Genomic DNA, 72,089 nt, shown 5'->3' with positions numbered 1-72,089 from the left:
ATGTAATCTTTAAGAATTCTATCTCTAAAGGTTTGATAGCTACAAATGAGTAATATTAGCTTAAAACAGATCTTTTCCATTAGGAGATTTTGGAAAAATCCAAAAGCAACAAAGCTTATCCCACTAAAAGTATATGCACAACCAGCCAAGCAGTGAGAACATTCTAGCATTCTAGCATAGATGATCTGCCCTTGTTAATCTCTTTCCTGTTTATTTCTAGAATAGGCAGATAAGAAGGAACCCATAGGAATGACCTCGCATTTTTTTGCCTCCTGGTTACAAAATTTCTAGTTAACTGTCTTATTTTGTTTTAAAACCTTTTAGTTTCCTCAAAATAAAATCATAATCTATATATAAAATCCAAGTATTTTGTGGAAATACTGGAAAATGGAAATAAATAAAAAGTGAAGAAACATTCACTCTTTTTAACTATATTTTTTCAGTATTACCTGATGTATATTCTATCAGAATATGTTCTATGCTTATACAGTAAATATTCTATTTGAAAACATATTAACTTTATAACACATTATGTTTATCTTTAGAAATTAAGTATTCATTTAGCATATAATTTAGTGACTACATATGTAAATGCACTGCTTGTTTAACATATGTTAAATTATCTGATATGTGTATATATATGTGTGTGTATATATATACACACACAGACACACATCTATAAGACAAGATGCAGGTAATACTTTGCTTACAGTATCTTCTTCAAAATGTCAAAATCTTAAGCAAATGTGTATATAATTAAATTTTTTAAAACATATCCAACTGATCTTCAAAATGGATTTATTTTTTTATTTTTAAATTTTTAACAAAATCATTAAAATTAAATATTTTGAATACAAATTATGGCAGTATTATATATTATAATTATTTTATATAAATATCCTTATTAAACTTATTTTTAAAAATCTATGAGACAAATTTTATTCCTTTTTCCATTTTACAAAAGTACAGCACAGCAAGTCTGAACAACTTGTTCATGGTTATGTTGCATTGTAATTGGGAAGTGAATGATCTGTAGCTTAAATATACAGACTTAATCCAGAGTCTATACTGTATATAAAATTTTTTATGTATTAAGATAATGAACACATTTTAATAAGACACATACACAAAGTTAGTGTAAAGCTACCAAAAATTATCACATGTTATTTCTCATCCTTACTGGTTTTACTGCCACACTAATTCAATCTCTCTGAAACAAAATCAAATATGGTGGTACTAGTTAGTCATTATACTAAATGTTTAAATGTCTTTTGGCAGTTTTGGGATCTAAAGCTTAGGAAATGTGCTTTGACAAAACATAAATGGTGGAACATTGTTTCTAACATGAATAGAGTGTTTTTGCTACTATGGTCAAGTTTAAGTAAGCATTTCTTTCCTTTTGCATGACATTTATCTCACTGGAATTTTATTGTTACCTGTGTCCAGATATTTCTTTTCTACTACACTTAAAACTACTTAATGATTGGAACCATTTGTGCTGAACATTGGATGCCAACTACTTGGCAGACTGCTGGTTACACATTGATGTTTTCACTTATTGATTCAATAAAGAGGCAAACTGGTTATCTAAAGAGGCCTTACAAATAGCTGAGAAAAGAAGAGAAGTGAAAGGCAAAGGAGACAGGGAAAGATATTAGCCACCTGAATGCTGAGATCCAGAGAATAGCAAGGAGAGAGGAGAAGGCCTTCTTAAATAAACAGTGCAAAGAAACAGAGGAAAACAATAGAATGGGGAAAACTAGAGATCTCTTTAAGAAAACTGGAGATATCAAGGGAACATTTCATGCAAGGATGGGCATGATAAAGGACAGAAACAGTAAGGACCTAATAGAAGCAGAAGAGATTAAGAAGAGGTGGCAAGAATATACAGAAGAACTGTACAAAAAGTGGCCTTAATGACCCAAATAACCACGATGGTGTGGTCACTGATCTGGAACCAGACATTGTGAAGTATGAAGTCAAGTGGGCCTTAGGAAGCATTACCATGAGCAAAGGTAGTGGAGGCGATGGAATTTCAGCTGAGCAATTTCAAATCCTAAAAGATGATGCTGTTAAAGTGCTACACTCAATATGCCCGTAAATTTGGAAAACTCAGCAATGACCACGGAACTGGAAAAAGTCAGTTTGCATTTCAGTCCCCAAAAGGGGCAATGGCAAAGAATGTTCAGACTACCATACAATTGCACTCATTTCACATGCTAGCAAGGTGATGCTCAAAATCCTTCAAGCTAGGCTTCAGCAGTATGTAAATTGAGAACTTCTGATGTACAAGCTCGATTTAGAAAAGACAGAGGAACCAGAGATCAAATTCCCAACATCCATTGGATCATAGAGAAAGCAAGCGGACTCTAGAAAAACATCTACTTCTGCTTCATTGACTATGCTAAACAAAGCCTTTGACTACATGGATCACAACAAACTGTGGAAAATTATTAAAGAGATGGGAATACCAGATCACCTTACCTGCCTCCTGTGAAACCTATATGCAGGTCAAGAAGCCACAGTTAGAACCAGACATGGAACAATGGACTGGTCCAAAATTGGGAAAGGAGTATGACAAGGCTGTATATTGTCACCTGGCTTATTTAACTTATATGCAGAGTACATCATGTGAAATGCAGGGCTGGATGAATCACAAGCTGGAACCAAGCTTGCTGGGAGAAATATCAGCAACCTCATATATTCAGATGATCCCACTTTAATGGCAGAAAGTGAAGAGGAACTAAAGCAGAGTGAAAGCTAGCTTGAAACTCAGCAAAAATAATAATAATAATAATAATAATAATAATAATATCATGGCATCTGGTGCCATCACTACATGGAAAGTAGAAGGGTGAAAAGTGGAAGCATTGACAGATTCTCTTTTCTCGGGCTCTAAGGTGCCAAAGCCTTTGACTGTGTGGATCACAATAAACTGTGGAAAATTCTGAAAGAGATGGGAATACCAGACCACCTGACCTGCCTCTTGAGAAATCTGTATGCAGGTCAGGAAGCAACAGTTAGAACTGGTCATGGAACAACAGACTGGTTCCAAATAGGAAAAGGAGTATGTCAAGGCTGTATTCTGTCACCCTGCTTATTTAACTTATATGCAGAGTACATCATGAGAAACGCTGGATTGGAAGAAGCACAAGCTGGAATCAAGATTGCCAGGAGAAATATCAATAACCTCAGACATGCAGATGACACCACCCTTATGGCAGAAAGTGAAGAGGAACTCAAAAGCCTCTTGATGAAAGTGAAAGAGGAGAGTGAAAAAGTTGACTTAAAGCTCAACATTCAGAAAACGGAGATCATGGCATCCTGTCCCATCACTTCATGGGAAATAGATGGGGAAACAGTGTCAGACTTTATTTTTGGGGGCTCCAAAATCACTGAAGATAGTGACTGCAGCCATGAAATTAAAAAACTCTCACTCCTTGGAAGGAAAGTTGTGACCAACCTAGGTAGCATATTCAAAAGCAGAGACATTACTGTGCCAACAAAGGTCCATCTAGTCAAGGCTATGGTTTTTCCAATGGTCATGTATGGATGTGAGAGTTGGACTGTGAAGAAGGCTGAGCACTGAAGAATTGATGCTTTTGAACTGTGGTGTTGGAGAAGACTCTTGAGAGTCCCTTGGATTGCAAGGAGATCCAACCAGTCCATTCTGAAGGAGATCAGCCCTGGGATTTCTTTGGAAGGAATGATACTAAAGCTGAAACTCCTGTACTTTGGCCACCTCATGCGAAGAGCTGACTCATTGGAAAAGACTCTGATGCTGGGAGGGATTGGGGACAGGAGGAGAAGGGGAGAACAGAGGATGAGATGGCTGGATAGCATCACTGACTCGATGGACGTGATTCTGAGTGAACTCTGGGAATTGGTGATAGACAGGGAGGCCTGGTGTGCTGTGATTCATGGGGTTGCAAACAGTTGGACACGACTGAGCGACTGAACTGAACTGAAGGTGACTATGGATGGTTTTCTGTTATCTATAAATTTTGAGCTTCTGAAAGAACCATTTTCAAACTACGTTTCAGTTTCATTTGTTTCTGACTCTTTGTGACTCTACGAACAGTAGCCAACCAGGCTCTTTTGTCCTTGGAATTCTCCAGGCAAGAATACTGGAATGGGTTGCCATTTCCTACTCCAGGGGATCATCATGACCCAGTGATCGAACCTGAGTCCTTAAGTCTCCTGCACTGACAGGTGGATTCTTTACCACTAGCACCACCTGGGAAGACCTAAAAGTATTCAAAGACTGCCTATGAAAAGAATGTTATTTGTGGATAGTAAATACCACAACTTATTTGTAACTAAAGTTGTTCCCTGGCCTGTACATATATATCTTAACTTTCATTCCTTAATCAGCACACTCTATTTCCTTTCTTCCATTTCTGAATTTCAACAGAAAAATTTTAGGAATTTCTGTTTCAAACATTAAGTTTGGATGCTACTTTTTCTCTTGAGGTATTGGTCTATTCAAAAGTCATGATTAATGTTTTGGGAAGTTGAAGAAGTGGAATCTGAGATTCTGAAAACCAGATCAGCCTGAATAGAGTGTTTGACAGTTTCATGCATCTGGGACAAAAAATAAATGAATAGAAAATGTGAGTTTTAGTGCTTGCCAAGGAGGAGAAACTCTGACAAACACTCCATCTTTTCATTGTAATCATGAAGGAATACACACCAAAACAGTGAGTGTGGAGTAGAAATTGAACACTTTAATCCTAGATACAAAACAAATCAACCCAAATATTGGTAGCTTAAACCAACAAACATTACATAGATTGGCAACTTGCACTGGTTCTGTCTTGCCACACTGTAGTGAATGAACAGTTTAACTGGGGCTGCATCATCTAAGAAGTCCCCATTTATATCCCTGATATTTGGCAGGCTGTCAGCCTCTGCCTAGGTTATTTTCCAGATGGCTTCTCTAATAGGTTACTCAAGCTTCCTGACAGTGTGAAGGTGGGATTCCTTTCAGCAAAAAGAAGGTCATACACAATGTGCAAAAACATTTCAAGTTTTACTTTTACCTTGGTTGTTGACACTCTGTTGGCCAAAAGAAATTGTATTACCAGGCCTAAATTCAAAGATTAAATATATTCCATAATTTGATGAGAAGAGCTACAAAGAGTTTGTTGTCTTTTTTCCCTTTTTCTTTTTAGTCTATCACATTTCACAAGATTAGGTCCAAGCTGAAGACAGATGGTTAATCCCTGATTTGATTAAAGTGATTTCCCCTAGCTCAATTAGCTCTAAAATTTTTCATGTATAGTATCTACTTCTCACTAACAAATAACATGACATCAAAAAGACTTGTTGAGTGAAAGCCTCAAAGAAAACTTAATAGAAACAGGCCATAGGAAATCCAAATATAAGTGTTATTATTCACAGACTATTAATTATAAATGTTCAAGACGTTAAATCAAATTATCAAAATTTTAAAAATACAGAGAAAATGAAGTAGTTGCCAATTTTAAATATTCTAGGCAAAATCTGATAGAAGTGAATAAAATGTCCTTGTTTCTTGACTCAGAAGAGATAAACTGTTAGGTCCAGTAAAAATATTTAAAGAATTATATAATTAATTTATAAGTGACACTCAGCACTTTGAAAAGTCTCCAGGGAACTCTTGATTTTAGTCCTTATATTTTGTCTCTAGTTTTGTTAACTGTAGAGCAAAGAGGTGTTAATAATTAACAATATTATAATTAATTAAAATATATAATCATACCTTTGAAACAATATAAATAGAATCAGCAAAAAAAGGAAAAGTGTAATAAAGGAATCACAAAATTGTTGAATAACTATATTTAATTAAACTTGTGTCTAAGGAACAGAAACTGAAAAATAAATGGGTTCAAGATGGGGAATAAAAAAAAATGAAAAAAAGGTGAAAAATTGTCATTTTTTTCCTCCTCACTTTTGTCTTCCATCATGACTAACATATCACACACAAAAACATATTATATATAAAATGTATATCATACTAATATCCAAAGAAGCACATTCCCCAAGACTTACATACTGAGATTAGTCATTAAAAAAAAAAAAAATGCTTAAGACTTTTCGCATTCTGAATAAAGCCAAGGAAAGTAAGAACATCTTGTTTCTATATTTATGAAATCTAACTCAAATTTCATACAATCAGAATTTATAATTCCCAGGTAACAAATTGAACTTCAGGTTTTGTCTTTAAATTTTGCCTAGGTATTTTTATTCAGGGTACCACTACTATAATAATTGGTCTCTCCCCCAAGGATTCAAGTAAAAATTTAACTCAGAACTCAAATTTGTCTTTGAGCTTTCTTTGACATAAGTTACTTACGAATATTCAGAACAGTACACACAAACGTAGAATATATTATTTCCAAAAATCCATTGAAGCCTAGCAGGCAATTGTGCTATTCTCGTAATGGTAGTACATACAGGATACATTTATTCATCTTTCACTAAGGGGATTTTCCAACACAACTCAGACTAAAAATTTCACTAGAGTGCAGTACTGAAGTACAAGGAATTTCACAGGCCTGATCTACAACCCCTAGAATTTTGTGTGTTCCTAGGGTATTTATGGTATCTGTTTCTTCCCCGTACCATCTCCTATCAGCTTGAGGCCTTTGGTCTTGAGAGATGATCAACTTCACTGTGAATTAAATTAGGATGGCAGAAAACTTGAGGTAGACAGATATGAAAGTGAAATGCTATGCATGCTGGGTGAAGACAAACTGTCACTACCTTCATCTGCTTATCACTTATAGAGGTTAAAAGTGGGAGAAGATTGCCAGATAATTTTTTACCAGTTGCTCTCAAAGGCCATTTTAATTGTCTTTATTAGAGTAGTCATATTTTGATATAATGCCAATTAGACTCTACCTGATTAAATTTGTAATCCAACATCACTCTTTCAGAACCCTCTGATTTTGCTCGGGAGTTGGATTTTAGTCTTCAGTTGTGGGATGAAGTTCTGTAATGTATCCATGTGGTGTGAATATGTAATTAGCAATGTTGCTTTAGCTTTACTACTCTGGTAAAGAGGGCTAAAGCCTGGGCTGTGTTTCACACAATACTTATTACTCCATTTGTCAGATATGGTTTGACACTTGCATTTATTCCAACTGCTTTTTCAAGACCTGGAAATAAAACCACAACATAGAACTCTACAGACATATGGTGAAATGTTTTTGGTGAAAACTTCATGAATTGTCTGATCTCTGAACTCTAACATGAAACATTCTGTATCTCTAGTTCAAGGCAGTGTCCCACAGATTCTAAAAGTTCTTAATCTTTATTCTCTAATGCACAGCTGCCCTTGAACATGACTGCTAGACTCTCTGGAGAAGACTTAGAGGAAGTTTTAGAATATTTTGTTTGAAATAATAGCCTGCCAATGTGGCAAAATTGATCTTAGGTGCAGAATTGTCTTTCTTTCCTCTTCCACATTCTAAGCCTGCAATTTCTTACTACCATGGTAGTTCTTTGATGCTTTTAAGAGTATGTTTTCATAATTTTTCACTAAGTTTTGTAATCTTTTTCAAGAGTTTAGTCTCCAATTATTGAATTTACCTGCACCTAAATTACCTGTTGCTCATTTGGTCACCAGCAAAGCTCATTATCAACTGCCATGAAATAAAATAGAATCTGGGTAATAAAATAAAGTCTAACCTTTTTTTTTCCCCTTTGTGCATAGCCTAGCTTCACTAGCTCATGGGGTGCCATGTTCAGAGGCCTCACACCAGCCCTTCAGACCACTTTTCCTATTGGGAAAGGGCTGCACCAGCACTTCAGCTCCAGGACCAGGCCAGGTACAGACGTTGCACCTGGACACCTCTATTCAAGATTGAGGTAGCACTGGGCCATAAACGGAGATGTGCACTGGGTTCTGGAGCCTGAGCAGCACAATTATGCCTGCCCAACAAAAACTCTGAGAACTCTGGTCCCTTCTGGCTGAGGAGAGCCTTATAAAGCTTCCCCGACCATGGCTTGTCAGGAGATCAGGTGCTCCTATCTCTCCACTCTCTGATTAAAGAATAATTTTCCATTGCTTCCTAACAAATCCAGGTTTTGTTGGTTAGAACAACCCTGAACAGAAGGACCCTTGTTGGAGATCAACTCCAGAGGGCGGATAACAATATTTGGGCACTGCAGGTGGGACAGATCATGGCCTCTTAGCCTGCACCTACTCACCAGTCTGTGTTCATCCCAGCTACAGTGGGAGAATGACAGAGGTGAGATCAGAAAAAGGCCCAAGTCACAAAGACCACTTGACGAAAAGGAATGAAGACATGGGATCTAAATTTAAGAAAAGACACTAAAGATGCCTCAGTGCAGAAGGTCCCCAAGGGAGGGACATAACCTGTGGGTGACTTGACCTCTTTCTCTCAGTGCTAGTTTCTCTGAAGTAAGCTGGGGAGCCCTGTGAATTGCTTGCAAGGGCTGTAGGGACTGAGGGTGGATGAGTGGTATCGTACTGCAGGTAAGGATAAAAACCACGGGCAGGGATGGCATTATCTCAGAATATTGTTACTGCTTAGATTTTGCTTAATGGTCAAAGTCTGCCTTGTACTGTGCCTGTTACACATATTACATTTTGTCCTTAGTCTGAGTGGAAGGAATCAGTGTGTGGAATGAGCAACCATGGTGGCCTAACTGCAAAATGAGTCTGATTGCTAGGTCTACAGTGAGTTAATGGCGTTCTCCTCTGGATTTTCATGAGAAATTGACCCAATAATCTCCTCATTTACTCTTTATACTCTTTAGCTGCTGGTATCTATGTTGAACTTTTAGTATTTGGTTGCAGTGCTCCTCTCTATACATCAGGCATGTCATAGAAGAGGGACAGATCAAGGTCATTATGGTTGTGCAGGGTATGTCAGGGTGGAGTTGAATGTTCAGATCACTCAAGATGGCTGTTCTCTTGCTCTCTGTATGTCTCCTGCTTGACCAATCCCTGCCTCCCTTACACCCTACTCACATGAACATTCTTGAGCCCTATCACAGCTAGTTCTAATTCTTAGGAATGGCTCCACTTGTAACTTCAAAGGGAAACACCTGTCTTTGTGATGGTCGTTAACCATCACAGGGGCAGTGAGGGACATGACTTTGCTTCTGGTTTCTCTGGTAACAAATGAGCCAACCTGATGTCTATTGCAACTTTAAATGGTAGCCCCCTCTTCCCCTGAGTAGCCAAGATTGCTGCCAGGTTCTGTTTGCTGTCTGCAGCACACAGTGTGGTGTTGCAGATATGTAAAACCCCCTTTCCAAAAAATCCTTGATGTCTCTGTCACTGTTTCTTGGCTCTTTCTTTGTTCTCAAGGCTGGGCAACTGTCAACATAAGGCTTGCGGGTCTATAAGGTGCAGCCCAACAGCAAGATAAAAGTATGTTTACCTATGCGCTCCATTGCCTAGCTTAGTGGTACCCCTTTCTGTAAACTGAAAACAATCTTCAAATTTACTTACTAAAAATGTGGACTTTGCTCTTGCAGTGGCTAATACATCCAGGGTTCCTTTCTTGTATACTTTCCCCTCATATTTATGTATGTGTATATATATATATATATATATATATATATAAAACTAGAATATAAACTGTTTATACTTTATTTTACTTCAAGATCCTTTGTGCCTAGAAAACTAGCACTTCTAGCCAAATCAAATCTGTGAAATGTGTGGGATTTTTTTTTTTTTTTTGTATTTTATTACTGGTTGTGTTGTGTAGTGTTATGTTTTGGTTTTATAGTGGGCACATTTGAGATACTGTGACAACTGTTTATTAAAGCCATATAAACAGAAATTTGTAAAAGGGGACTAAGTTTATCTTTGAATCATTTTAAAATGCTTTCTTTTAGAATAGAAATCTGCTTCCAAATGATCAATTTTCATGCAATCGGTGCTGTGCTTAATTCATAGCGAAATAATCCAAAATACAGTTTTACTCTTTAGGAAAAACAGATGCAAATCCAGAGAAACTGTGGATGTACTATCAAGATACTGATTAAGATATATAAGATAGAGATGCAAACATGCCTAAACAAAATATAATTGTCTCTCTTTGTCTCTAAAACCAAGATAACATGATCTTACATATTTCTTCTGGCCTGAAGTCCTTCTCTGTTCTTGTAAATTCTCCCCTAGAATATTTCCCTGATCAGAATCTAAGACATTTCAGAATTAAGGGGAAATTTTTCTCTTTTAGTCATAGGGAAGACTTAGCTGAGTATCTGATCTAGAATATGATTTTGGAAGTTTCTATGTTATAGTGTATATTAAACTCACAATCTAGTCAGGTGAAATTCTGAGTATAGATTGAAATCCCAAGGAACAATGGACTTTTTGATATGTTAGGCTGACTGGTTAATGCGACTTCTAAGCACCTCTGAGTTATGCTTGGAAGCGGAAGAAAAAAGTTCGCTGTTAATAGTGAGGCTGTTTCATCACTGATTGAAGACCTGCAAGAAACTATTTGAGGTAATTACCTTGTACCATTCCAAGTAATGTCAGTCTTTTTAAGACTAATCTCTACCACCTTTTTGACATTGTTAGTCAAAACTCACCTGATCTCAAAGGGATAAGAATTAAATCTGGAGTCTGGTAAGATTTATACACTAAAATATTTTCTAGAAATTTATGATTTATTGTGATAGAAACATGGGAATTATATGTGGAAAGGGACACTGATGGTATTGGGTGACGGAGGAGGAAAAATATGATGGTCTGTTGTACTGAATCTAGTGATAGAGCACGTTTGGCAATGAATCTGGATTACATGCACTAGCTTATTCAGCAGAGAGTAGATCTCACTTTTTAGTCAGCTGGTTAATTAAAACTTGCATTTATGTGCAGCCTTTGCTAACACAAGCTGAAAATATTTATTACTAAAGTGTTCAGTTCAGTACAGTCGCTCAGTCCTCTGATATCAATCCTCTAATACCTCACCATTTGATGTCCCTTTCTCCTCCTGCCTTCAATCTTTACCAGTATCAGAGTATTTTCAAATGAGTCAGTTCTTCGCATCATGTGGCCAAAATATTGGAGTTTCAGTTTCAGCATCAGTCCTTCTAATGAATATTCAGGACTGATCTCCTTTAGGATGGACTGGTTGGATTTCCTTGCTGTCCAAGGGACTCTCAAGAGTCTTTTCCAACACTGTAGTTCAAAAGCATCAATTCTTCAGTGCTCAATCTTTTTTATAGTTCAAATCTCACATCCATACATGACTACTGGAAAAACCATAGCCATGATTAGACAGACCTTTGTTGGCAAAGTAATGTTTCTGCTTTTTAATATTCTATCTAGGTTGGTCATAGCTTTTATTCCAAGGAGCAAGCATCTTTTAATTTCATGGCTATACTCACCATCTGCAGTGACATTGGAGCCCTCCAAAATAAAGGCTGTTACTGTTTCCACTGTTTCCCCATGTGTTTGCAATGAAGTGATGGGACCAGATGCCATCATCTTAGTTTTCTGAATGTTGAGTTTTAAGCCAAACTTTTCACTCTCTTTCTTACTTTCATCAAGAGGCTTTTTAGTTCTTCTTCACTTTCTGCCATAAGTGTGGTGTAATCTACATATCTAAGGTTATTGTTATTTCTCCCAGCAATCTTGATTCCAACTTGTGCTTCATCACAACCCAGCATTTCTCATGATGTACTCTGCATATAAGTTAAATAAGCTGGGTGACAATATATAGCTTTGACATACTCCTTTTCCTATTTGGAACCAGTCTGTTGTTCCATGTCCATCTCTAACTGTTGTTTCCTGACCTGCATACAGATTTCTCAAGAGACAGGGCAAGTGGTCTGGTATTCCCATCTCTTTAAGAATTTCCCACAGTTTGTTGTGATGCACACAGTCAAAGACTCTGGCATAGTCAATAAAGCAGAAGTACATATTTTTCTGGAACTCTCTTTCTTTTTCAATGATCCAACAGATGTTGACAATTTGATCTCTGGTTCCTCTGCCTTTTCTAAATCCCCAGCTTGAACATCTGGAAGTTCAGGGTTCATGTATTGTTGAAGCCTGGCTTGGAGAATTTTGAGCATTAGTTAACTAATGTGTGAGATGAGTGCAACTGTGTGGTAGTTTGAGCATTCTTTGATATTGCCTTTCTTTGGGATTGGAATGAAAACTGACCTTTTTCCAGTCCTGTGGCCACTGCTGAGTTTTCCAAATTTGCTGGCTTATTGAGTGCAACACTTTAACAGCATCATGTTTTAGGATTTGAAATAGCTCAACTGGAATTCCATCACCTCTACTAGCTTTGTTTTCAGTGATGCTTCCTAAGGCCCACTTGACTTCACATTCTGGGGTCTCTGGCTCTAGGTTGGTAATCACACCATTGTGATTACTTGAGTCATGAAGATCTTTTTTATATAGCTCTTCTGTGTATTCTTGCTACCTCTTTTTAATATCTTCTACTTCTGTTAGGTCTATATCATTTCTGTCCTTTATTAAATCCATCTTTGCATGAAATGTTCCCTTGGTATCTCTAATTTTCTTGAAGAGATTTCTAGACTTTCCCATTCTTTTTTTTTTTTTTTTTTTAGACTTTCCCATTCTATTGTTTTCCTCTATTTCTTTGTACTGATGGCTGAGGAAGGCTTTGTTATCTCCCCTTGCTATTCTTTGAAACTCTGTATTCAAATGGGTATATCTTTCCTTTTCTCCTTTGCCTTTTGTTTCTCTTCTATTCACAGCTATCTGTAAGGCCTCCTCAGAGAACCATTTTGTCTTTTTGCATTTCTTTTCCTTGGGGATGGTCTTGATCTTTGCCTCCTGTTCAGTGCCACGAACCTCCATCCATAGTTCTTCAGGCACTCTGTCTATCAGACCTAATCCCTTGGGTCTATTTGTCACTTCCACTTTATAGGGATTTGATTTAGGTCATACCTGAATGGTCTAGTGGTTTTCCCTACTTTCTTTAAATCTTAATTTGGAAATAAGGAGTTCATATTCTCTGCCACAGCCTCACTTAATAAAGTGTTAATATAGAAAATTTGGAGCAGATTCAAAGAATTTTACTCAGTCAGCAAGTTTTCAATTACATATGACTGACAGAGCTCAGAGAACGTTTACTACCACTGAGCTATGCACTGATAAGTAAGTTACCAGCATGTCTGAAATATACTGGTGGGTTGTCCTCTGTAGGGTGGAAATGAAGATGGGAGATACTGCCATTGAAACAGATTCCCTAATTTTAGTGAAGATGTCAGAGTCCCAGAATATCAGAAAGTGACAGTAATTAATTCCCAGAAGAAGTTGATGACTATAAAAGATGGAGGTCATGAAATTGATAAAACTACTTTCTGTGGAATAGTGGGGAAAAGTCAAAATGATAAGATTTCAAAAAAGAATAGGAGAAAAGCAATGAAGACAGAATCAGGATTGGTATTCAATTTACTAATTAATACAGGATCATTATCTTCTGGAAAACCCCTGTATTGGATAGGACAGTGTATGTAAACTGTGACTAACTCAGATAAACTGAGATGAATGATCAAGCCTACATAGAACACAGAAATCTTTCAATGATATAGTGCTAGCAAAAAGAAGGGGTGGATTCTGGAAATGTGTGTGTGTGTGTGTTTTGTTGTTTGTTTGTTTGTTTTCCTGTGGATGATGTAAATACAGGTTTGAATGCTAATGGGGATAAATCTGTAGAGAGGGATGAATGATAGCTACATCATGGTAGAATTGCTAGGCTATTGCCAAGAGTAGTCAAAGGATGATATCTAGTGTACAAAGGATGGCTATTGGACACAGTAGAAGCATGAACAATCCATCCATAATAATAGGAGAAAAGGTAGAATGTTGAATACAGGTTCTATTTAGGAAGATGTGTTGGAGGCCTCTGGAAGTTCTCAGTTAAATAGTAATTGAAACCATTACATAAAAATAAAAATAGTGGAGAAATTTTTTCATGAGGGTAAAATAGATATGCTTAATGTAGTCAATAAAGTATTAATTAATATGATGGCATGTGTAATTAACCATGAAATATTGAAACATAATTCATATTATGAAGCGATTAATGCTTCTAAGGATTAAAGAAAAATTAAAATGTAAGAACACCATAAGCAGTACTGTGAATATACTTTTTGAATAACGTATTAATACTCTTTGTAATGGAGAAGCCAATGGCACCCCACTCCAGTATTCTTGCCTGGAAAATCCCATGGACAGAGGAGCCTGGTAGGCTGCAGCCCATGGGGTTGCGAAGAGTCGGACACAACTGAGTGACTTCACTTTCACTTTTCACTTTCCTGCATTGGAGAAGGAAATGGCAACCCACTCCAGTGTTCTTGCCTGGAGAATCCCAGGGACAGGGGAGCCTGGTGGGCTTCCATCTATGGGGTTGCACAGAGTTGGACACAACTGAAGAGACTTAGCAGCAGCAGTAGCAACCCTTTGTAAGGAGAATTCCTTTAAAAACTAAAGGAAAGGAAAATTTGCTGTAAATATACACCTATCACAAATAATGCTAATAAAAATGATAAAAGAATACTAAATGCTAATAAAAACTGTAGCAGTATGATAAATATTATCAATCACATAGTACATAAAAAAATTTCTAAGTAGAACAGTCACATTTTTAAATAGAAATAATCTTTTAATGATCTCTGATAGCTCAGCTGGTAAGAATCTGCCTGTAATGCTGGAGACCTCAGTTCAATTCCTGGGTTGGGAAGATCCCCTGGAGAAGGAATAGGCTACCCATTCCAGTTCTTGGGCTTCCCTGGTAGCTCAGATGGTAAAGAATCTGCCTAAAATGCAGGAGACCTGGGTTAGATCCCTGAGTTGGGAAGATCCCCTAGAGGAGGGCATGACAACCCACTTCAGTATTCTTGCCTGGAGAATCCCCATGGACAGAGGAGTCAAGTAGGTTGAAGTCCATGGTATCACAAAAAGTCGGGCACTGCTGAGTGACAAAACACAGCACAATCTTTTAATAACTTGCTTTGGTTAAGTTATGCAAACACAAAACTCACCAATTGCTGGTAGGCAATTAAATTTGGGGGGAAAGTTCGGAAATTTTAGAAATAATATTTGTAACTTTTGATGAAATAAATTCAGCTCTAGGATTTTGAGCCCAAGAAAGTAGCCTAAGATGCACACAGTTACTTCTTCTAAGGAAATTACCTACATCATTACTATTGTAAAAATTCAGAAAAATAATCAATGTTGAACAATAGGAAATGTGTTAAAAATTTGTATCAATATACTAGAATATCATGCAATTTAAAACTATTTAATGGCATGGGTAATGCTTTCATTGTTATGAAATTATTTGTATATCTCCAAATTTCATGTTGAAGTCCTAGCCCCCAGTATAATTCAGAAAGTGATTATATTTGGTAATAAGACCTTTAGAGAGATAATTATGGTCATTTAAAGAGATAAATGTTGTCATATGGGTGAGTCCTCATTTAATATGGCTAATGACCTTATGAAAAGAGGGAGAGACGCAAGGGATATGTGAACACAGAGCAAAGCAAGTGAGGACAAAATAAGACTTCCTCTGTCTGCAAACCAAGAGGCCTTGGGAGAAGTTAAACTAGCTGACCTTTTCATCTTGAACTTCTAGGCTTTAGAACTGTGAGAAAATAAATGCTTACTGTTTGAGCCACCCAGTCTACAATGTTTTGTTTTGGTAGCTTGAGCAAACACAATAGTCTTTCGTTCAATTTTAACTCTATCGATGTTAACTCAATGTTAACTCTATCAATAGTGTGGTCACAATTTTTAAAACCCTTTATTTATTCTTTCCTCCAACTATCTATTTGATGTCTAGATTGAAGTGTAAGTCAATGAAGAAGAATAAAGAGAAGAAGAAAGGAAATAAAGGAGGAAGGGAGAAAAAGATAGGTGCACATATTTTAAAAAATGCATATCAAGATTGTAAGAATTAGAGATGGATTATAAAATTGTTTATTTTTATATACTTATTTTTACTGAAGTATAGTTGATTTACCATAGTGTTAATTTCAGGTTTACAGCAACATAGTTCAAACACACATTGAATACTTCTCCATGAAAATGTGCTACTAAGATTCTTGTAAGTACACAAACATACTTTTGTTGGGGGCCAGAGTGAGGTACTCCGCCCGTGACAAAGGTCATGAGGAAGGAGGCTCGACATACGCAAAGGCGGGATCGAGCCTCAGGAGTCCCCCTGGAACTCCTCGAGCATCTACCCCCATAACCAGAGCCTGCCTACTTTACTACTTTGTGCTCACCTACACCTCTGACTTTACGGGGGGCTGTCCCCCACCACCTCTTTCGGAGAAGGAGTTAACCTAGAGCTCCAGTTTATAATAATTCCTGGGCGTGATAAGAGTGTTTTAACCTACAAACTCCTCTGAAGGTTCTCTGGCCTGCCTGACAGGCTTGTCCGGCCACACGTGATCGCTCACAGCCTCCCAACCGTGAGAGGCACAAGATGCTTTAAACCTTCTAAAAACAGGTTCCTTAGAAAAGTTAGAAAACTATAAGTATAAGTATAGTGGGCTAATTAGAAATTGTGTTGGTGAAGGGTTTTTCATTTGTTGAGCCAATGTTTGTTGCTAAGTCTCCATATCCCCTGCCCTTACACACATTAATGAATATATAGAATTAACCTTTGATATTAATCACGTTAGACCTTAGGCTAAGTAAATTCTTTCCTTAACTAAAACCCACTACACCCTCACCCTGTAGGAATGTAACTTTATTTGGGTGGCGTCTGTTTTGAGAATAATCAGCCCTGGAGAAATAAGTGTCCTGGTTGACTGACCGCTGTCACAAGGAGAGGGTCGTAAATTGTCAGCAGGCCCCCCTGGCCAGAAGATGATGTAACACCCCTAAGACCTCTGTATACATTTGTGTGAAGCACCTGACTTTAATAAAAGTCAGGACTGCTGTCCCCACGTGACTTTTGTATAACATCTTAGTGTATAAAAACAGACTCTGGAAAATAAAGAATTGGGATCAGTTTCTCGAAATACTGGTCTCCCCATGTCGCTCTCTCTCCCACTCTGGCTGAGTCTCCATCTGGAGCGCGGAACCCACCATGCTTACAAATTATGCCTGGGCTTCTAAGATCCGACCGGGGAGGCCTCAGTGTCTCCTCTCCTTCGGGAGAACGGAAGGACGCCTGCGGCCTACGTAAGTGGTGCAAACTTCTTGTCTTGAAGTTTTATTGGTCTCCCGCGTAAACCAAGCTACTCAGCCTCTTTTCTCCACTGAATTTTCCTACTGAGCTATCCTTATTCTATTACTCTTTATATCTTTAATTAATATCTAATTGAAGCTATTGTATCCTGATCCTCGCCTATGCCGTCTCTCCTTCGAATACCCTGGATCAGCCGGGGCTGGTCCCCGGCATACTTTCATGTATATTTGTGATTTATTACCATGGTTTTCAATGTGAGAATATAATTATGAAGACTTTTTAGTTTTCACTGAGATTTGCTTCATTTTCAAAATAAATGATAGTAGTAAAACCTTAATATTGTCCTATATTTTCAGGAAACTCACAAACTTGAAGCTGGCCATCCTGTTTTGAATCTTAAATATATTTGAAAAAATGTAAAAATACACAGGGAAAACAAATCATTGAAATAAATTGTATTTTAATCAGATATTGAACATTTTTTCTAATTATAACAAAGCTCCAGAGTATAATCTAAAATTCCTCTTGCAGATGTAGAGATACCAGCTTCAAAAGTATAGATTGAAAATGTGGACACCTGACAGTCCCATCATTCTAAAGCATTGTTTTATGACCTGTCTATATTTAATAATAGTTCTTTGGAGGCTCATAACCCTTTTTGTGATTTACTGTGGTTATCCCTTATACCACCTGTGCCTGACATTAATTAAAAACTGGGGAGACAATGTTATAAAAATGAAAAATTTTCTTTGTCATTAGGAACTAAAAATGGCACTCGGGAAGTTCTTTGTTCATCAGTTTGGTGACGCTCCAACTACTTGTCCCAAGGCTAGCGTTTTATATCTCTATAGCTTGAAGCTGTAGAGCAGCTGAAAGATAAAGCTTGCAATTTCAATAGTAGGCTTGGATATATAATCGTGTGTTTCTGTGCACTTGAATTAAATGTGCTTAGAAACGTGAATGTGGCCTGTGCATCCTTTCAAGTCCAGGGCTGAAATAAATAGCTTGGACCTAGCAAGACTTGATGCTAGCTGTTAATCTATGAAATAGTCCACTAGTATCTGTCATTTTGTATTAACTGACTGTTTTTGTATTATCATGTTTTAAAGCACACCAACTTACAGATGACTTTAGAGATGGAGTCCCAAAAGTTATCCATCTGAAAAATATTATGTATTAAACATATTTTTCTCCAAATTAAGCCCCGTAAAATGCACTTTGTCATGATAAATATTAGCTAAATTTTCTAGCTTTCTATTATTTATGAGAGAAATGCTAAAATAGGAAGTAATTTAGAACAGATTTTATTAATTAACCTTTATTATTTATTAATAATACTTTCATATGCTTCTGAGCATTCAAAAATGTTAATCCTTTGATTTGGAACATTGTTAATTATATTCTATATTGCTTTTAGAAAATCAAAGTGAACAAGATTTTTGTAATAGTTCAAATTAAACCAAAGCATATGAAAATGAAGCTTTTCTTTCTCCTCTTCAATTTCCTAACCATAATCAATGTTAACAATGTGGCATATATTATATACATTACATATATTCATACACACACACACACACGTATATATATACACACAAAAGTAAAATATATCTATTTTTGTTATTGTTTGTCACTAAGTCCTGTCCAACTCGTGTGACTCCATGGGCTGGCCACCAGGCTCCTCTGTCTATGGGATTATCCAGGCAAGAATACTGGAATGGGTTGCCATTTCTTTCTCCAAGGGATCTTCCTGACTAAGAATCAAACCCACATCTTCTGCATCGGCAGGCAGTTTTGTTTTGTTTTTTAACCACTGAGCCACTAGGGAAGCCCAAAATATACTTATAACACATGTCTTAAGTTTCTTTTATTGGATTAAAAAAATGGAATCAAGATATAGTATCATGAAAAATTTCTGAAGCTAATATTTAAGTATTAAATATTAAGTATCTAATATTAAGTATTAATTTAAGTATCTAACATTTAAGTATTGCATATTACATAGTTCATTTAAATATATTTTCTATTGATTTATTATCAGAGTTCTAACCATGCTACAAAAGCAAGCCATATGCATGTGTATTTGGGTGTATATATATATTTATTTTTGCTGTCATTTATTTATGTAGCTTATATTAGCCAGGTAACTTTATTTGTCAAAGAGTATATGTATTTTTAATAAATACTGTCAAGTAATTTCCTTATTATTGGAATTATTACTGAGGCAGCTCACATTTGTATGGGAAATTTCAATTCTTCACATGTACTCCAGCAATGGAAATATATTTTAAATTTCCATTACCTTAAAAAAGGTGAAATTGGTGTGAATCATGGGATTTTATTCTACATAAGTTAAAGAATTCAAGAGACATATTACCTAAAGGTAAATTCTTCATTTTCCATAGAATTTTGTCATAAAATTCAAATGTTATCCAAATTTTAAGAATTTTGTGCTACACAAAAATTTAGGAAAATTAAAGGGACTGTCATGGCAGTGTGTAATTTCCTCTGTTCTGTCTCGTCACAAATTTTGAAGTGACGGATGTTAAAGCTCTCAGACAGACCATGTCTCAGGTCTCAGACAAACTGTGTTACAGCTCTCAGACAGATCAGTGTTACAGCTCTGTGTTACAGCTCAGTTTTATTTATAAAATAAAGGAAAATACATCCTCAAGGCATAAGGGAATGCTGACCCAAAAGAAGCTAGTGAGAGAGCGCACAAGCGCAAGAGAGCCCTGGACCTTTGGCTCCTCTTTTTATATGCTTTTTCCTCCCCTTGGGTCTTCCCTATGTAAATGGGGCTAGCCAGGAGTGCTGTTTGCTTTACCTGAGGTCCTCAATCTTGTCCTTGGACCTTCCTTTTCTATCTTTGCAGGCTTTTCCTTTTCTTGTCTTTTAGCCACTGCCATTCTAGACTTCTTTTTCCTATTCTAACTACCTAACAGGACAAAAATGGAGTAATTTTAATGATTTTAAGTGTCTTTCTGGAAAAAGGGATGGAAATTTTATTAAACAAGTTTTCAGCAAATTGAAGAATTGGAAAGAAAAACACTGAGCTATATATCCTAGGGGCTTCCCAGGTGGCTGAGTAATAAAGAATCCACCTGTCAATTCCAGAAATGTGGTTGCAAAGAGTGAGACACGACTGAGTGACTTAAACAAACAAACAAAAATATCCTTACTATCAAATGAGATTTATATTGATATAAAATGAGAACTGCATCATAACAAAGATGTGCTATGCTTAGTCACTGTCCTGTCTAACTCTTGCAACCTCATGGACTGTAGCTCTTCAGGCTTCTCTGTCCGTGGGGGTTCTTCAGGCAAGAATACTGGAATGGGTTGAAAGTGCCCTCCTCCAGGGGATTTTCCCAACCTAGGAATCAAACTCAACTCTCCTGCATTTCAGGCATATTCTTTACCCGCTGAGTTACTAGGGGAGCCCCTTAACAAGGATAGATGACATTTTACACAAGTAAATAAAAAGTTAGAAGGAAAACCTATTGGTGAATCTGAATGGAATAATACTAACAGCAGCTTTGTTGATGCAAATTACTTTATGGAATGATACTTCCCGTGGAGCAGCTTTCATAATTCTTCTTTAAAATGTGACTAGATGGTTTCTCTGGAGAAGGCAATGGCAACCCACTCCAGTACTCTTGCCTGGAAAATCCCACAGACGGAGGAGCCTGGTAGGCTTCAGTCCATGGGGTCGCGAAGAGTCAGACACAACTGAGCGACTTCCCTTTCACTTTTCACTTTCATGCACTGGAGAAGGAAATGGCAACCCACTCCAGTGTTCTTGCCTGGAGAATCCCAGGGATGGCAGAGCCTGGTGGGCTGCCATCTATGGGGTTGCACAGAGTTGGACATGACTGAAGTGACTTAGCAGCAGTAGCAGAGGGCTTCTCAATTACAATAGAGCAGCTTGGTTATAAATATAGAACTTTGGATAGGAAAATTCAGACAGAGGACATTACATTTATAATTGGAAGATAATTGTATTTGACATTATGTTGAAGTCAATAAGCATAATTATTGCTATTAAAATGACACTAAAAACCACTAAAACCTTACAATTTTAAAGGCATAATGCTCAAATTTAATTACTTTGAGCATTTTTCCTATATTTGAGGAAAATTTTTCAAATAACACATAGTGGTATAAAACATCTTTACTTATTTCAGGATACTAAAACTCTGCCAAACTTTTTGTGAAATTTCCAGTTAAGAGAAACCTAATAACCATTCCTTTACAATTTAAAAGAAATGTAAGGCTTCTGTCTTGCTAATAATCTTGCAAGTTGTACTATGCTTATTCTAGAATAATAAGATGTTATGAATTCAGTTCAGTTGCTCACTCGTGTCCGACTCTTTGAGACCCCATGAATCACAGCACCCCAGGCCTCCCTGCCCATCACCAAATACCAGAGTTTACACAAACTCATGTCCATTGAGTTTGTGATGCCATCCAGCCATCTCATCCTCTATCATTCCCTTCTCCTCCTGTCCCCAATCCTTCCCAGCATCAGGATCCTTTTCAATGAGTCAACTCTTCACATGATGTAGCCAAAGTATTGGAATTTCAGCTTCAACATCAGTCCTTCCAATGAACATGGAGGACTGATCTCCTTTAGGATGGACTTGTTGGATTTCCTTGCAGTCCAAGAGACTCTCAAGCGTCTTTTCCAACACCACAGTTCAAAAGCATCAATTCTTTGTCACTAAGCTTTCTTCACACACCAACTCTCACATTCATACATGACCATTGAAAAAACCATATCCTTGACTAGACGGACCTTTGTTGGCAAAGCAATGTCTCTGCTTTTTGCTATGCTATCTAGGTTGGTCATAACTTTCATTCCGAGGAGTAATCACCTTTTAATTTCATGGCTACAGTCACCATATCCAGTGACTTTGGAGGGGCCAAAACAAAGTCTGACACTGTTTCCCCATCTAATTATCATGAAGTGATGGGACCAGATTCCGTGATCTTCGTTTTCTGAATGTTGAGGTTTAAGCCGACTTTTTCACTCTCCTCTTTCACTTTCATCAAGAGGCTTTTGAGTTCCTCTTCACTTTCTGCCATAAGGGTGGTGTCATCTGCATATCTGAGGTTATTGATATTTCTCCCACAATCTTGATTCCAGCTTGTGCTTCTTCCAGCCCAGCATTTCTCATGATGTACTCTGCATGTAAGTTGAATAAGCAGGGTGACAATATACAGCCTTGATGTACTCCTTTTCCTATTTGGAACCAGTCTGTTGTTCCATGTCCAGTTCTAACTGTTACTTCCTGACCTGCATACAGGTTTCTCAAGAGACAGGTCAGGTGGTCTGGTATTCCCATTTCTTTAAGAATTTTCCACAGTTTATTGTTATTCACACAGTCAAAGGCTTTGGTATAGTCAATAAAGCAGAAATAGATGTTTTTCTGGAACTCTCTTGCTTTTTCCATGATCCAGTGGATGTTTGCTTAAACATAAGTAAATAAATTTTCTATGTTTGCTATTGATATGAAACTATTTTAAGGATAAGTACATCTTTAAAATAACAATTATAAATTAAATAATATCAATGGGTATAATTATCACACTTCTGGGTGAGTAAATAAACCTATCTAGATCCAAGTGGAAATAATGAACATACTCTACAAATGTAGAAAAGAGGAGGAAGTCTGAGTCACTTTTAGACTTGTTACATTGGTATCATTCAAAGGCCAGCACATTCAGAGAAATTTCTGCTAAAAATGGAGATGAAATCATAATAAAGAAGAGTTGAAAATTGAGTCACTAATTAAAATTATGTATTTATTTTAACTGGAAGCTAATTACTTTACAATATTGTGATGGTTTTGCCATACATCGACATGAATCAGCCATTGGTGTACAGGTGTCCTCATCCTGAACTCCCCCTCCCACCTCTCTCTCCACCCCATCCCTCTGGGTTGTCCCCGAGCACCTGCTTCATGTATCAAACTTGCACTGGTCATCTATTTTACATAATGATAATATACACATTTCAATTCTGTTCTCTCATATCCTCCCACTCTCACCTTCTCCCACATTGTCCAAAAGTCTGTTCTTTACATCTGTGTCTCTTTTGCTCTCTTGCTAATAGGGTCGTCATTACCATCTTTCTAAATTCCATATATATGCATTAATATATTGTATTGGTGCTTTTCTTTCTGACTTATTTCACTCTGTATAATAGGCTCCAAGTTCATCCACCTCATTAGAACTGTGAGTACCTAATTTTTATTCTATGAAAGTGATTCAGTGTCAGAAGAAATAAATTTAATGAACAACCTTTCTAAGTAATTTAGAAGGACCCACAGTAGAGCAGAGTACAAACACTGAGAGGTTTTGGACACATTACTTAGAATAATTTTCAATGACAAGAAGAAATATATTTGAGAGGATTTGCTTAAAGCTACAAAAGCCAAGCAAAGATTATCTACACAAAGGGTTCATTGGGTAGGATTTTTCCTATATATGTTAAAGATTAACCTTTTATATAATGAAGCAGAATTGCAAAGCAAGCAAGATAAACTTGATGTTATAATTTCGTGACTAGGATGAAGTAAAATGTGTATCAGTGTATATGTTCTTCATAAAAACTTTTCCTTCATTTTCCAGGACATAAGCTCAGTTTCTATAAAAAACCACCTTAGATGTGACAAAATTATATCTCTTTCACTTAAAGCCTAGGTAGCCTTTTCCTTCTTCAACATATGGCATCTATTTCATTATCCACTATGAATACCCTAAATCCCACCATCAGTTGCAGCATGCAGAAAGCGGCAAACAAATCAAGGATCCACCACTGATTTTGAAAGGGAGCACCTAAAATTGCATGTAACACTTTTTTTAAAAGATGTTATTTGATTAGGGTATAAACATTTAACATGAGGTCTACTATCTTAACTCATTTAAGCATTATAATACGTTATTGCTGACTAGAGGGACAATGCACATCAGATCTCCAGGGCTCATTGTTCTTGTCTAACAAACTATACCAATGTTGACATTTCACTATTGCTCATATCACGTTAGACAAAGTTTGACCCTATAGTTAAAGCTGGCTCTGAAACTGTAAATGTATTTTGGTGCGGAGGAGGGGAGGATGTTATAGCCATGTAGGCAAGCTGAATAAAGAAATTTTATCTTTCAAAATTTTTTTTAAATTGCTTTATTTTTTATTTTGAAATATATAGGATACACAATTGGTATTATGTAACTTACAGGTATACAATGTGATTCACAATATTTAAAGGTTATACTCCATTTATAGTTTTATAAACTGTTCACTATATTCCCTATGTTGTCTAATATAGCTCATTTTATACATGAGAGTTTGCTCCTTTTAATTCCCTACCCCTATACTGCTGTCCTACCTTTGCTCTCACCACTGGTAACCACTAGCTTGTTCTTTATATTTGCAAGTCTCTTTTTTGTTATAGTCACTAGCTTGTTGTATTTTTAAATTTGACATATAAGTGATATTCAGTATTTGTTTTCCTCCATCCAACTTTGCTTCACATGGCATAATAATCTACAAGTCCATCCACATTGTAAATGGCAAATTTTCATTTTTTACTGCTGAATAGTGTTCAATTTCATGTATATACCACAGCTTTATGCATTCATCTGTTGATGGACACTTGCTAAGTCACTTCAGTCATGTCTGACTCTGTGCGACCGCATAGACGGCAGCCCACCAGGCTCCCCTGTCCCTGGGATTCTCCAGGCAAGAGTACTGGAGTGGGGTGCCATTACCTTCTCCAATGCATGAAAGTGAAAAGTGAAAGTGAAGTCTCTCAGTTGTGTCTGACCCTCAGCGACCCCATGGACTGCAGCCTTCCAGGCTCCTCTGTCAATGGGATTTTACAGGCAAGAGTACTGGAGTGGGGTGCACTTAGGCTGCTTCATGTCTTGGCAATTGTAAATGATGCCTTTATGAACAGTGGGGTGCACATATCTTTTCAAAATAACGTTTATGTATGAGTGGAATTGCTGGGTCACATGGTAGTTCTATTTTTAGTTTTGTGTGTGTGTGTGTGAAAACCTTTATTAAGTTTTCCACAGTGTCTGCACCAATTTACATGTCTACCAAGAATGTCCAAAGTTTCTTCCTCCACTCACCAGCATTTGTTATTTGTATTCTTTTTAATAATAGCCATTCCAGCAAGTGTGAGATGCTATCTCATTGCAGTTTTGATTTCCATTTCCCTGATGGTTAGCAATGTTGAGCATCTTTCCATGTGCTTATAGGCATCTGCATGTCCTCTTTGGAAAAATGTCTAATAAGGTCATCTGACCATTTTTTTTTAACTTTTTAAAGTTGAGTTGTATAAACTGTTTATATTTTAGATATTAAATACTTATTGGTCACTTTGTTTTCCAATATTTTTCTCCCATTCAGTAGATTGTCTTTTTTAATTTGTCAGTGGATTACTTTGCTATGCAAAATAGCTTTTAAGTTTGATTTGGTCTCATTTATTTTTGTTTTTATTTCCTTTGTTTAGAGGACAGATCAAAAAATATTGCTACAATTTATGTCACTGAGTGTTCTGTTTTCATCTGTGAATTTTATAGTTTCTGGTCTTATATTTAGGTCTTTAGTCCATTTTGAGTTTATTCTTGTATATGGTTTTAGAGAATGTTCTAGCTTCACTGTTTTACATATAGCTGCCCAGTTCTTCCAGCACCAGTTATTGAAGAGACTGTCTTTTATCTATTGCATATTCTTGCCTCCTTTGTCATAGATTAACTGACCACAGGTGCATGTATTTATTTCTGTTCCATTGATCTATGTGTCTGTTTTGATGATGTAGTTTTCTCATATAGTCTGAAGACAGGGAGAATGATTCCATCAGCTCTGTTCTGCCTTCTCAAAATTTATTTTGTTATTCCTGGTCTTTAGTGTTTCCATTTAAGTTTTAAAATTATTTCTTCAAGTTCTGTGAAAAATGACATTGTTAATTTGACAGTCATTGCATTTAATCTGTAGATTGCTTTGGAAAATATAGTCATTTTTACGACACTGATTCTTCCAATCCAAGAACATGGTATCTCTTTCCTGGGTAATATTTTTTAAGATTTTCTATGTATGTGACCATGTCATCTTTAAATAATGAGTTTTCTGTCTTCCTTTTTGAGTTGGGTTTCCTGTGATTTCTCTTCTTGTCTGTTGCTGTGATTAGGAATTTGATACTGTGTTGAATAAAAGTGGCAAGAGTGGACATATTTCTCTTGTTCCTACCTTAGAGGAAATTCTTTCAGCTCTTCAGCATTGAGGATGACATTGGCTCAGAATTTGTTAAATATGACCTTTATTATGTTGTGGTATGTTCCTTTACACCCCACTTTCTGGAGAGTCATTTTCATAAATGGGTGTTGAATTTTGTCCAAAGCTTTTTTCTGCATCTATGTAGGTGATTGTATGGTTTTTATTCTTCAGTTTATTGATGTGATGCATCACACTGATTTAGTATATGTATTGAAAAAAATCTTACATCCCTGGGATAAGTCCCACTTGATCATTTTGTATGATCCTTTTAATGTATTATTGGATTTGGTATGATAATATTTTGTTGAAAAATTTGAATCCATGTTCATCAGATATTGGCCTACAATCTTCTTTTTCTGTGATATCTTTGGTTTTGATATCAGGGTGATGCTGACTTCATAGAAAGAGTTCAGAAGTTTTCCTTCCTCTGTAGTTTTCTGCAATAGTTTGAGAAGAGCAGGTGTTAACTCTTCTCCATATGTTTGATAGAATTCATCTGTGAAGCTATCTTGTCCTGAACTATTATTTGTTGGAAGTTTTAAGGTTACTGATTCATTACTGATAGTTGATCTATTTGTGTTTTCTATTTTTTCATGGTTCAGTCTTGAGAGATTGTGCCTTCCTAAGAATTTGTCTATTTCTTCTATGTGTCTGCTTTATTGGCATGTAGTTGTTTGTAGTAGTCTCTTAAGACCCTTAGTATTTCTGTGGTGCTCCTTGTACCTTTTCCTTTGCATTTCTGCCTTTAATGATTTGGGCCCTTCCCTTCTTTTCTTGATGATTCTAGATAAAGGCTGATTTTTTTTTTTAAATCTTTTCAAAGAACCAGCTTTCAATTTCATTAATCTTTTCTATTTTGTTTTCTTGTTTGACTTTTAGTCTCTATTTCATTTGTACTCTGATCTTCATGATGGACTAAATATTTATAAAACATCCCTTCCAATAGCAACAGACTACACATTCTACTCAAGTTCACATATGACATTCTCCATAATTTATCACATGCTGGGCCACAAAGCAAGCCTTAGTAAATATTTTAAAAACTGAGATCACATTAAGTATCTTTATTGAACACAACACTATGAGATTACAAATCAACTACACACACAAAATGTAAAAACAACAAAAAAAGTAAAAACATAAACACATGGATGCTAAACAATATGTTACTAAAAGAAACAATGTATCACTGAAGAAATCAAAGTGGAAATAAAAAACTACTTAGAGACAAATGGCAATGACAGCACAAATATCTAGTACCTATTAGACATGACAAAAACAGTTCTAAGAGGGAAGTTTACAGAAATACAATCCTATTTCAGGAAACAAGAAAAATCTCAAATTAACAAGCTAAACTTACACTTAATGAAAGTCCATAAAGAAGAACAAACATAGTCCAAAGTTAGTAGAAGGAAAGAAATCATGAAAATCAGAGCAGAAAAACATGAAAGAGACATAAAGAAAGCAATAGCAAAGAGCAAGGAAACTAAAAGCTAACTCTGAGAAGATAAACAAAATTGATAAACCTTTAGCCAGGCTCATCAAGGAAAAAATAAAAAAGGAAGAAATTTCAAATCAATAAAATTAGAAATGTAAAATGAGAAATTAAAATAGATGACACAGAAATACAAAGATTTCCCAGCTGATACAGTGGTAAGGAATCTGCCTGCCAATGCAGGAGATGCAAGAGATGCAGGTTTGATCCCTGGTTTGGGAAGATCCCCTGGAGTAGGAAATGGAAACCCACTCCAGTATTCTTGCTTGGAAAATTCCATGGACAGAGGAGCCTGACTAATGTCCATGGGGTCACAAAGAGTTGGACATAGCTGAGCAACTGAGCACAGGTACATAAGAGACTACTATATGCAAGTATATATCAATAAAATGGACCACCTACAAATTCTTAGAAAGGTATAATATCTGAAAACTGAACATGGAAGAAATAGAAAATATGAACAAAACAATCATAAGTATTGAAAGTAAGATAAAAAAATTCTCAACAAATACAAGTCTAGGACCAGATGACTTCACAGATGAATTCTATCAAATATTTAGAGAAGCGTTAACAGCTATCCTTCTGAAACTTTTTCAAAAAATTGTAGAGGAAGAAGCACTCCCAAACTCACTCTTTGAGGCCATCTTCACCCTGAATACCAAGCCAAAGAAACATACCATAAAAAATAAAATTATAGAACAATATCACTGATAAAGATAGATGGAAAAATCTTTTTAAAAAATGCGAAGTGACTCAAATAATAAATGAAAAGTATCGTGCATCATGATAAAGTGGCATTTATCTCAGGGATGTAGGAATTTTTCAATATCCACAAATCAATCAACATGATATACCACTTTAACAACTAAAGAATTAAAAAACATATGATCATCTCAACAGATGTAGAAAAACCTTTTGATAAAATTCATCATCCCTTTATGAAAAAAACTCTCCAGCAAGTGGGGATTGAAGGAAACCACCTTAACATACTAAAGGCCATACCTGATAAACCCACAGGTAACAACATACACAGTGGTGAACAGCTGAAATCATTCCCTCTAAAACAAACAACAAAACAAGGATGTCCACTCTTACCACTTCCATTTAACATAGTTTTGGAAGTCCTAGAAACAGCAATGAGAGAAGAGAAATTAAATGAATCAAAATTGAAAAGAACTAAAACTGTCACTGTTTGCAGACAACATAATACCTTACATTAAAAAAAAAAAAAATCCTGAATGTACCATCAGAAAACCAGTAAAACTCATCAATGAATTTGGTAAATTTGCAGGATACAGAATTAATATCCAGAACTCTGTTGAATTTCTACACACTAACAACAAAGTATCAGAAACAGAAATTAAGGAAACAATCTCATTTACCATTTACCATAAAAAAGAATAAAATATAGGAATAGGACACTCTTTGATGGTTTTGAACTGTGGTGTTGGAGAAGACTCTTGAGAGTCCCTTGGACTGCAAGGAGATCCAACCAGTCCAATCTAAAGGAGATCAGCCCTGGGTGTTCTTTGGAAGGAATGATGCTAAAGCTGAAATTCCAATACTTTGGCCACCTCATGCGAAGAGTTGACTCATTGGAAAAGACTCTGATGCTGGGAGGGATTAGGGGCAGGAGAAAAAGGGGACGACAGAGGATGAGATGGCTGGATGGCATCACCGGCTTGATGGACATGAGTTTGAGTGAACTTCGGGAGTTGGTGATGGACAGGGAGGCCTGGCGTGCTGTTATTCATGGGGTCGCAAAGAGTCGGACATGACTGAGTGACTGAACTGAACGGAACTGAGGACACCCTTTGACATAAATTGCAAGAATAATTTTTTCAATCCATTTCCTAGACTAATAGAAATAAACAAATGGGATGTAATTACACTCAAAAGTTTCTGCACAACAAGAAAACAATAAAAAAAAAAAAAAAGGACAACTACAGAATGGTAGAAACCATTTGCAAATGATGTGACCTACATTCTCCAAAATTTACAAAGAGCTCATGAAGCTCAATAAAAACAAACAAACAAACAAAAAATGAAACAACCCAGTCAATAACTAGACAGAAGACCCAAACAGACCTTTCACCAAAGAAGACATGTAGATGTCCAAGAAAAACATAAAGATGCTCAATATTGCTAATTATTCAGTTCAGTTCAGTTCAGTCCCTCAGTCGTGTCCAACTCTGTGACCCCATGAATCGCAGCATGCCAGGCCTCCCTGTCCATCACCAACTCCCGGAGTTCACTCAAACTCATATTCATCGAGTTGGGTGATGCCATCCAGCCATCTCATACTATGTCATCTCCTTCTCCTTCTGCCCACAATCCCTCCCAGCATCAGAGTCTTTTCTGATGAGTCACCTCATCGCATGAGATGGCCAAAGTATTGGAGTTTCAGCTTCAGCATCAGTCTTTCCAATGAAAACCTAGGACTGATTTCCTTCAGAATGGACTGGTTGGTTCTCCTTGCAGTCCAAGGGACTCTCAAGAGTCTTCTCCAACACCACAGTTAAAAAGCATCAATTCTTCAGCACTCAGCCTTCTTCACACTCCAACTCTCACATCCATACATGACCACTGGAAAAACCATAGCCTTGAATAGATGGACCTTTATTGGCAAAGTAATATATCTACTTTTGAATATGCTATCTAGGTTGGTCATAACTTTCCTTCCAAGGAGTAAGAGTCTTTTAATTTCATGGCTGCAACCACCATCTGCAGTGATTTTGGAGCCCAAAAAAGTAAAGTCTGACACTGTTTCCACTATTTCCCATCTATTTCCCATGAAGTCATGGGACCAGATACCATGATCTTAGTGTTTTGAATGTTGAGCTTCAAGACAACTTTTTCACTCTCTTCTTTCAGTCTCATCACGAGGGTTTGTATTTCCTTTTCACTTTCTGCCCTAAGGGTAGTGCTATCTGCATATCTGAGGTTACTGAAATTTCTCCTGGCAGTCTTGATTCCACCTTGTGCTTCTTCCAGCCCAGTGTTTCTCATCAAGTACTCTGCATATAAATTAAATAAGCAGGGTGACAATATACAGCCTTGACGTACTCCTTTTCCTGTTTGGAACCAGTCTGTTGTTCCATGTCAGTTCTAACTGGTGCTTCCTGACCTGCATATAGGTTTCTCAAGAGGCAGGTCAGATGGTCGGGTATTCCCATCTCTTTCAGAATTTTCCACAGTTTATTGTGATCCACACAGTCAAAGGCTTTGACAGAGTCAATAAAGGAGAAAGAGATGTTTTTATGGAACTCTCTTGCTTTTTCCATGATCCAGTGTGTGTTGACAATTTGATCACTCATTCCTCTGACTTTACTAAAACCAGCTTGAACATCAGGAAGTTTACGGTTCACATATTGCTGAAGCCTGGCTTGGAGAATTTTGAGCATTACTTTACTAGTGTGTGAGATGAGTCCAATTGTGTGGTAGCTTGAGCATTCTTTGGCATTGCCTTTCTTTGGAATTGGAATGAAAACTGACCTTTTCCAGTCCTGTGGCCACTGCTGAGTTTTCCAAATTTGCTGGCATATTGAGTGCAGCACATTCACAGCATCATCTTTCAGGATTTGGAATATCTCAACTGGAATTCTATCACGTCCACTAGGTTTGTTCTCAGTGATGCTTTCTAAGGTCCACTTGACTTCACATTCCAGGATGTCTGGCTCTAGATCAGTGATCACACCATCGTGATTATCTGGGTCGTGAAGATTTTTTTGTACAGTTCTTCTGTGTATTCTTGTCATCTCTTCTTAATATCTTCTGCTTCTGTTATGTCCATACCATTTCTGTCCTTTATTGAGCCCATCTTTGCATAAAATGTTCCTTTGGTATCTCTGATTTTCTTGAAGAGATCCCTAGTCTTTCCCATTCTGTTGTTTTCCTCTATTTCTTTGCATTGATCGCTGAAGAAGGCTTTCTTATCTCTTCTTGCTATTCGTTGGAACTCTGCATTCAGATGCTTATGTCTTTCCTTTTCTCCTTTGCTTTTTGCTTCTCTCCTATTCACAGCTATTTGTAAGGCCTCCCCAGACAGCCATTTTGCTTTTTTGCATTTCATTTCCATCGGGATGGTCTTGATCCCTGTCTCCTCTGCAATGTCACAAACCTCAGTCCATAGTTCATCAGGCACTCTATCTATCAGATCTAGGCCCTTAAATCTATTTCTCACTTCCACTGTGTAATCATAAGGGATTTGATTTAGGTCATACCTGAGTGGTCTAGTAGTTTTCCCTACTTTCTTCATTTAAGTCTGAATTTGGCAATAAGGAGTTCATGGTCTGAGCCACAGTCAGCTCCTGGTCTTGTTTTTGCTGACTATATAGAGCTTCTCCATCTTTGGCTGCAAACAATATAATCAATCTGACTTCGATGTTGACCATCTGGTGATGTCCATGTATAGTCTTCTCTTGTGTTGTTGGAATGGGGTGTTTGTTATGACCAGTGCATTTTCTTGGCAAAACTCTATTAGTCTTTGCCCTGCTTCATTCTGTATTCCAAGGCCAAATTTGCCTGTTGCTCCAGGTGTTTCTTGACTTCCTACTTTTGCATTCCAGTCCCCTATAATAAAAAGGACATCTTTTTTGGGTGTTAGTTCTAAAAGGTTTGTAGGTCTTCATAGAACCGTTCAACTTCAGCTTCTTCAGTGTTACTGGTTGGGGCATAGACTTGGATTACCGTGATACTGAATGGTTCGCCTTGGAAATGAATAGAGATCATTCTGTCATTTTTGAGATTGCATCCAAGTACTGCATTTCAGACTCTTTTGTTGACCATGACGGCTACTCCATTTATTCTGAGGGATTCCTGCCCACAGTAGTAGATATAATGGTCATCTGAGTTAAATTCACCCATTCCAGTCCATTTCAGTTTGCTAATTCCTAGAATGTCCAGATTCACTCTTCCCATCTGTTCTTGGACCACTTCCAATTTGCCTTGATTCATGGACCTGACATTCCATGTTCCTATGCATGTATCTGTAGAAGGCACTAATTCCCAAAGATACATGTGCCCAATGTTCATAGCAGTGTTATTTATATTAAAACAGTTTAGACATGGAAGCAATCTATATGTCCACTGACAATAAATATATACAGAAGAAATTGTACATGTATACAATGGAATGCTACTCAGTTATTTAAAAAATGAAATAATGCCTTTTTCAGCAACATGAATGGACTTATAGATTATTGTACTAGGTGAAGTAAGTAAGAGAAAGGCACATATCATATGATATTATTTATGTGTAAAGTCTAAAAATTGATACAAATTAACTTATTTACAATACAGACTCACAGACATAGAAGACAAACTTATGATTACTAAAGGGGAAATGTAGGCAGAAATGAATTTGGAATTGAAAGATACACACTACTCTATATAAAATTAGTAAACAACAAGGACTGACTGTAAAACACAGGGGACTGTATTCAATGTCTTGCAAAAACTAATAATGGAAACAAATCTGTAAAACTATACATATATCTATGTATGTGTATATCTACATCTCTTTGCTGTATGTCTGAAACATTGTGAATCAATTACACTTCAGTTCAGTTCAGTCACTCAGTCACGTCTGACTCTTTGCGACCCCATGAATCTCATCACGCCAGGCCTCCCTGTCCATCACCAACTCCTGGAGTTCACTCAAACTCATGTCCATCGAGCCATCTCATCCTCTGTTGTCCCTTTTTCCTCCTGCCCCCAATCCCTCCCAGCACACTTCATTAAAAAATAAAAACAACAACAACAAAATGAGGTATTGTTACAGATCCTTCATGATTTACTGTGGGAGTACATCCCAGTAAACTGATAATAAACTGAAAATGCAAAAAAAAATAAAATAAAATAAAAATTATACATCTTAGCTACTCAAAATCATAGCTTAATCAATGATTAAATCACACTCACAACCCTGATATTAGCTTGCTGCTGTGTTGTTTAGTCACTAAGTTGTGTCCAATTCTTTGCAACCCTGTGGACTATAGCCCACCAGGCTCCTCTGTCATGGGGTTTTCCAGAAAGAATACTGGAGTGGATTGCCATTTCCTCCTCCAGGGGATCTTCCCAACCCAGGGATAGAACCCACATTTCCTGCATTGGCAAGCAGATTCTTTATCACTGAGCCACCAAAATCATCTAATACAGAGTCAATTTTATATTAAATTGTTGAATTTCTCATAGTTGATTGAATACTTTAAGTGAAAACAGAATGGTTGTATGGGTACAAAATGTAAGTGTATTTTTTGTTTGACTTGTGATCCTATGACTGACTGGGAAGAACAGCTCCCTGCCTCTGTTAAGGATCATGAAAGAGTATCATATCACTTATCGCTAGCCCAGAAAAAGATCAAAATTTAAGGAACATTTTCCAGTGAATGTGTATCACTTTTGTGCCATCATAAATTTGAAAAATTTTAAATCAAGCCATTGTAAGTCAAGGACCATCTGTAAATTGCCAAAGTCCAAATCTCAAACAACACCAAATTCTGGCACAGATGTGGTGCATCAAGAGGTCTCAGTCATTGCTGATGGGAATGCAAAATGGCATAGCCACTTCAAAAGATAATTTGGAACTTTGTATCAAAACTAAACATATTCTCATCATACAACCCAGCAATCATGCTTCTTGATATTTATCCAAAGGAGTTGAAAACTTATGTCCACATGAAAACCTGCACATGGATGTATGTAGCCCCTTTATTCATAATTGCCCAAAGTTGGAATTAACCAAGATGTCCTCCATAGATAAACAGATAAATAAACCATGGTACATTAAGAAAAAGAAATATTATTCAGAGCTAAAAAGAAACAAGCTCTCAAGCCATGAAAAGAACATTAAACACATATTATTATGTGAAAAAGACAGTCCGGAAAGACGATATACTGTTTCCAACTATATGACATTCTGGAAAAGGCAGACTATGGACTAAATAACAGATCAGTGGTTGCCGAGGGTTGGGTGGAAGAAGGGATGAATAGGTGGCACGCGAAGGAGTTTTAGGGCATGAAACTATTCTGTATAATATGTAATGATGATTATATGTCATATATCATACTCATAGCATATACATCATTAAGAGTGAACTGTAACAAACTTTAGCATTTGAGTGATTATGGTATGTCCATATAGGTTCATAGGTTCACTGATTTTAATAAATCATTGTGATGATGGATATAAGTAGGGCAATCAAGCCTGTGTGGTGACAGGAAGTGTATGTGAACTTTGTTCTATTCACTCAATTTTCTGTTTCTAATAATGCTCTAAGTTCAGGTAAGTTCAGTCACTCAGTTGTGTCTGACTCTTTGCAACCCAATGAATTGCAGCACTCCAGGCCTCCCTGTCCATCACCAACTCCCAGAGTTCACCCAAACTCATGTCCATCTAGTTGGTGATCCCATCCAGCCATCTCATCCTCTGTCTTCTTCTCCTTCCTTCTCCTCCTGCCTCCAATCCCTCCCAGCATCAGAGTCTTTTCCAATGAGTCAACTCTTCACATGAGGTGGCCAAAGTATTGGAGTTTCAGCTTTAGCATCAGTCCTTCCAAAGAACACCCAGGACTGATCTCTTTTAGAATGGACTGGTTGGTTCTCCTTGCAGTCCAAGGGACTCTCAAGAGTCTTCTCCAACACCACAGTTCAAAAACATCAATTCTTTGGCACTCAGCTTTCTTCACAGTCCAACTCTCATATCCATTCATAACTACGGGAAAAACCATAGCCTTGACTAGACGGACCTTTGTTGGCAAAGTAATGTCTCTGCTTCTGAATATGCTATCTAGGTTGGTCATAACTTTCCTTCCAAGGAGTAAGCATCTTTTAATTTCATGGCTGCAGTCACCATCTGCAGTGATTTTGGAGCCCCCCAAAATAAAGTCTGACACTGTTTCCACTGTTTCCCCATCTATTTTCCATGAAGTGATGGGACCAGAGGCCATGATCTTAGTTTTCTGAATGTTGAGCTTTAAGCCAACTTTTTCACTCTCCTCTTTCACTTTCATCAAGAGGCTTTTTAGTTCCTCTACACTTTCTGCCATAAGGGTGGTGTCATCTGCATATCTGAGGTTATTGACATTTCTCCTGGCAATAATTCTCTATAGTTTATTATATATATATATATATATATATATATATATATATATATATATTAATAAAAGATTCAGGCTAGATTAACTTGGCCTTTGTTTCTTTACTTTGTTCTTCAGAGATTTGTTTATTGTTGTTTACTTTTGGTTTTCAGAGAAATTTGTTTGATGAAGAATCCAATTTATAAAACAGAAGACAAATATTGTCTTAATTACAAAAGATTTTTTGAAGAAAATTAGATATTTGAGTGTCTTTATATCTTCAGTTCAGTTCAGTTGCTCAGTCATGTCTGACTCTTTGTGATGCCATGAATCACAGCACGCCAGGCCTCCCTGTCCATCACCAACTCCTGGAGTTCACTCAAACTCATGTCCATTGAGTCGGTGATGCCATCCAGCCATCTCATCCTCTGTCATCCCCTTCTCCTCCTGCCCCCAATCCCTCCCAGCATCAGAGTCTCTTCCAATGAGTCAACTCTTCGCATGAGGTGGCCAAAGTATTGGAATTTCAGCTTTAGCATCAGTCCTTCCAAAGAACACCCAGGACTGATCTCCTTTAGGATGGACTGGTTGGACCTCCTTTCCTTTATGTCTTCACATGTATAGAATTGTATTATTGATATCTGTAGTTCATAGACCAAAAATGTGGACCTCCTCCAAAAAGGCACAAAATTGGTTGATAGAAACATTAAAACCAAGAAACACACAAACATAACTTTAGACATTCTGCAGTGTTTCACTTCATTTTTCCTTCTTATTGCTACACTTTGGCAGAAAGCCATTATTCATGTGTACATTCAATCAATAATCATTATTGAATATCTCCTTTACACAGAGGTACTGAAAATATAGTAGTAGGTAAGCAGAAATGAATTTGTTTATAATGAGTGCAGAGTCCTCCCAAGTGGGATGAGTTTGCTAAGAATATATTTAATTTATTGGGATGGGAGAAGAAAATATTAGATCTTTTATTTGCATATACATTTTGCTTATCTTTTTTTAAAAAAAAGTACACCTGTTTATGCCTCATAAGTTTAAAAAAGTCAGAATGTCAGTACCTGTAGAAATGCATATATATGTACATATTCATAGATCGTGGATTCATATTTTTTTGATTTGTAATCAAACAAATTTAGTCTTATATAATGAGACAGACTTAAACCAAACATAATTACAAACTGTGACATGTTCTATTAATGCAAAGCACAGAGTGCTTCTAGAGTATGTTTGAAGAATGTGGGAAGTGTTTCTGGTAGATTCAAATGTGGTAGATAACAAATCTGGACAGCTTACAGCTTATGATTTAATTAGCAATCGAGTAATCAAGAAACCCATGTCAGCAAGCCCCCTTTTTGTTCAAGATCATCGTGCTCAGTTTCTCACAGAAAATTCCAAGACCAGTTTGGAAGATGCAACAGGACAAATTGAAGAACTGTGGAAGACATTGAGTGAAGAGGAAAAACTGAAATATGAAGAGAAGCTGCTAAAGACTTGGAAAGATACAATAAGCAAATAAAGAGAGCCATCGAACAGGAGTCACAAGTATCATTAAAAGATGGGAAAAAAAGGATGAAACCCACCAGCGTGTGGAATTTGGCACAGAAGCACAAGCTGAAAACCTCACCATCTAATCAGCCAAAACTTGATGAGCTCTTTCAGGCCCAAATCGAAAAAAAAAAAGAACCAAAACATTAAAATAGTTCAGATCCCCTTCTCTATGGAAAACTTAAAAAAGAATTTTGATACACAGAAGAAATTTGACTTAGAAGAAAAGGACGAATTTTGCTTGATCCACAATCTCAAGTTTCCTGAGGCATGGCTGATTACATCCAAAACAGAAATAATGTTGTTAAATCCATATAGAGTGGAAGAAGCTCTGCTGTTTAAAAGACTTCTTGAGAATCACAAACTTCCTGCAGAGCCACTGGAAAAACCAATTATATTAAGAGAGAGTCTTTTTAATGGATCCCATTATTTAGAGATTTTACATAAAATGACAGCAGATGACCAAAGCTACAGCGGATCAATTTACCTGTCTGATCCTCGTCTTACAGCAAATGGTTTCAAGATAAAATTGATACCAGGAGTTTCCATTTCTGAAAACTCCTTGGAAATAGAAGGAATGGCCAATTGCCTTCCATTCTACGGAGTAATGGATTTAAAAGAAATCCTTAATGCTATATTAAACAAAACTGCAAAGGAAGTTTACGAATGTAGACCTCGCAAAGTGATAAGTTATTTAGAGGGAGAAGCAGTACGTCTGTCTAGACAATTACCCATGTACTTATCAAAAGAGGACATGCAAGATATTATCTACAGAATGAAGCACCAGTTTAGAAATGAAATTACACGGTGTGTTCATGGTCACCCATTTTTTCATCATTTAACCCATCTTCCAGAAGCTACATAATTATGTTTAAGAAAATTTGTTACTATTGAAGTCAATATGGTCATAAAATTATGAATCAGGTTTAAACTATCTGTGTACTATCATGAGTTAAATGGTTGTTTTGTAAATAAGGAATCACTGGCCTGTTTGTATATTGAAAATTTTTTCAAAATTATAAAAAATTAATAAACTAAAAAAAAAAAAAAACATGGAACAACATGTGCAAAAGTTCTGAGGCAAGAATGAGTTTTTCATGATGAAGGAACTGAGAGATACCTAGCGTAATCGAAGCCCAATCATCAAGGATAGATACAGGATGTTCTGATGAGGTTTGTCAGCCAGGTAACACAGAGGTTTGCAGGATGAATAAATCTGAATTTAGTGTTAAGTACAAAAACATGCCAGTAATTTTTTTAAATGAATGACATTAGGTTTATTTGTGTAAAAGATATACCTGACTGTTCTCTATATTATTTTTGAAAGGCTAATTGAAAATGTCTAGCAAACACCAGGAATTTTGTGCAAACCACATTGTAGAAAACTGTTCCTCAAGACATGATATAAAATTGGATGACATAAATTTGTGACAGAAAAGAAAAATTCTGGATTTGTCCTTTAAGATTTTGAGGCTTGTCATTTAAGCTATAACTAATAAGTGGCATTAATGACTAGTTTTTTGAATAGTCTAAAGTAACCTTGTTGGCTTTAAACTTATGGATTCAGAATGTATGTCTTTTACCCCCAGAATAACAAAGAAGCAGCAAGAAAAGAAGGAAAAAAAAAGGGGGGGGGAAGGAGAAAGAGGATGAAAAGGAAAATGTGGGTTGGGGGAGGATAACAAGCTAAAATTGATTGAAGTTAGATAAAAATTTTGTGTCAACATTAGAGTTTGCTACCATGTTTATTTTACCATAGACTCTCTCTAACATCAAACTTTATTAGGAATTAGTGTTTATCTGCCAAATAGGCCTGTAGACATGAAAAACTATCTTCAATTGGGCCTATACAAATGAAAGCCCTACTTTGACTTTAAGAATATCTTTTCATCATTTAACCAACCTACTTCATCAAAGGCCAGACACTGTATCTATAAACCTTTTATCAAATGCTCTGAATACAAGATAAAATCATAGCATAGCATTACTTTTCCTATGATAGTGGTTATTTTAGTTTTCTCTCCCTAATGCCATTTCTACTAAACCAAATAACATTTAAGTTCACTTTACAGAATTAACAAATTCTCTTTTTTAGGCATGAAATTATACAGGATAATATCAACAAGTTCTAACCTTCTATGAGTCTATGAGGTTTAATCATTCACTCTTCTCTCTTAACTAAGCTAAGAAGCCTGTAATGAAAAAAGATGATTGTGACCTGTTTTTTCTTTTCTTCTCTATTTTATTTCCTATTGATTGCAAGGATATCAAACTAGTCAATCCAAAAGGAAATCAATCCTGAATATTCATTGGAAGGACTGATGCTGAAGCTGAAGCTCCAATATGTTGGCCACCTGATGTGAAGAACTGACTCATTGGAAAAGACACTGACCATGAGAAATATTGAAGGCAGAAGAGAAGGGGACAGAGAGAATGAGATGGTTGGATGGCATCGTCAATTCAGTGGCCATGAGTCTGAGCAAACTCTGGAAGATATTGAAGGACAGGGAAGCCTGGTGTTCTGCAGTCCATGGGACTGCAAAAAGTTGAACACAACTGAGCAACTGAAAACAACAACAAACTTCCTGTATTCAGAGATTTTAGGTTAAGAAGTAGAGAGAGATTTAAAAACAAAACAAAACAAAAACATTTAATTTAAGGTTTGAGGTTGTAGTTTGAATGGTAAGGGTTTAGAGGACTCAAATTGTTTTCTCTATTTAATATACACACATACACATACACACATATCCCAGTCTCTGCTTATTTTAATATAATAAACATGAAAATTTACCACCTCAGTCTGTTTCAACTGGCACACAATTTGGGGGCATAGGTTTGATTTAATGTCTTAGCAAAGACCTGACTTCATATTGTTTCTTATAATTTCCTGAAATTTGAAGTTTACAGAAAAAGATACCTTTTTTAAACTGCTTTCATCTTTAGTCTTTGCATCCTGCTTTCATTTGTAATTAGATCCAACATTTTAAAACTTCCAAAATAAAAAAGATCAGTCTTGGCAGGTCTTTTTCAATTTGAGGCTCAGCAAGCTTGATCCTTGATTATTTTCCAGTTTGAATTATTTTGACTGTGGTATGATATTAGTCCTCTCATCCCTGAAGCACTCTTAAATTATCAATGAGTAGATACAAAGTTTTATCTTTATTAATTTTTGACTCTTTTGCTGACACAACTTAAAATATGTTAATATTAGTTTATCCTATAAACATTTGAATGCAACTTGAATCCAAAAAAATGTAGCATTGTCTGTTTGCTAGTTTTGGTTTGGCATAGAATAAAAAATTTCTTCCCAAGGGTATTTAAGTGGTAAATGATTTTAGAAAAAAATAACTAAAAAAAGCAGAAGAAAAACTAAATTTTTCAATTTTACCTAGAATTAGCTTATAAATAATCTTCTATCATTATAATATTTGAGGAAATTGGAATTATTTTAACATACTTTTAGATTATTTGGGGTCTCTAGATTAACACCTCATGGTTTGGTGGAAAGAATGCAAGCTTTGATTTTGGATAAAGTTTCCCATCCTGGTCAATAAATTTGTGCCTTTATTATCTGGGGAAAGTTATATCTCTCCAGATCTCAGCTTCTCTTTTGTAAGCAAAATACATTTTAGAGCTCTGAGAAAGACAGGATGAAGTAATTCATGGTACTGTAAATTTCTATAGCATATAACTATGATATGATAATATCTCCATCCTTTACATATTCTTCTTCCTTTCATCAAAGTCCTGTACTATAAAGACAGCCACACTTATCCAGAAGGCAATATTCTTTGGGAGAGTGACTCCTTTTTCCAGTATTAAGTGTAGTTCTTAGTTACTCTAATCTAATAATGGTACTCCCACTTTGCTTGCCAATGACTGGTCAAGGCCTTAATGTGTGATTCAATTCTAAGCAGTAAATATGATGGGCAATCAGCATTGGAGATATGGGAAGAATTTCTTGCCCCTTTAAAGTAAAACTTTAAAACTCATATTCTCTTTCCTGACATGTTTTAATGTCTGGATATATTGCCAGGGAATATGACAGCCATCTTGCTAAAAGCTTAGAGACAAAATCCATCTGAGAATGGCAGAAAGATACTGGGATTCTGCTTGTTATCACTAACCATCTGATTAACCATTGCTGGAACCACACTAACTCTAGGCTTTTTGTTAAGGAAATAATATGTTTTCCTTTATTTTAAATACAATTTAAAAGTTGCTGTTAAAAACTCTTAAAGAGTATGTCAAGGCTGTATGTTGCCACCCTGCTTATTTAACTTATATGCTGAATACATCATGCAAAATGCCAAGCTGGATGAATCACAAGTTGGTATCAAGATTGTTGGGAGAAATATCAACAAACTAAGATATACATATGATACCATCTTAATGGCAGAAAGTGAATAGGAACCACCCTTTTGATAAGGGTGAAAGAAGAGAGTGAAAAAGCTGGCTTGAAAATCAACATGCAGTATCGTGCATCGAACCTGGACTGGTGACTTGTTTCATATATGATATTATACATATTTCAATGCCATTCTCCCAAATTATCCCACCCTCTCCCTCTCCCACAGAGTTCAAAAGACTGTTCTATACATCAGTGTCTCTTTTGCTGTCTCATATACAGGCTTATTGTTACCATCTCGATGCACGATACTGGATGCTTGGGGCTGGTGCACTGGGACGACCCAGAGAGATGGTAATGGGAGGGAGGAGGAGGAGGATTCAGGATGGGGAACACAAAAAAAAAAAAGAAAAAGAAAATCAACATTCAAAAGACCAAGATCATGGCATCCAGTCCCATCACTTCATGGAAAAGAGTTGGAGTAAAAGTGGAAACAGTGACAGATTTTATTTTCTTGGGCTCCAAAGTCACTGGGGATGGTGACTGTAGCCATGAAATTAAAATACGCTTGCTCCTTGGAAAGAAAGCTATGAAAAACCTAGACAGCATATTAAAAAGCAAAGACATCACTTTGCCAACAAGGTCCATCTAGTCAAAGCTATGGTTTTTCCAGTAATCATGTATGGATGTGAGAGTTGGACCATAAAGAAGGCTGAGTGCTAAAGAATTGATGCTTTTGAATTCTGGAGAAAACTCTTGAGAGTCCTTTGGAAAGCAAGGAGATAAAAGCAGTCAATTGTAAAGGAACTCAACCCTAAATATTCATTGGAAGGATTGATGCTGCAGCTCACCCAATGGCAATGAGTTTGAGCAAACTCCAAGAGATATTGAAGGACGGAAAGCCTGGTGTGCTGCAGTCCATGGGGTTGCAGAATTAGACATGACTTGGTGACTGAACAAGATTTTCTATAATTTACAAATAATATATTCTAACCAATACATTGATGACTTAAGTATGTGGTAGGTGGTAACTGTTCAATAGATGCTATTTTCCTTATTTTACCCCATTTATCCCAAGTATTACACTAAGTATATCTGAAATTATTTTGCCTGATACAAAACTAAATGTTGTATAGGGGGAAAAAAAGGTTTAATCAACTGCTTGTTGAATCCATAGGGAATTTAAAACCAGTGCTGATTATGTGCTATGAATTACGTGCTAATTAAGATTCTATTAAGACCTACAAGACTCCTAAAACTAACACCCTCAAAAGATGCCTTTTTCATTGTAGGGGATTGGAATGCAAAACTACAAAGTCAAGAAACACCTAGTGTAATAGGCAAATTTGGCCTTGGAGTATGAAATGAAGCAGTGCAAAGGCTAATAGAGTTTTGCCAAGAGAACGCACTGGTCATAACAAACACCCACTTCCAACAGCAAAAGAGAAGACTCCACACATGAACATCACAAGATGGTCAACACCAAAATCAGATTGATTATATTCTTGGCAGCCAAAGATGGAGAAGCTCTATACAGTCAGCAAAAACAAGACCAGGGGCTGACTGTGGCTCAGATCGTGACCTCCTTATTGGCAAATTCAGACCTAAATTGAAGAAAGTGGGGAAAACCACTAGACCATTCAAGTATGACTGAAATCATATCCCTTATGACTATATAGTGGAAGTGAGAAATAAATTTAAGTGACTAGATCTGATAGACAGAGTGCCTGATGAACTATGGATGCAGGTTCATGACATTGTACAGGAGACAGGAATCAAGACCATCCCCAAGGGGGGGGGGGGGAATGCCAAAAAGCAAAATGGCTGTCTGAGGAGGAATACAAAGAGCTGTGAAAGGAAGATAGTGAAAAGCAAAGGAGAGAAGGAAAGATATAACCACTTGAATGGAGAATTCCAAAGAATAGCAAGGAGAGATGACAAAGCCTTCCTCAGAAATCAATGCAAAGAAATAGAGGAAAACAACAGAATGGGAAAGACTAGAGATCTCTTCAAGAAAATTAGAGACACCAAGGGAACATTTCATGCAAAGATGGGGTCAATAAAGGACAGAAATGGTATGGGCCTAACAGAAGTAGAAGATATTAATAAGAGGTGGCAAGAATACAAAGAAAAACTGTACAAAAAAAGATTTTCATGTCCCAGATAAATATGATGATGTGATCACTCACACTCACCTAAAGCCAGACATCCTGGAATGTGAAGTCAAGTGTGCCTTAGGAAGCATCACTATGCACAAAGCTAGTGGAGGTTATGGAATTCCAGTTGAGCTATTTCCAATCCTGAAAGATGATGCTGTGAAAGTGCTACACTCCATATGTCAGTAAATTTGGAAAACTCAGCAGTGGCCACAGGACTGGAAAAGGTCAGTTTTCATTCCAATTCCAAAGAAAGGCAATGCCATAGAACTCTCAAACTTGCACACAATTGCATTCATTTCACATGCTAGTAAAGTAATGCTCAAAATTCTCCAAGCCAGACTTCAGCAATACATGAACTGTGAACTTCCAGATGTTCAAGCTGGTTTTAGAAAAGGCAGAGGACCCATAAATCAAATTGCCAACATCTGCTGGATCATTGATATAGAAAGAGAGTTTCAGAAAAACATCTATTTCTGCTTAATTGACTATGTCAAAGCTTTTGACTGTGTGGATCACAATAAACTGTGGAAAATTCTAAAGGAGAAGGGAAGACCAGACCACCTGACCTGTCTCTTGATAAACCTGTATGCAGGTCAGGAAGTAGCAGTTATAACTGGACATGGAACAGACTGGTTCCAAATAGGAAAAGGAGTTCGTCAAGGCTGTATATTGTCACCCTGCTTATTTAACTTATATGCAGAGTACATCATGAGAAATACTGGGCTGGCTGAAGCACAAACTGGAATCAAGATTGCGGGGAGAAATATCAATAACCTCAGATAAGCAGATGACACCACACTTATGGCAAAAAGTGTAGAAAAACTAAAGAGCCTCTTGATGAAAGTGAAAAAAAGGGTGAAAAGATTGGCTTAAAGTTTAACATTCAGAAAACTAAGATCATTGCATCCAGTCCCATCACTTCATGGCACATAGATGGAGAAACAGTGGAAACAGTGGCTGACTTTATTTTTCTGGGCTCTAAAATCACTTCGGATGGTGACTGCTGCCATGAAATTTAAAGACGCTTACTCCTGGAAGGAAAGTTATGACCAACCTAGATAGCATATTAAAAAGCAGAGACATTACTTTGCCAACAAAGTTCTGTTTAGTCACAGCTATGGTTTTACCAGTAGTCATGTATGGATATGAGTTTGACTACAAAGAAAGCTGAGCACTGAAGAATTGATGCTTTTGAACTTGGTGTTGGAGAAGATTCTTGAGAGTCCCTTGGACTTCAAGGAGATCCAACCAGTCCATCCTTAAGGAGATCAGTCCTGGGTGTTCATTGGAAGGACTGACTGATGCTGAGGCTAAAACTCCAATACTTTGGTCACCAGATGCAAAGTGCTGGCTCATTTGAGAAGAGCCTGACTCTGGGGAAGATTGAGGGCAGGAGGAGAAGGGGATGACAGAGGATGAGATGGGTGGATGACATCACCAACTCAATGGACTTGGGTGTGAGTGGACATCTGCAGTTGGTGATGGATAGGGAAGCCTGTCTTGTTGTGGTTCATGGGGTCACAAAAGTTGGACATGACTGAGTGACTGAACTAAACTGAATTATGTGCTAAGTTCATCACTTAATTATAAAATTGTCGTAATTTGGCTATGTATCTCAAAGAGTAGAACGAGATGAGAAAACACTTCATTTGTTTAAAATGTAATTTTTAAAAGTCAACATTAGTTCAAACTAAAAATTAAATATTTTATTCTCCATATTAAAATCAATAGAATACTGATAAAACAAAAAGCCTACTGAGCATCTGGTGTACTAAGGGAGCATAAAATGCATATTTCATTCTCCTAACAAAGAAGGATAAAGAAAATTAAAAACTAATGAGGGCATGGTACATCAGTTATCCTTTTGCATCATCTATAAAATACACACAAACAGCTAATTCAACATTCATAAGTGAACCATATATTGTACTGTACTTTGAAAGCTGCTCAATTGTGTCTGAGTCTTTGCAACACCATGGACTATATAATCCATGGAATTCTCCAGGCCAGAATACTGGAATGGGTAGCTATTCCCTTCTCCAGAGGATCTTCCCAACCCAGGGGTCAAATCCAGGTCTCCTGAACCCAGGTATCCTGCATTGCAGTAGGATTCTTTACCTACTGAGCCACCAGGGAACCCCAAGAATACTGGAATGCATAGCCTATCCCTTCTCCAGTGGATCTTTTCTGACCCAGGAATCGAACCAAGGTCTCCTTCCTGCATTGCAGGCAGATTTTTTACCAGCTGAATTATATGGGGAGCCCAAATGAACTGTATAATTCAAATCTAAGTTGTTTTCACAAGTGGAGAAAAATATCAAGAGAATAAATTTAAGTATACATATGCATCTGGTCCCATTACTTCATGGGAAGTAGATGGGGAAACAGTGGAAACTGTGTCAGACTTTATTTTTTGGAGCTCGAAAATCACTGCAGATGGTGACTGCAGCCATGAAATTAAAAGATGCTTACTCCTTGGAAGGAAAGTTATGACCAACCTAGACAGCATATTGAAAAGCAGAGACATTACTTTGCCAACAGAGGTCCGTCTAGTCAAGTTTATGGTTTTTCCAGTGATCATGTATGGATGTGAGAGTTGGACTGTGAAGAAGGCTGAGCACCGAAGAATTGATGCTTTTGAACTGTGGTGTTGGATAAAACTCTTGAGAGTTCCTTGGACTGCAAGGAGATCCAACCAATCCATTCTGAAGGAGATCAGCCCTGGGATTTCTTTGGAAGGAATGATGCTGAAGCTGAAACTCCAGTACTTTGGCCACCTCATGCGAAGAGCTGACTCATTGGAAAAGACTCTGATGCTGGGAGGGATTGGGGGCAGGAGGAGAAGGGGACGACAGAGGAGGAGATGGCTGGATGGCATCACTGACTTGATGGACATGAGTGAGTGAACTCCGGGAGTTGGTGATGGACAGTGAGGCCTGATGTGCTGTGATTCATGGGGTCTCAAAGAGTCGGACACGATTGAGCGACTGAACTGAACTGAACTGACTGATACATATCAAATCAAAGTTTTTCTTGATTAAATTAGAAACATTGATAAGAGAGAGAGAGAGAAATATAAACCTCTTGAAGGAAGCCCTTGTCAGGTGAGAATATTCACTTACATCTGTTTTTGACACTAGGTGGCACTGAATAAATCCTGGGAAAATGAAAGTGAAAGTCACTCAGTCGTGTCTGACTCTTTGCAACCCCATGGACTACACAATCCATGAAATTCTCCAGGCCAGAATACTGGAATGGGTAGCTATTCCCTTCTCCAGTGGATCTTTCCAACCCAGGGATGGAACCCACATGCCTGGCAGATTCTTTACTTATTTATATTATTATTGTTACTTTGGTTAAGAAAAATAAAGTGAGTTTCAAAAGAGAATCCTAATTAAGAATTGGAAATAAAATAAAGAATTTGGATAAATTGATGACAGTTAAGGACCTTATCCTCATTTGAATTCTTTTATCAATTACTGTCTGAACCATATTTATGGCATTTATTTTAACTACATTTCTTTACCCTTGTAGCTCAGTTGGTAAAGAATCTGCCTACAATGAAGGAGCCCCGGCTTTCATTCCTGGGTTGGGAAGATCCCCTGGAGATCGAAATGGGAACCCACTCCAGTATTCTTGCCTAGAGAATCCCACCTGCCAGGCTCCTCTGTCCATGGGGTCACAAGAGTTGGACACAACTTAGCGACTAAACCACCACCACATTTCTTTGCATTGCATTTGTGTGTGCATGTATCTCTTTTATCAATTCTAGTGTACTGTAATTTTAAATATCTAAGACATAGACTTGATCCTTACCCTGTCTACATTTTCTTGGCATGGGAGAAGGCTTCATGAATAGCAGGCTTGTGTCAAATTTCACAGATGAGGATAAAAAAGAATTATAATTTAAAATTTTGATTATTTTTAAGACAATTTCCTTGTAATTTACTTCTTCTGTGTTTATGCTTACATGTTTTGTAAGAAATATAAATGAAATATCACCCTAACCGCCTATAATCACCATGTTATTCTCTAAATATACATTCAAAGCACAGGTTATTAAAAAGCCTCTACCTGGGAATACTGTACCCTATTCGATACAAGTTTTTGAAGAGAAATAATTTCTAATTTACTGAATTATATCTCTACAGCAACAGCTAGGTCATTTCCACTTTCATAATTGCTCCAAGTCCAATAAAGACTTATTTTGATCCAAAAAAGTTTTATCCATCCTTGGGTCTAATAGGAACCTCTATGAGAGTAAGAAATTGCTAAGTTACATGCACACACACAGAGTACTGCTTATAGCATGTTAGTTGACATCAAGTACCTAGTATAATCTATCAACTAGAAGGAAACTTAAATTATCAACCCAAAAGCAAGGATTAAGTATTATTCATTTTTGTCTCCACCAAAATGTGTGCTATGCATAGTATTTCTTTATCAATGTCTTTAGCAAATGAATGAATAAACAATTACTAAAATTGTGTATGGATGTGAGAACTAGACTATAAATAAAGCTGAGCACTGAAGAATTGATGCTTTTGAACTGTGGTATTGGAGAAGACTCTTGAGAGTCCCTTAGACAGCAAGGAGATCCAACCAGTCCATCCTAAAGGAAATCAGTCTTGAATATTCACTGGAAGGACTGATGCTGAAGCTGAAACTCCAATACTTTGGCCACCTGGTATAAATAACTGACTCATTTGAAAAGACCCTGATGGTGGGAAAGATTGAAGGCAGGAGGAGAAGGGGACTATAGAGGATGGGATGGTTTGATGGCATCACCAACTCAATGGACATGGGTTTGAGTAGACTCCAGGAGTTGATAATGGACTGGGAGGCTTGGCATGCTGCAGTCCATGGCGTTGCAAAGAGTCAGACACAACTGAGAGACTGAACTGAACAAAAATTAAAAGAAACAGTTTCAATATGTAGATATAATTCTATTTTGAAAGATTCAAATCACTTAAACTTTTACCGTTTACTGTCACTGAATCATTAGTCAACTAAATTCCACTCATTCACTATGATACCCTAATATATGTGTAATAGGATATAAAACCCATCAGGAGCAACCAAGATAACTTAGGACAGGTTCTTCAGGTAAATTGAAAACTTTCAGTGAATATCACAGTCACAATAAGAAAGGGGAATGTTAAACAAGTAAACTAGCAAAGAAAACAAAGAGGAAGGGATGTGAATGCTGGGGAGAATAAAGGTGAGGTAGGCAACTTCTGGCCTCTTAGCAATTTAACAAAATCTGTTAGCTCAAAGAATCTTTAGCAGTTATGTTACAAATCAGATTCCACATTAATGCAAAAAAGGAAGTTCATGTTTCCTTGATATGTTTTAAATTCTCTTCTGGGAATGGATATTACTAACATCATAAATGTAGACTCCTTGGCAAATTCTCATGGTGATTTAACAAAGAGAGACTTTAAGATTCTGAGATGGTGGGTAAGGAAGTATGAGTACTTTGTCTCTCACCTAGTTGATAATTACACTGACAGGATCTGTTTGATGTAACTATTTTGGAACTCTGGAGTCCATTGAAGGCGTGCAATTCCAAGACTCACTTCAAGACACATTATAATTAAACTTTCAAAATTTATAGACACAGAATCTTGAAAGTAGCAAGACAGAAATGACTCATCATGAACAAGAGATCCTAAATAACATTATGAGCAGTGTCCTTATCAGAAATATTGGAGGTTAAAAGTCTGTGGGTAGATTTATTCAAAGTGCTAAGACAAAAAAATAATGCTAACCAAGAATCCTGCATCCAGCAAAATTTTTCTTCAAAAGTGAGGTAGAAATTAAGACATTCCCAGATAAACAAAAGTTGAAAGACTTTGTTACTATTAGACCTGCCCTGCAAGATGCTAAAGGGAGTTCTGCAAATTGAAAACAAAGGACATGTGAGCATGTTCAGTTGCTCAATTGTGTCAATTTAAATTATGGGTAGATCTTCAAATTAATTGAAAGCAGGGTCTTGAAGAGATATATATCACCCACAACCGCACAATTGTACTCATCTCACACACTAGTAAAGTAATGCTCAAAATTCTCCAAGCCAGGCTTCAACAGTACATGAACTATGAAATTCCAGATGTATAACCTGGTTTTAGAAAAGGCAGAGGAACCAGAGATCAAATTGCCAGCATCCCCTGGATCATCAAAAAAGCAAGAAAGTTCCAGAAAAACATCTATTTCTGCTTTATTGACTATGCCAAAGCCTTTGACTGTGTGGATCAAAACAAACTATGGAAAATTCTGAAAGAGATGGGAATACCAGACCACCTGACCTGCCTCTTGAGAAACCTCTATGCAGGTCAGGAAGCAAGAGTTAGAACTGGACATGGAACAACAGACTGGTTCTAAATAGGAAAAGGAGTATGTGAAGGCTGTATATTGTCACCCCACTTATTTAACTTCTATGCAGAGTACATCATGAGAAACACTGGGATGGAGGAAGCACAAGCTGGAGTCAAGATTGCCAGGAGAAATATCAATAACCTCAGATATGCAGATGACACCACACTTATGGCAAAAAGCAAAGAAGAACTAAAGAGCCTCTTGATGGAAGTGAAAGAGGAGAGTGAAAAAGTTGGCTTAAAAGTCAACATACAGAAAACTAAGATCATGGCATATGGCCCCATCACTTCATGGCAAATATATGGGGAAACAGTGAAAACTGTAACAGACTTTATTTTTGGGGGGGCTCCAAAATCACTGCAGTTGGTGACTGCAGCCATGAAATTAAAAGACACTTACTCCTTGGAAGGAAAGGTATGAACAAACTAGACTGTTGGGGTCCAGAGTGAGGTACTCCGCCCATGACAAAGGTCATGAGGAAGGAGGCTCAACATACGCAAAGGCGGGATCGAGCCTCAGGAGTCCCCCTGGAACTCCTCGAGCATCTACCCCCATTACCAGAACCTGCCTACTTTACTACTTTGTGCTCTTACCTACACCTCTGACTTTACGGGGGGCTGTCCCCCACCACCTCTTTCGGAGAAGGAGTTAACCTAGAGCTCCAGTCAATAAAAACTCTTGGGTGTGACAAGAGTGTTTTAACCTACAAACTCCTCTGAAGGTTCTCTAGCCTGCCTGACAGGCTCGTCCGGCCACATGTGATTGCTCACAGCCTCCCAACCGTGAGAGGCACAAGATGCTTTAAACCCTCTAAAAACAGGTTCTTTAGAGAAGTTAGAAAACTATAAGTATAAGTATAGTGGGCTAATTAGAAATTGTGTTGGTGAAGGGTTTTTCATTTGTTGAGCCAATGTTTGTTGCTAAGTCTCCATATCCCCTGCCCTTACACACATTAATGAATATATAGAATTAACCTTTGATATTAATCATGTTAGACCTTAGGCTAAGTAAATTCTTTCCTTAACTAAAACCCACTACACCCTCACCCTGTAGGAATGTAACTTTATTTGGGTGGCGTCTGTTTTGAGAATAATCAGCCCTGGAGAAATAAGTGTCCTGATTGACTGACCGCTGTCACAAGGAGAGGGTCGTAAATTGTCAGCAGGCCCCCCTGGCCAGAAGATGATGTAACACCCTTAAGACCTCTGTATACATTTGTATGAAGCACCTGACTTTGATAAAAGTCAGGACTGCTGACCCCGCGTGACTTTTGCATAACATCTCAGTGTATAAAAGTAGACCATGGAAAATAAAGAATTGGGATCAGTTTCTCGAAATACTGGTCTCCCCATGTCGCTCTCTCTCTCATTCTGGCTGAGTCTCCATCTGGAGCACGGAACCCACCATGCTTACTAATTATGCCTGGGCTTCTAAGATCCGACCGGGGAGGCCTCAGTGTCTCCTCTCCTTCGGGAGAATGGAAGGACGCCTGCGGCCTACGTAAGTGGTGCAAACTTCTTGTCTTGAAGTTTTATTGGTCTCCCGCGTAAACCAAGCTACTCAGCCTCTTTTCTCCACTGAATTTTCCTACTGAGCTATCCTCATCCTATTACTCTTTATATCTTTGATAAAATATTTAAATAAATAGGTCACCGACGCCGTCCCCGCTTCGAATACCCTGGATCAGCCGGGGCAGGACCCCGGCACTAGACAGCATTTTAAAAAGCAGAGACATTACTTTTCTAACAAAGTTCTGTCTAGTCAAGGCTATGGTTTTTCCAGTAGTCATGTATGGGTGAGAGAGTTGAACTGTGAAGAAAGCTGAGCGCTGAAGAATGATGCTTTTGAACTGTGGTGTTGGAGAAGACTCTTGAGAGTCCCTTGGACTGCAAGGAGATACAACCAGTTCATCCTAAAGATCAGTCCTGGGTGTTCATTGGAAGGACTGATGTTGAAGCTGAGACTCCAATATTTTGGCCACCTGAAGCAAAGAGCTGATTCATTGGAAAAGACCCTGATGCTGGGAAAGATTGAGGGTGGGAGGGGAAGGGGACAACAGAGGATGAGATGGCTGGATGGCATCACCAAGTCAATGGACATGAGTTTTGGTGAACTCCAGGAGCTGGTGATGGACAGAGAGGCCTGGCTTGCTGTGGTTCATGGGGTCTCAAAGAGTCAGACACAGCTGAGCAACTGAACTGAACTGAACTCAGACCTAGAGCATCTGCAATCTGTTAGAATAACGTCACCATCTCCTATGCAATAACTGTAATTGGAGCTATGTCTTAGTGTGCAATAATCGTTCAATAATATCCACCAATTTTCATGGCATTTGCAGTAGTAAGACAGTGAATTAAATAGGAACTTAGCCTCTCCAATCCCAATGGCTCTTTGTTCCTCAGGTCAAGGATTTATTGGAGGATTCTGTCTGCTGCTAAGAATATCCATACCATATGTACACTAATGAAGAAGGGAAATAAACCCTGTAAGAAAAAAATTAAGATTCAATTTATCACCCAGTTTCCAACTACATATGTGTTAATACTTTCAGGGACTATACTGGCTTTTGATATAATGATACCAGTGTCAGTTCAGAATGGGTATCTAACCTGTGTATCTAATATGGGCATTCCTATTTTTCCTGTGTACAATCATGGAAAGAATGGGATATAGGTACTGCATGTACTTGCAGTGGTATTTCAGAGTCTTTCCTCTTGGGGATTGACCTGTCCTTTAAATTATGGCTTCTAGAAATGAGAATGTGACTCAGATCTAAATATGCTCTGAAATAATAAGATTTTCCATTACAGTGTGCAATAAAAACTCTGCTTATAACAAGTAAGTAGTTTATCAAAGATTATTCAACTATTAAGTAGTAGGAACAAGATTTGCACTCTAGCAGTATAGAGTTAGAACTTTTGATTCAAAACGCTATACCACACTGCTTTTCCAATAGGGGAAATAATAAATAATAAAAAAACAGGAGTAAAGCATCATGTTTACCAAAGTAATAGAGAATTATGGTACTATAATTTTTGGCCATGAAAAATGGTAATGCAGTTCTAAATCTGCTAATCTGTAAAGATGTTAGAATAAATGAGTCAGTGAAGAGAAGCATGGCTAAAATATTAAGCATTATAAGCCTGACCCTCCCAGGTGGTTCACTGTTAAGGAATCTGCCTGCCAAGCAGGAGATGTGCATTTGATCCCTGGGTGTGGAAGATCCCATGGAGAAGGAAATGGCAACCCACTCCAGTATTCTTGCCTGAGATATCCCATGGACAGAGGAGCCTGGGGGCTACAGTTCATGAGGTAGCAAAGAGTCAGACACAACTGAGCAACTAAACAGCAGCAGCAGCATTATAAGCCCATGTCTGTAAATTGCATGTACATGTGAAAGTGTATGGAATCTACTATTATTGGTGTTAATAACTAAAAATTATTCTATTATGGAGTTTGCAAAAGGACAAAAGAGAACATTAGGCATTTTACAGATCAGAGCATCAATAGAACATGGTTTTAGGATAGGAAAATTTAATATAATTTTAAGCAGAGAAGAACAAGTTAGTATAGAGAAAGCTGTCAAAGGTTCAATGACTACAATAAAATTAATAAGGAATTATTACACGTGAGATATTTTTCTCAGTATGGTACACATAAAAATCCATTTCATCCTCATAATAATCCCATTAAAAAAGCGCTTATCTTCATTTTCTATAGAAAACTCAGGCTCAAAAGGAATGAGTAACTTATTCAGCCATTTCATTTTACGAGCCTGTGTTTTTTCCTGTTTTAGACTATAACAGACTGTTTCATCTACCTGTAAGAGATAAAATAGGAAAAAAAGTACTTATGCTTACATACTTCAACAATGCCAATTCCTCACCCTCAAAATTCAAATTAATCATCCATATTGGCAACTCAATGCATCATTACCAAAATTAATATGGGTTCTTAGCAATAGTTTTTGAAAGACAAAGAGTGAAATTATTCTGAATATTCAGTTGACTTGGATCATCAGAAACATACCAAAGGATATTAATAATTAAAGATACCTTTGCATTGATAGTAATTACAGATTATTTATAAAGGCTTTAAAAACAATTTAAATAAAAAAGCTTTAGATGGGTGATTTAAGTGGAAATCATCATTAGAAAGATCAAACCCATAGTATCACAGAAACAAGTTTTAAATTATGCACTTTGGAAATCAATGCTAGATCTCACTTTGCTTCCTCAATCTCACTTTGCTTCCTAGATTTAGGAACAGCAGTTTCTGTCTTTAGATTGCTGTAATTAGCACTAGCCTCATATGCTCATTTACACCTTTGGCAATCAAGGATTGGAAACTTGACTTTCACTGATGGTATGTTATAATCACACCAGCTTGGAGCTTTTTCTTCCCTCTGTTTTTTGTTGATAACATTCACAACAACATTAAGAAAAAACAAAATCAAAGTACATTTCTCTTGAGTTAAATGCTTTAAACTCAGAGAGCCTCAGGAGTGCATGGATAATACATAATAAGATTTTAATTGATTGCCTTTTGTTTTTTTGTTGTTGATCTCACATAGACAAATACAAAAAAAGAAAAACAATGTATGGTTAATGAACAGTTTCTTCATATGTATATAACCTAAAGATTTCTCACAAATGTTGTTTATTATGAAATAAAAAAATATTAAGACATAACACAATGTCAAGAAATTTTTGGATTAAATATAGTATTATTACTCTATACTATACTATGTATATGTGCTATACTATTATACTATACTATGATGAATATCAGAGAAGGCAATGGCAACCCAATCCAGTGTTCTTGCCTGGAGAATCCCAGGGACAGAGGAGCCTGGTGGGCTGCCATCTATGTGGTTGCAAAGAGTCAGACACTACTGATACGACTTAGCAGCAGCCACAGCAGCATGATGAATATAGAATTTAGAATTATGTAAATTAATATTACACCTTAAATAAGATAATTTAATTACCAAATTCTGGTTTCAACCATGATGCAAGCTACATAGTGTTCATATTCTTAAAATGAGATAAAATGGAATTTTTAGTGCATAGTAAAATCTTAAATAGGAACATTTACTTATAAAATGTATGGTTGTCTATTTTTCATTAAGTTCCTATTCCCTTTATCCATCAATATCATGACTATAATCATTTTTTTGGATTTTTATAGGTTAATTTCTAGCGTTTGTATATAATTATAAAAGCCTCATATAAACAAGTATATTCATCTGATTTGTGCCAAAATAATGTTCTCTGTTAACAAGTATGGTCATTTATCGTGTATTGGAATGTATTACATATACTCAAGGTGTATCTTGTATTGGAATGTACAGTGGCTTTGGCAGGAGTACACACTTGTAGCTGCTGATTCTCAGGTGTAAAAAACATGTTATTTAGAAAAAAAGATGATGATCAAGAGGATATAGCTTGGATTCTGGAAGAAAGAACAGAAGTGGTGTCTTTAGTAAATAACACACTGGAGGCCTATTTGCCAGGTGCAGGAAATAGATGAAAATTTTCTGCCATGCATCATGAAGGCTGTCAAACCTGAAATAAAAGTCAAGTATAATGATGATTTCCACTATCTGCACATCTTCACTGTGATTCATTCACCAAAAGATCTCTCAAATGATAAGCTCTTCAGTTTTCTTTTAATAATTGATTACTCTAATGGAGAAAAATAGAAACTAAAACAATGCTGTTCTGACTCTATTTCTAGATATTTTCCTATTCTTTTTTTTTTTTTTCCAGTTGAACAGGAGAAATCATTTGGAATTAATTTCTTCTGTTTATTATATTATATTTCTTCTCTCTTCTCTCCTCAAAGTTAAATTTTCCTTGACTTTATTAGTGGAGACTGCGTTTCTATTGTGATTTGGTCTGAATAAACTCAGATGTGAGTATAGCTGTTTCATTTTCAAGAACATGAAAGAGGCTGAAAAAGAGAGAGTTGATGTTCTTAAAAATGAAGTGGCCTGGCAAGTCACCATAGAGTGGGAAGGTGAGGCTGGAGAATAATTGGGTATATAAATTGTAGACTTTTGAAAAATAGTTTTAAAAAATCAGAGAAGTATTAGGAGCAATTCCAAAACATACGACTGATGCATGTGAAGATGAACGAGAAGTGCTTAGAATTTTTACTCTTAGTATTTGTGAATTATCTCCAATACAGTATACTAATGCATATATATGGAATTTAGAAAGATGGTAACAATAACCCTGTGTACGAGACAGCAAAAGATGTATAGAACAGTCTTATGGACTCTGTGGGAGAGTGAGAGGGTGGGAAGATTTGGGAGAATGGCATTGAAACATGTAAAATATCATGTATGAAACGAGATGCCAGTCCAAGTTCGATGCACGATACTGGATGCTTGGGGCTAGTGCACTGGGACGACCCAGAGGGATGGTATGGGGAGGGAGGAGGGAGGAGGGTTCAGGATGGGGAACACATGTATACCTGTGGAGGATTCATTTTGATATTTGGCAAAACTAATACAATTATTTAAAGTTTAAAAATAAAATAAAATTTTAAAAAAATCTAAAAAAATAAAGTAACAAGTAAAAAAAAAAAAAGCAGATAGAAATAGGTAATAGAAATAAGAACAAAAATAAACAAATGGTACCTAATCAAACTTACAAGCTTTTGCCCAGCAAAGGAAATCATAAGAAAATATGAAAAGACAGTCTACCAAATGGGAGAAAATATTTGCACATGATGCAACAAAGTCTTAATCTCCAAAAAACTAAGTTGCTGGACAATAACTTATTTAATAATAGCTAATTGTTATTAATGTAAAATAATATAAAAAAAGAATGTTATATGTGTGTAGCTGAGTCTCTTTTCTGTATAGAACAGATTGGCAAAATGTTGTTGAGTCATAAAAGTCAACCACAAAACCTAAACAATGGACAGAAGACCTTAACAGACATTTCTCCAAATAAGACATACCCATGGAGAGTAGGCAAATAAAAAGATACTCAGTATGACTAAATATTAGAGAAATGTGAATCAAATAACAATGAGGAACCACTTCACACCAGTCAGAATGACCGTCATTAAAAAGTCTACAAATAACACATGCTAGAAAGGGTGTGGAGAAAAGGGAACACTCCTACACTGTTAGTGGGAATATAAGTTGAATCAGCCCCTATGGAAAACAGTATGGAGGTTCCTCAGGAAACTAAAAATAGAATTATCATATGATCCAAAAACCACACTCCTGGGAATATACCCAGATAAAATTATAATTTAAAATGATACATGCACATCTATGTTCATAGCAGCACTATTCACAATAACCAAACCATGGAAACAACCAAAATTCCCATTGACAGATGAATGGATAAAGAAGATATGATACATATATACAATGGAATATTATTCATCCATAAAAAGATAAAATAACACCATTTGTAGCAACACGGATGAAATTAGATATTATCATACGAAGTGAAATAAATCAGAACGAAACAGACAAATACCATGTGACATCTCTTATATGTGGAATCTAAAATATGGCACAAATGAACCTATCCACAAAACAGAAAATACTCATAGAGAGAACAGACTGTGGTTGCTGGGGTGGGGTGGGGAAGGAGAGAGACAGAGATGGACTGAGAGATGGGGTTGGTCAATGTAAACTATTACACTTAGAATGGATACAGAATAAGGTCCTAATGTAGAGCACAGAGAATTTATTCACTATCCATTGATAAACCATAATGGATAATAATATTTTTTTAATTTTATTTTATTTTTTAACTTTACATAATTGTATTAGTTTTGCCAAATATCAAAATGAATCCTCCACAGGTATACATGTGTTTCCCCATCCTGAACCCTCCTCCCTCCTCCCTCCCCATACCATCCCTCTGGGTTGTCCCAGTGCACTAGCCCCAAGCATCCAGTATCCTGCATCGAACCTGGACTGGCATCTCGTTTCATACATGATATTTTACATGTTTCCATGCCATTCTCCCAAATCTTCCCACCCTCTCCCTCTCCCACAGAGTCCATAAGACTGTTCTATACATCAGTGTCTCTTTTGCTGTCTCGTACACAGGGTTATTGTTACCATCTTTCTAAATTCCATATATATGCGTTAGTATACTGTATTTATGTTTTTCCTTCTGGCTTACTTCACTCTGTATAATAGGCTCCAGTTTCATCCACCTCATTAGAACTGATTCAAATGTATTCTTTTTAATGGCTGAGTAATACTCCATTGTGTATATGTAGCACAGCTTTCTTATCCATTCATCTGCTGATGGACATCTAGGTTGCTTCCATGTCCTGGCTATTATAAACAGTGCTGCGATGAACATTGGGGTACACGTGTCTCTTTCCCTTCTGGTTTCCTCAGTGTGTATGCCCGGCAGTGGGATTGCTGGATCATAAGGCAGTTCTATTTCCAGTTTTTTAAGGAATCTCCACACTGTTCTCCATAGTGGCTGTACTAGTTTGCATTCCCACCAACAGTGTAAGAGGGTTCCCTTTTCTCCACACCCTCTCCAGCATTTATTTGTAGACTTTTGGATCGCAGCCATTCTGACTGGTGTGAAATGGTACCTCATAGTGGTTTTGATTTGCATTTATCTGATAATGAGTGATGTTGAGCATCTAATATTTTAAAAAACAATGTATGTATGTATGTATGTAACTGAGTCAATTTTCTATACAGCAGAGACTGGCAAAATGTTGTAAATCAACTATACTTCAATGAAAAATATATAAAATATAAAACAAGAAAACATAGAGAAGATAAAAAAGAACAAATGGCAGTCATAAAAGTGGTTTTCCGTTGACAGTTCAATTTAGTCGCTCAGTTGTGTCTGACTCTTTGAAACACCATGGACTGCAGCATGCCAGACTTCCATGTCCTTCACCAACTCCAGTAGCTTGCTCAAACTCATATCTGTTGAGTCACTGATGATACGCAAACATCTCATCCTCTGTTGTCATGAAATTTCAGCTTCAGCATCAGTCCTTGCATTGAATATTTAGGACTGAATTCCTTTAGGATTGACTGATTTTTATATGCTTGCAGTCCAAGGGATTCTCAAGAGTCTTCTCCAACACCACAGTTCAAAAGCATCAATTCTTCAGTGCTCAGCTTTCTTTAGAATCCAACTCTCACATCCATACATGACTACTGGAAAAACAATAGCTTTGACTAGATGGACCTTTGTTGGCAAAATAATGTCTCTGCTTTTTAATATGCTCGCTAGGTTGGTCGTAGCTTTTCTTCCAAGGAGTAAGTATCTTTGAATTTCATGGCTACAGTCACCATCTGCAGTGATTTTGGAGCCCCCAAAATAAACTCTCTCACTGTTTCCACTGTTTCCCCATTTATTTGCCATGAAGTGTTAGGACTGGGTGCCATGGTCTTAGTTTTCTGAATGTTGAGCTTTAGACCAGCTTTTTTACTCTCCTTTTTCACTTTCATTAAGAGGCTCTTCCATTCCTCTTCACTTCTATAAAGGCGGTGCCATCTGTGTTTCTGAGGTTATTGATATTTCTCCCGGAAATCTTGATTCCAGCTTGTGCTTCCTCCAGCGCAGCATTTCTCATGATGTACTCTGCATATAAGTTAAATAAGTGGGGTGACAATATACAGTCTTGACATACTCCTTTCCCAATTTGGAACCAGTCTGTTGTTCCTTGTCCAGTTCTATCTGTTGCTTACTGACCTGCATACAGATTTCTCAGGAGGGAGGTCAGGTGGTCCAGTATTTCCATCTCTTGAAGAATTTTCCACAGTTTGTTGTGGTCTACACAATCAAAGGCTTTGGCATAGTCAATAAAGCAGAAATGGATGTTTTTTTTTTTCTGGAATTCACTTGCTTTTTCTATGATTCAAAGGATGTTGACAATTTGATCTCTGGTTCCTCTGCCTTTTCTGAAGCCAGCTTGAACATCTGGAAGTTCACCGTTCACATACTGTTGAAGCCTGACTTGGAGACTTGAGCATTACTTTGCTAGCGTGTGAGATGAGTGCAATTGTGTGCTAGTTTGAGCATTCTTTGGCATTGCCATACTTTGGGATTGGAATGAAAACTGATCTTTTTCAATCCTGTGGCCACTGCTGAGTTTCCCAAATTTGCTGATATATTGAGTACAGCACTTTCACAGCATCATCTTTTAGAATTTGAAATAGCTCAACTGGAATTCCATCACCTCCACTAGCTTTGTTTGTAGTGATGCTTCCTAAGGCCCACTTGACTTCTCACTCCAGGATGTCTGGCTCTAGGTGAGTGATCAAGAGCCATCATGGTTATCTGGGTCCTGAATTTTTTTTTTTGTATAGTTCTTTGCATATTCTTGACACCTTTTCTTAATATCTTCTGCTACTCTTAGGTCCATACCATTTCTATCCTTTATTGTATCCATCTTGGCATGAAATATTCCCTTGGTATCTCTAATTTTCTTGAAGAGATCCCTAGTCATTTAATTCTATTGTTTTCTTCTATTTCCTTGCATTGATTATTGAGAAAATCTTTCTTATCTGTACGAAAATTGTATTAAAGTATGGAGAGTATATATCCAAGATTGAATGATAAATATCAACTTCTAAGATAATTATAAGGAGGTGTGGCAGAAAGTGAAGAGGAACTAAAAAGCTTTTTGATGAAAGTGTAAGAGAAGAGTGAAAAAGTTGGCTTAAAGCTCAACATTCAGAAAACTAAGATCATGACATCTGGTCCCATCACTTCATGGCAATTATATGGGGAAACAGTGGAAACAGGTCAGAATTTATTTTGGGGGGCTCCAAAGTCACTGAAGATGGTGATTGCAGCCATGAAATCAAAAGATGCTTACTCCTTGGAAGGAAAGTTATGACCAACCTAGATAGCATATTCAAAAGCAGAAACATTACTTTGCCAACAAAGGTCCATCTAGTTAAGGCTGTGGTTTTTCCAGTGGTCATGTATGGATGTCAGAGTTGGACTGTGAAGAAAGCAGAGCACCAAAGAATTGATGCTTTTGAACTGTGGTGTTGGACAAGACTGTTGAGAGTCGCTTGGACTGCAAGGAGATCCAACCAGTCCATTCTAAAGGAGATCATCCGTGGGATTTCTTTGGAAGGAATGATGCTAAACCTGAAACTCCAGTACTTTGGCCACCTCATGCAAAGAGTTGACTCATTGGAAAAGACCCTGATGATGGGAGGGATTGGGGGCAGGAGGAGAAGGGGACGACAGAGGATGAGATGGCTGGATGGCATCACTGACTCGATGCACATGAGTTTGGGTGAACTCCGGGAGTTGGTGATGGACAGGGAGGCCTGGCGTGTTGTGATTCATGGGGTTACAAAGAGTCGGACCTGACTGAGCGACTGAACTGAACTGATGGATCTCAAAGTAATGTGATTTTTGGTTTTGGTCTTATTTTTAGCATTTATCATAGCCTTTTTTGGTTGATTATTGATTATATTCAGAAAAAGAAACTGACAACACAAAAGGCTGATCATTCAATCTTGAATGAATGTAAAGTGAAAAGAAAGCTCATTTCTACTTAACTTCTTTCTTTTCTATTGAACAGATAGAAACACAAATTCAAAAATATAGTAGGAAATAAAACTCTACTTAAGTGAGCCCTCTTTCCTAATTCTCATCAAAAGGATGAAGACAAAAACTTTTTGTCCAATATATGTAGAAGTCCCTTTGTCTAGATCTGTGCTGGTGAGTAGAGTAGCCATTAGCCATATATGTCTTTGTACATTTAATTTTTAATTAAAGGTAAATAAAATTTAAAACTTTCCTGATGGTCAAGTGGTTAAGAATCTGCCTGCCAACACAGAAGACACAGGTTCAATCCCCAGTCCTTGAAGATTCCACACGCCATGGGGCAGCTAAGCCCACAGGCCACAGCTACTGAGGCCTAGCACTGTTGTGCTGCAACAAGAGAAGCCACTGCAGTGATACACCTGCACCACAGCTAGAGAGAGGACTCCACTTGCTGCAACTAGAGAATGCCCACAGAGAGCAATGAAAACCCAGTACAGCTAAAATAAATAAAGCAAGTAAAATTTAAAATTAATGTCTCTGTTATATTACTCAAATCTGTAGTGCTCAATAGTCACACAAGGCCACTACTTAACCATGTTTGGCAGCACAGATATAAAATATTTCCATAATCACAGAAAATTCTACTACCAGGGAATTCTAGGAAACGATGTGAAGGGACTTCATGAGGTATAATATTTAAGTGACTAGCCAAAGAATGATTTAAATAATAACTTTAGCTGAAGTGAATACATAAATTTAATAAATAAACAAATGAATAATTGAATGAAAAAAAACTTGTACAACTATGACTATACACCCCAAGTCAGACACAGTCCTATTTTATTTCCTAAATCAGCCTTGGTTTTTTAATATAATGATACAGATGTTTAAGTATACCAAGAACTTCATATCAAAGTTTGTTATTGTTTTTCCTCTGCAATCTTCCATTATATTTTAGAGAAGGCAGACTTAGCATTCACATATCTCATGCACAGTTTTTCTCACTCACACCATTCTAGTGTGACTTTTCATTTTAAGAGAGTCATTCAGAATGCAAGATCTATTGACTGACATACTGAAATAAAGATATTTAACCTGAACATACAGTAACGTTCCATAGGTACAAGTGATTGCTTTGAAGTGTTCTCACTTACCGCCCCTCTTGAATTATAAATGTCTTTGTTAATATATTCTTACAACATGTTGCTTCATTTGAAACAGTGTCACTTGATATGCTATCTCTAATAGATACATCAACTAGCAAGTAAGAGTAGTTTCAATACAGAGTGACATTTCCCCAAACAATTATATAACATTACATGCTTTTGTAATATCTATGTGTTGGTATCTGGAAAAGGGGCACAATAGATCTCAATGTTGTTTCTAATCATAATTATAAACTTCTGATTTATTTATTTTCAGAAAAACAGAAATATGACATTATACTGTAAATATAAAGAAGGCACAAAGTTCATAAATAGGAATTTACCAAATATATTTCTAGGGTCTAGATTTACAACAATGCCATTGTACTCTAGTTTGCATTTATTTTCTTCTAGGTTCAGATGAATAATTTCTTTTTCAAAGCTGTGCTTTGTTTATTTCTGCTTTTTAATATTTTTGTTTTTATCACATGGTAAAAAATTCCCAGTAATTAAATGCAGAAAGTCTTTGTATTTGAGTAAGTCTTTATTATTTTACTTTTCCAGAAAAAAAAAATTCCCTAGATTCCTGTCTAATAACATGATTTGTTAAACTATCAGTGACTTTTGACTCTAATATAAACATACTTTATCCATTACATGTTTGCTAATTTGTTCTTTTTCCCCATGGCATTTAAATGATTGAATTGATTAATATTATCTCATCTTCAAATTACTTTTTTATTGGGATCCCAGAAGAAAACTGTCTTTATATTGAATAGCACGTTTTTCTTTCTGTTTCATATCATTAAATTCCCTCCTAGCAACTCATCACAGTTCAAGTGTGTTATTGTTTAGTTACTTTATATACATATCTATGTGAAGCACACAGGAATATGCTAGTACTTCAACAAATAATGATGAATGAAGCAAGGAAAATCAATATTTTGCTAGCCACAGTCCAGTTCAGTTCAGTCGCTCAGTCAGGTCTGACTCTTTGCAGCCCCATGAATCGCAGCACGCCAGGTCTCCCTGTCCATCACCAACTCCCGGAGTTCACTCAAACACATGTGCATCGAGTCGGTGATGCCATCCAGCCATCTCATCCTCTGTCGTCCCCTTCTCCTCCTGCCCCCAATCCCTCCCATCATCAGGGTCTTTTCCAATGAGTCAACTCTTCGCATGAGGTGGCCAAAGTACTGGAGTTTCAGCCTCAGCATCAGTCCTTCCAGTGAACACCCAGGATTGGTTTCCTTTAGAATGGACTGGTTGGATCTCCTTGCAGTCCAAGGGACTCTCAACAGTCTTCTCCAGCACCACAGTTCAAAAGCCTATATTCCCTCAAATGCAATTCTTATCATCACAGAAAATTCTACTTGTTAGGGAATTCTAGGAAAGTATAGGAAGGAACTTCTTAAGGCATAATATTTAAGTGACTAGCAAATAATTGTAGAAATGGTTAAATAGTAAATTTTATGACATGTGTTTTTTACCACAATTTTAAGAATGAAAAAAGTGAGAATTTTATGGGATAAAAAAGTCTTAATTTTATGTACAAGTTCACAACACCTCAGATGTATTTGTACTAAAAATATACGTATCTTTTTCAGAATTCTGCAATGTCAACTTCTCATAAACAATTCTTATTGAACTCTGAACTAGTTCAGGCTTTTCAGGTTTTAATTCAGTTTTATTTATTTTCCTTGGTATGTAATAAATAACTGCTTAAATATTCCCTGTGGCAATCTTCTAAGATGTTATGGAGGGTAATTTAAAATTTCCAACTTTTTTAATAAATTAGAAAATTGAAAATGTGATAAGAGGCAATGCTAAAAACACAGTGGAAATGGTTTGATTGGCATGTGTACTTCAACTTTAAAAATGATTTCTCTAACACTTGATTTCAGTGCATTTTTCCCCAGTAAATTAAAGCATATACTTCTTTTAACAAATATAAGATTTACCTAATATCTAACTCTAGGGAATTAATTGCAGTATGTTGAGAGTAACCTTTAAAGGGTAAAGACTAAATTGTTGAAATTGCTGAAAGCAGTGGTCTGGCCAGCTCTTCCAATTATGAATATATGGGAATAAATGTGGTGAATGAGAAATAACATGAACAATTGTTTAGTTATTTAAATTTTCCTCAATTTTTACATATTAATAGTTGTGATTAAATAGGTCATGAAACACGTATTCATCTGTCAATTAAATATGCTTTGCTTAGTTATCATTTAACTTTCTTCAGAATTGGATAAAGTGCCCTGAATTGCTTTCAAAATATTTCCCTTGCAAATGAGAATCAAAACCACATGAATAATACAACATATACTAAATTAATAATAAAATAATGAATAATATTTTAAACACTTGAAACTGATTTGAATTCATTTAAAACATGAGTTTAGAAATAGTTTTCTTTTGTAATTTATTCTTTTAGAATGGCAACTGCAAATAATTGAGAAAAATTATCATGTGCCTTCAGTGTTTTAAGAATGATAATTATTTTTTCACAATAACTGTTTCTATTAAAACATAGTCTACTTATAAGAGCTAATCATTAGAATGAAAAATGAAGTCTAGACAACAAATCATAAGGTTTATGAAATTATATCATAACCAGAATAATACATTTGGATTACTAAGAGAATTTTGAAAAGCTTCTCTGAAAAAAAAAATACTACATACATTTTATATGTTTATTTCTTATATAGTAACCACCAAAATTAAAATTATTTCATAAGTTTTACATCCACAGTTAGAGAATGCTCACTTTAGTAAGTCAGAAATGTGTGAAAGTGTTAGTCGTTTAGTTGTCTCTGACTCTTTGAGACTCCATGGACTGTAGCCCATTAGGCTCCTCTGTCCATGGAATTCTCCATGTAAGAATACTGGAGTAGGTAGCCATTCTCTTCTCCAGGAAATCTTTCCAAACCAGAGATAGAACCCAGGTCTCCCACATTGCAGGCAGATTCTTTACTGTCTGAGCCACCAGGGAAGCCCATTTAGCCAGAACATAAAAAGGTAATAAGAAGAGTCATAAAAATACAAAATATTTTGATTATTTTTTGTTAAAAATAAGAAAGAGATGAACATTTATGCTTCTTAAAAATTTTACTATCTGATATTTATATCTATTTTCTTTAAGTTTAATCCCATTCCTGCACTCAAACTTCTCTGATTAATCATTTGGCTAGATGGCATATTTATTTTCCAAAAAAATCCTATCCTTTTTTGTTTCTGTTTTTTCCATGAGCAAACAAAAATTCTGAAAATAAAAAAAAAAAAAATCTTTCTCTCAAATGAAACCTATTAGAATACTAAACATTAGAGTTTATGGATTTTAACTAAAGATCACTAAATTTCTAATTTTGGGAAACATTTCAAAAGCTTCTGTATGTGTGTGTTAAGTTGCTTAGGACGTTTTCACCTCTTTGTGACTCCATGCACTGTAGCCCACCAGACTTCTCTGTCCATGTGATTTCCCAAGGAAGAATACTGAAGTGGGTCGCCATTTCCTTCTCTAGGGGATCAAACCCACTTCTTTTATGCATCCTGCATTGGCAAGTGGGTTCTTTACCACTAGCACCACCTGTGAAGCTCTCAAAAGCCTCTGCTGCTGCTGATGCTGAGTTGCTTCAGTCGTGTCCGACTCTGTGCGACCCCAGAGACGGCAGCCCACCAGGCTCCCCCATCCCTGGGATTCTCCAGGCAAGAATACTGGAGTGTGTTGCCATTTCCTTCTCCATCAAAAGCCTTTACTATGAGCTAAATTAAGTGGATAGCACAGGACACAAAGCAAATTTCTAAAAACTCTAAGCTCATCACCAAACTTAAAGGTTCATAGTTGAAATATTGCTATCTGTTTTTAATTGCACAGATTTCCAGGGAGAACTAAGGCACAATAATATTATGTGATTAAACAGTAGTAAGTAAATGGAGGAAATGAATAGATAATGGACCATACTTTTAACATTTGGCACAAATTCTGAAATTTTGGAAACCAAAATGACAGTGCAAGAACCTGCAAATAGAAGAAAAGAAATGCTTGTGGAAGAGAAAAAGATGGAAGTTATCACCTGATTGTGAAAACTGTGTGTCACTCTACACTGAGGAAGAGTCTCTTCAATTAGAAAATGAAGAAATACTGTGTACTCATAAATTCTTTATATTTGCATCATACTTGAGAAATATAAAAGTACACATTATTTTAATATTATTTATAAATTGTTTAAAATCACACAATAATACTCTGATTTTTAACATTCTCTCTGGGTATTATTAATAGTGGTTCAATGAAGACCTACAAGAACTTCTAGATCTAACACCAAAAAAAAGATGTCCTTCCCATTGTATGGGATTGGAATTCAAAAGTAGAAAATCAAGAGCTACCTGGAGTAAGAGGCAACTTTGGCCTGGGAGTGGAAAATGAACCAGGGCAAAGACAAACAGAATTTTGCCAGGAGAATGCACTGGTCATAAACATACACCCTCTTCAAACAACACAAGAGATAACTCTACACATGAACACTACCAAATTGTCAATACCAAAATCTGATTGATTATATTCTTTGCAGTCAAAGATGGAGCTGATTCATATAGTCAGCAAAAACAAGACCTGGAGTTGACTGTGGCTCAAATTATGAGCTCCTTATTGCAAAATTCAGGCTTAAATTGAAGAAAGTCAGGGAAACCACTAGATCATACAGATATGACCTAAAGCAAACCGCTTATGATTATGCAGTGGACATGGCATATAGATTCAAGGGATTAGATCTGAGAGACAGACGGCCTGAAAAACCATGGATGGAAGTTCCTAACATTGTACAGAAGGCAGTGACCAAACCATCTGCAAGATAAAAAAATGCAAGAAGGCAAATTGATTGCCTGAGGCCTTACATGTGGTTGAGAAAAGAAGAGAAAGGCAAAGGAGAAAGGGAAAAGTATACTCATCTGAATATGAAGTCCCAAAGACTAGCAAGTAGAGATAAGAAAGACTTTGTAAGTGAACAATGCAAAAAAAAAAAAAAGGAAAACAATAGAATAGGATCAACTAGAGATCTCAAGAAAATTAGGGATTCTAAGGGAACATTTCATGCAAAATTGGGCACAATAAAGGACAGAAATGGCAAGGACCTAACAGAAGCAGAAGAGATTAAGAAGAGGTGGAAAGAATACACAGAAAAACTATATAAAAAAAGATCTTAATGATCCAGATAACCATGACAGTCTGGTCACTTACCTAGAGCCAGATATTCTATAGTGTGAAGTCAAGTGAGCTTAGGAAGCATCACTATGAACACAGCTAGTGAAGGTGATGGAACTCCAGCTGAGTTATTTCAAACCTAAAAGAGAATGCTCTTAATGTGCTGCACTCAATATGCCAGAAAATCTGGAAAACAGCAGTTGCCACAGGACTGGAAAATATCAGTTTTCATTCCAATCTCAGGGAATGAGAAAGAATATTCAAGCTACCATACAAATGCACTCATTTCATATGCTAGGAAAGTAATGCTCAAAATCTTTCAAGCTAGGCTTCAACAGTTCATGAACCAATAACTTCCAGATGTACAAGCTGGGTTTAGAAAGGGCAGAGGAACTAGTATGCAAATCAAATCTGTTGGATCAAAGAAATCTGTTGGATCATAAGAAAAGCTAGGGAATTGCAGAAAAACATCTACTTCTGTTGTATTGACTACACTCAGAGACTTTGACTGTGTGGATAATACCAACTGTGGAATATTCTTAAAGAGATGGGAATACCAGACCATCTTACCTATCTCCTGAGAAACCTGTAAGCAGGAAATGAAGAAACAGTAAGAACTGGACATGGAACAATGGACTGGTTGAAAATTGGAAATGAAGCACATCAAGGCTGTATTTTGTCATCTTGCTTATTTAACTTATATACAGAGTTCAGTTCAGTTCAGTCGCTCAGTTGTGTCCGACTCTCTGCAACCCCATGAATCCCAGCACTACAGGCCTCCCTGTCCATCACCAACTCCCAGAGTTCACTCAGACTCACGTCCATCAAGATGCAAGGTTCAAGATGGGGAACACATGTATACCTGTGGCAGATTCATGTTGATATATGGCAAAACCAATACAATATTGTAAAGTTAAAAATTTTTTTAAAAATTAAAAAAAAAGATGCAATCTCAAAAATGACAGAATGATCTCTGTTCATTTTCAAGGCAAACCATTCAATATCACAGTAATCCAAGTCTATGCCCCAACCAGTAATGCTGAAGAAGCTGAAGGTGAATGGTTCTATGAAGACCTACAAGACCTTTTAGAACTAACACCCCAAAAAGATGTCCTTTTCATTATAGGGGACTGGAATGCAAAAGTAGGAAGTCAAGAAACACCTGGAGTAACAGGCAAATTTGGCCTTGGAATATGAAATGAAGCAGGGCAAAGACTAACAAGAGTTTTGCCAACAAAATGCACTGGTCATGGCAAACACCCTCTTCCAACAACACAAGAGAAGACTCTACACATGGACATCACCAGATGGTCAACACTGAAATCAGATTGATTATATTCTTTGCAGCCAAAGATGGAGAAGCTCTATACAGTCAACAAAACAAGACCAGGAGCTGACTGTGGCTCAGATCATGAACTCCTTATTGCCAAATATACAGAGTACTTCATGCCAAATGCCATGCTGCATGAATCACAAGTAGAATCAAGATTGCCCGGAGAAATATCAATAGCCTCAGATATACTACCCTAATGACAGAAAGCAAAGTGGAAATAAAGAACCTCTTGATGAAGTTGAAAGAGGAGAGTGAAAAGTTGGCTTGAAACCCACCATTCAAAAGATTAAGATCATGACATTCAGTCACATTACTTCATGGCCAGTAGATGGGGAACAAGTGGAAGCAGTGACAGACTTTATTTTCTCGGGCTTCAAAGTCACCACAGATGGTGACTGCTGTCATGAAAATAAAGGACGCTTGCTCCTTGGAAGAAAAGCTATGATAAACCTAGATAGCATATAAAAAGCAGAGACATCACCTTGCAGATGTAAGCATTGGACCATAAAGAAGGCTGAGTGCTGAAGAATTGATGCTTTTGAATTGTGGTGCTGCAGAAGGCTCTTAAGAGTCCCTTAGGCAGCACAGGGATCAAACAAGTCAAGCCTAAAGGAAATAAACTGAATATTCATTGGAAGGACTGATGCTGAATCTGAAGCTCCAGTAGTCTGCCCACCTTGATGCAAAGAGCCGACTCACTGGAAAAGACTCAGATGCTGGGAAAAATTGAAGGCAGGAGGAAAAGGGGACAACAGAGGATGAAGATGGCTGAAAGGCATTACCGACTCAGTGGACATAAATTATCATAAACTCTGTGAGAGACTTCGGAGAAGGCAATGGCAACCCACTCCAGTACTCTTGCCTGGAAAGTCCCATGGATGGAGGAGCCTGGTAGGCTGCAGTCGATGGGATTGTGAAGAGTCCAACACGACTGAGTGACTTCACTTTCACTTTTCCCTTTCATGCATTGGAGAAGGAAATGGCAACTCACTCCAGTGTTCTTGCCTGGAGAATCCCAGGGACGGGAGAGCCTGGTGGGTTGCTGTCTATGGAGTCGCACAGAGTCGGACATGACTGAAGCAACTTAGTGGCAGCGGCAGCAGGTGTGAGAGACTGAAGAACAGGAACCCTGGAGTGCTGAAGTTCATGGGGTCACAAAGAGTCAGACACAGCTTAGGGACTTGACACCAACTGTTAGTAGTAGTACTAGTAACACCTTAGCCTGAAAGGAAAAGGTGAATATAGTTTATTTGGACTTCACTTCTCATATTTTATATTATCATATCAAATGCATTTTATTTGTACTTAAAATACAGTTTAAGGGACTTAATTCTTACTAGTTAGAACAGGCATATCATCACTAATTTTTTTTCTTTCAATACAGATCATAAATTCCAATCTTTTACTATATCCTCATCAGGTAGAGATTAGCAGCTAGCTCTGTAGCTCTATCCCTCTATTTTTCCCTCTCTTGGTTTTCTTCACTGGTAGTTAGGCTGTTATTGACAATAAAGTATAAATTGCTGTCCTTCTCAGAATCTTTAGAGCAACCTCTACCATCCTGAACTCCTTCCTCTTCTTCTTATCGCTGGTCTTATGTCTCTCATTATTCAGATTTCCCCTGTTCTATTTGTCCTTCAATTTCATGGTTTCCTACTGAATACCCCTAGAAGTATGGTACCCTGGGGATTCAGAAAAGTATAGGGTAAGAAGGAGAAATAAGTAATTCCAGTGGTCAGTTCTCTCCAGAAAATATCTTTTCAAGATGATAATTTGTTATGCTAATGCTCATTATAGGGAAGGCACTGTTCTAACCATGTTCCATAAAGTAATTCCTTTCATCTTAACAACTCTATGATAGACATCTTACTTTCAAATCCATTTTACAAATAAAAATATTGAGGCTCTGAGAAAATAATGAAATAGCTCAAGCTCATGCAGAAAAAGTCAAATCACATCTTTGAGCCTGAATAGTCTGTGCAGAAAAAGTCAAATCACATCTTTGAGCCTGAATAGTCTGTGCTTGCTATGCAATTCTTAACTTCTTAACTACAGTCCTATGCTATCTCTAGTAATTTACACCACCTTTGTTAACAAACACTTGGGGACTGTCTCCAGTTTTAGGAAAGATTGCTTATCCTGAGCTTTCATGAGAGCCTGATGTTTACACTATTGTCAAGGAGAGGAAGGGAAGAGAAGAAGGGGAAAGGCCTACCACATAACTCTACCTCTTAATAAGACAATCTATTCAATAGTGGTCAAACAACTGCATTACATGAAGGAAGATTTGGTATGTATTTGTTTTTCTCCAATGAAATGTCAACATTTGATGACTTTCACATAATTTAGTTCATCTACTGGGAAATAAAATAAGCTTTTACTTTTAGACACTGTATGGTTTTCATTTTCAT

General features: G+C 36.9%; 1 protein-coding gene across 1 annotated transcript; it reads left to right on the top strand.

Moving 5' to 3' along the window:
* The first annotated feature begins 37,247 nt into the window (after positions 1–37,247).
* Positions 37,248–38,620, top strand: LOC785233 (PMS1 protein homolog 1-like). Its single transcript, XM_059887890.1, is given in 3 exon segments — positions 37,248–37,514; positions 37,517–37,707; positions 37,709–38,620. Coding segments are annotated over 3 exon segments (1,173 nt in total). The 5' UTR covers positions 37,248–37,270; the 3' UTR covers positions 38,447–38,620.
* The last annotated feature ends 33,469 nt before the right edge of the window (positions 38,621–72,089 follow it).

Source organism: Bos taurus, chromosome 6 (assembly GCF_002263795.3).
Source record: "Bos taurus isolate L1 Dominette 01449 registration number 42190680 breed Hereford chromosome 6, ARS-UCD2.0, whole genome shotgun sequence".
In the NCBI taxonomy this organism is placed as follows: domain Eukaryota; kingdom Metazoa; phylum Chordata; class Mammalia; order Artiodactyla; family Bovidae; genus Bos; species Bos taurus.
The sequence above is the reverse complement of the archived record's forward strand: the minus strand, read 5'-3'. Positions and strand labels throughout refer to the sequence as shown.